Consider the following 71,914-nt stretch of genomic DNA (forward strand, 5'->3'; position numbering starts at 1 on the left):
CAGGACAGAGGGGTACAGTATGTTCTGGATGGAGGAAGACAGTGGAGGCAGGACAGAGGGGTACAGTATGTTCTAGATGGAGGAAGAGAGTGGAGGAAGAAAAGAGGGGTACAGTATGTTCTGGATGGAGGAAGACAGTGGAGGAAGGACAGAGGGGTATATTATGTTCTGGATGGAGGAAGACCGTGGAGGAAGGACAGAGGGGTACAGTATGTTCTGAATGGAGGAAGACAGTGGAGGCAGGACAGAGTGGTACAGTATGTTCTGGATGGAGGAAGGCTCTGTGGAGGCAAGACAAAGTTGTACAGTATGTTCTGGATGGAGGATGGCTCAGTGGAGGCATGACAGAGTGGTACAGTATGTTCTGGATGGAGGAATGCTCAGTGGAGGCAGGACAGAGGGATACAGTATGTTCTGGATGGAGGAAGACAGTGGAGGCATGACAGAGTGGTAGAGTATGTTCTGGATGGAGGAAGACAGTGGAGGCAGGACAGAGTTGTAGAGTATTTTCTGGATGGAGGAAGACAGTGGAGGCAGGACAGAGTGGTACAGTATGTTCTGGATGGAGGAAGACAGTGGAGGCAGGACAGAGTGGTAGAGTATGTTCTGGATGGAGGAAGGCTCAGTGGAGGCAGGACAGAGTGGTACAGTATGTTCTGGATGGAGGAAGACAGTGGAGGCAGGACAGAGGGGTACAGTAAGTTCTGGATGGAGGAAGGCTCAGTGGAGGCAGGACAGAGGGGTACAGTATGTTCTGGATGGAGGAAGACAGTGGAGGCAGGACAGAGGGGTACAGTGTGTTCTAGATGGAGGGAGACAGTGGAGGCAGGACAGAGGGGTACAGTATGTTCTAGATGGAGGAAGAGAGTGGAGGAAGAACAGAGGGGTACAGTATGTTCTGGATGGAGGAAGACAGTGGAGGAAGAACAGAGGGGTACAGTATGTTCTGAATGGAGGAAGACAGTGGAGGCAGGACAGAGTGGTACAGTATGTTCTGGATGGTGGAAGACAGTGGAGGCAGGACAGAGTGGTCAGTATGTTCTGGAGTGAGGAAGACATTGGAGGCAGGACAGAGTGGTACAGTATGTTCTGGATGGAGGATGACAGTGGAGGCAGGACAGGGTGGTCAGTATGTTCTGGAGTGAGGAAGACATTGGAGGCAGGACAGAATGGTACAGTATGTTCTGGATGGAGGAAGACAGTGGAGGCAGGACAGGGTGGTCAGTATTTTCTGGAGTGAGGAAGACATTGGAGGCAGGACAGAGTGGTCAGAATGTTCTAGATTGAGGAAGACAGTGGAGGCAGGACAGAGTGGTACAGTATGTTCTGGATGGACGACGACAGTGGAGGCAGGACAGAGTGGTACAGTATGTTCTGGATGGACGACGACAGTGAAGTCAGGACAGAGTGGTACAGTATGTTCTGGATGGAGGAAGACAGTGGAGGCAGGACAGAGTGGTACAGTATGTTTTGGATGGAGGAAGGCTCAGTGGAGGCAGGACAGATTGGTACAGTATGTTCTGGATGTAGGAAGACAGTGGAGGCAGGACAGATGGGTACAGTATGTTCTGGATGGAGGAAGGCTCAGTGGAGGCAGGACAGAGTGGTACAGTATGTTCTGGATGGAGGAAGACTCAGTGGAGGCAGGACAGAGTGGTACAGTAAGTTCTGGATAGAGGAAGACTCATTGGAGGCGGGACAGAGTGGTACAGTATGTTCTGGATAGAGGAAGACAGTGGAGGCAGGACAGAGGGGTTACAGTAAGTTCTGGATGGAGGAAGGCTCAGTGGAGGCAGGACAGAGGGGTACAGTATGTTCTGGATGGAGGAAGACAGTGGAGGCAGGACAGAGGGGTACAGTATGTTCTGGATGGAGGAAGGCTCAGTGGAGGCAGTACAGATTGGTACAGTATGTTCTGGATGTAGGAAGACAGTGGAGGCAGGACAGAGGGGTACAGTAAGTTCTGGATGGAGGAAGGCTCAGTGGAGGCAGGACAGAGGGGTACAGTATGTTCTGGATGGAGGAAGACAGTGGAGGCAGGACAGAGGGGTACAGTATGTTCTGGATGGAGGAAGACAGTGGAGGCAGGACAGAGGGGTACAGTATGTTCTAGATGGAGGAAGAGAGTGGAGGAAGAAAAGAGGGGTACAGTATGTTCTGGATGAAGGAAGACAGTGGAGGAAGGACAGAGGGGTATATTATGTTCTGGATGGAGGAAGACCGTGGAGGAAGGACAGAGGGGTACAGTATGTTCTGAATGGAGGAAGACAGTGGAGGCAGGACAGAGTGGTACAGTATGTTCTGGATGGTGGAAGACAGTGGAGGCAGGACAGAGTGGTCAGTATGTTCTGGAGTGAGAAAGACATTGGAGGCAGGACAGAGTGGTACAGTATGTTCTGGATGGACGACGACAGTGGAGGCAGGACAGAGTGGTACAGTATGTTCTGGATGGACGACGACAGTGAAGGCAGGACAGAGTGGTACAGTATGTTCTGGATGGAGGAAGACAGTGGAGGCAGGACAGAGTGGTACAGTATGTTCTGGATGGAGGAAGGCTCAGTGGTGGCAGGACAGATTGGTACAGTATGTTCTGGATGTAGGAAGACAGTGGAGGCAGGACAGAGGGGTACAGTATGTTCTGGATGGAGGAAGGCTCAGTGGAATCAGGACAGCGTGGTACAGTATGTTCTGGATGGAGGAAGACTCAGTGGAGGCAGGACAGAGTGGTACAGTAAGTTCTGGATAGAGGAAGACTCATTGGAGGCGGGACAGAGTGGTACAGTATGTTCTGGATGGACGACGACAGTGGAGGCAGGACAGAGTGATACAGTATGTTCTGGATGGAGGAAGACAGTGGAGGCAGGACAGAGTGGTACAGTATGTTCTGGATGTAGGAAGACAGTGGAGGCAGGACAGAGGGGTACAGTATTTTCTGGATGGAGGAAGGCTCAGTGGAGACAGAACAGAGTGGTTCAGTAAGTTCTGGATGGAGGAAGGCTCAGTGGAGGCAGGACAGAGTGGTACAGTATGTTCTGGATGGAGGAAGGATCAGTGGAGGCAGGACAGAGTGGTACAGTATGTTCTGGATGGAGGAAGACAGTGGAGGCAGGACAGAGTGGTACAGTAAGTTCTCGATAGAGGAAGACTCATTGGAGTCGGGACAGAGTGGTACATTATGTTCTGGATGGAGGAAGACAGTGGAGGCAGGACAGAGTGGTACAGTATGTTCTGGATGGAGGAAGACAGTGGAGGCAGGACAGAGTGGTACAGTATGTTCTGGATGGACGACGACAGTGGAGGCAGGACAGAGTGGTAGAGTATGTTCTGGATGGAGGAAGCCAGTGGAGGCAGGACAGAGTGGTACAGTATGTTCTGGATGTAGGAAGACAGTGGAGGCAGGACAGAGTGGTACAGTATGTTCTGGATGGAGGAAGGCTCAGTGGAGGCAGGACAGAGTGGTACAGTATGTTCTGGATGGAGGAAGACTCATTGGAGGCGGGACAGAGTGGTACAGTATGTTCTGGATGGACGACGACAGTGGAGGCAGGACAGAGTGATACAGTATGTTCTGGATGGAGGAAGACAGTGGAGGCAGGACAGAATGGTACAGTATGTTCTGGATGTAGGAAGACAGTGGAGGCAGGACAGAGGGGTACAGTATGTTCTGGATGGAGGAAGACTCAGTGGAGGCAGGACAGAGTGGTACAGTAAGTTCTGGATAGAGGAAGACTCATTGGAGGCGGGACAGAGTGGTACAGTATGTTATGGATGGACGACGACATTGGAGGCAGGACAGAGTGGTACAGTATGTTCTGGATGGAGGAAGACAGTGGAGGCAGGACAGAGTGGTACAGTATGTTCTGGATGTAGGAAGACAGTGGAGGCAGGACAGAGGGGTACAGTATGTTCTGGATGGAGGAAGGCTCAGTGGAGGCAGGACAAAGTTGTACAGTATGTTCTGGATGGAGGAAGGCTCAGTGGAGACGGGACAGAGTGGTACAGTATGTTCTGGATGGACGACGACATTGGAGGCAGGACAGAGTGGTACAGTATGTTCTGGATGGAGGAAGACAGTGGAGGCAGGACAGAGTGGTACAGTATGGTCTGGATGGAGGAAGACAGTGGAGGCGGCACAGAGTGGTACAGTATGTTCTGGATGGAGGAAGATAGTGGAGGATGGACAGAATGGTACAGTATGTTCTGGATGGAGGAAGACAGTGGAGGAAGGAAAGAGGGGTACAGTATGTTCTGGATGGAGGAAGACAGGGCAGGCAGGACAGAGTGGTACAGTATGTTCCGGATGGAGGACGGCTCAGTGGAGGCATGACAGAGTGGTACAGTATGTTCTGGATGGAGGAAGACAGTGGAGGAAGGACAGATGTGTACAGTATGTTCTGGATGGAGGAAGACTCAGTGGAGGCAGGACAGAGTGGTACAGCGTGTTCTGGATGGAGGAAGGCATTGGAGGAAGGAAAGTTGGGTACAGTATGTTCTGGATGGAGGAAGACTGTGGAGGCAGGACAGAGTTGTACAGTATGTTCTGGATGGAGGAAGGCTCAGTGGAGGCAGGAGAGAGTGGTACAGTATGTTCTGGATGGAGGAACTCTCAGTGGAGGCAGGACAGAGGGGTACAGTATGTTCTGGATGGAGGAAGGCTCAGTGGAGGAAGGACAGAGGGGTACAGTATGTCCTGGATGGAGGAAGGCTCAGTGGAGGCAGGACAGTGGTACAGTATGTTCTGGATAGTGCAAGACTCAGTGGAGGCAGGACAGAGTGATACAGTATGTTCTGGATGGAGGAAGACAGTGGAGGCAGGACAGAGTGGTACAGTATGTTCTGGATGTAGGAAGACAGTGGAGGTAGGACAGAGTTGTACAGTAAGTTCTCGATAGAGGAAGACTCATTGGAGTCGGGACAGAGTGGTACATTATGTTCTGGATGGAGGAAGACAGTGGAGGCAGGACAGAGTGGTACAGTATGTTCTGGATGTAGGAAGACAGTGGAGGCAGGACAGAGTGGTACAGTATGTTCTGGATGGAGGAAGGCTCAGTGGAGGCAGGACAGAGTGGTACAGTATGTTCTGGATGGAGGAAGACTCAGTGGAGGCAGGACAGAGTGGTACAGTAAGTTCTGGATAGAGGAAGACTCATTGGAGGCGGGACTGAGTGGTACAGTATGTTGTGGATGGACGACGACATTGGAGGCAGGACAGAGTGGTACAGTATGTTCTGGATGGAGGAAGACAGTGGAGGCAGGACAGAGTGGTACAGTATGTTCTGGATGTAGGAAGACAGTGGAGGCAGGACAGAGGAGTACAGTATGTTCTGGATGGAGGAAGGCTCAGTGGAGGCAGGACAAAGTTGTACAGTATGTTCTGGATGGAGGAAGCCTCAGTGGAGACGGGACAGAGTGGTACAGTATGTTTTGGATGGACGACGACATTGGAGGCAGGACAGAGTGGTACAGTATGTTCTGGATGGAGGAAGACAGTGGAGGCAGGACAGAGTGGTACAGTATGTTCTGGATGGAGGAAGATAGTGGAGGCGGCACAGAGTGGTACAGTATGTTCTGGATGGAGGAAGATAGTGGAGAATGGACAGAATGGTACAGTATGTTCTGGATGGAGGAAGACAGTGGAGGAAGGAAAGAGGGGTACAGTATGTTCTGGATGGAGGAAGACAGGGGAGGCAGGACAGAGTGGTACAGTATGTTCTGGATGGAGGACGGCTCAGTGGAGGCATGACAGAGTGGTGCAGTATGTTCTGGATGGAGGACGGCTCAGTGGAGGCAGGACAGAGGGATACAGTATGTTCTGGATGGAGGAAGACAGTGGAGGAAAGACAGAGTGGTACAGTATATTCTGGATGGAGGAAGACAGTGGAGGAAGGACAGAGGGGTACAGTATGTTCTGGATGGAGGAAGACTCAGTGGAGGCAGGACAGAGTGGTACAGTATGTTCTGGATGGAGGAAGGCAGTGGAGGAAGGACAGAGGGGTACAGTATGTTCTGGATGGAGGAAGACTGTGGAGGCAGGACAGAGTTGTACAGTATGTTCTGGATGGAGGAAGGCTCAGTGGAGGCAGGACAGAGTGGGACAGTATGTTCTGGATGGAGGAACTCTCAGTGGAGGCAGGACAGAGGGGTACAGTATGTTCTGGATGGAGGAAGGCTCAGTGGAGGAAGGACAGAGGGGTACAGTATGTTCTGGATGGAGGAAGGCTCAGTGGAGGCAGGACAGTGGTACAGTATGTTCTGGATAGGGCAAGACTTAGTGGAGGCAGGACACAGTGGTACAGTATGTTCTGGATGGAGGAAGGCTCAGTGGAGGCAGGACAGAGTGGTACAGTAAGTTCTGGATATAGGAAGACTCATTGGAGGCGGGACAGAGTGGTACAGTATGTTCTGGATGGACGACGACAGTGGAGGCAGGACAGAGTGGTACAGTATGTTCTGGATGGAGGAAGACAGTGGAGGCAGGACAGAGTGGTACAGTATGTTCTGGATGGAGGAAGACAGTGGAGGCAGGACAGAGTGGTACAGTATGTTCTGGATGTAGGAAGACAGTGGAGGCAGGACAGAGGGGTACAGTATTTTCTGGATGGATGAAGGCTCAGTGGAGACAGGACAGAGTGGTTCAGTAAGTTCTGGATGGTTGAAGGCTCAGTGGAGGCAGGACAGAGTGGTACAGTATGTTCTGGATAGGGGAAGACTCAGTGGAGGCAGGACAGAGTAGTACAGTAAGTTCTGGATGGAGGAAGGCTCAGTGGAGGCAGGACAGAGTGGTACAGTATGTTCTGGATGGAGGAAGACAGTGGAGGCAGGACTGAGTGGTATAGTATGTTCTCGATAGAGGAAGACTCATTGGAGTCGGGACAGAGTGGTACATTATGTTCTGGATGGAGGAAGACAGTGGAGGCAGGACAGAGTGGTACAGTATGTTCTGGATAGACGACTGTGGAGGAAGGACAGAGTGGTACAGTATGTTCTGGATGGAGGACGACAGTGGAGGCAGGACAGAGTGGTGCAGTATGTTCTGGATGTTGGAAGACAGTGGAGGCAGGACAGAGTGGTACAGTATATTCTGGATGGAGGAAGGCTCAGTGGAGGCAGGACAGAGTGGTACAGTATGTTCTGGATGGAGGAAGACTCAGTGGAGGCAGGACAGAGTGGTACAGTAAGTTCTGGATAGAGGAAGACTCATTGGAGGCGGGACAGAGTGGTACAGTATGTTCTGGATGGACGACGACATTGGAGGCAGGACAGAGTGGTACAGTATGTTCTGGATGGAGGAAGACAGTGGAGGCAGGACAGAGTGGTACAGTATGTTCTGGATGGAGGAAGACAGTGGAGGCAGTACAGAGTGGTACAGTATGTTCTGGATGGAGGAAGACAGTGGAGGCGGGACAGAGTGGTACAGTATGTTCTGGATGGAGGAAGGCTCAGTGGAGGCAGGACAGAGTGGTACAGTATGTTCTGGATGGAGGAACTCTCAGTGGAGGCAGGACAGAGGGGTACAGTATGTTCTTGATGGAGGAAGGCTCAGTGGAGGAAGGACAGAGGGGTACAGTATGTTCTGGATGGAGGAAGGCTCAGTGGAGGCAGGACAGTGGTACAGTATGTTCTGGATAGGGCAAGACTAAGTGGAGGCAGGACAGAGTGGTACAGTATGTTCTGGATGGAGGAAGGCTCAGTGGAGGCAGGACAGAGTGGTACAGTAAGTTCTGGATATAGGAAGACTCATTGGAGGCGGGACAGAGTGGTACAGTATGTTCTGGATGGACGACGACAGTGGAGGCAGGACAGAGTGGTACAGTATGTTCTGGATGGAGGAAGACAGTGGAGGCAGGACAGAGTGGTACAGTATGTTCTGGATGGAGGAAGACAGTGGAGGCAGGATAGAGTGGTACAGTATGTTCTGGATGTAGGAAGACAGTGGAGGCAGGACAGAGGGGTACAGTATTTTCTGGATGGATGAAGGCTCAGTAGAGACAGGACAGAGTGGTTCAGTAAGTTCTGGATGGTTGAAGGCTCAGTGGAGGCAGGACAGAGTGGTACAGTATGTTCTGGATAGGGGAAGACTCAGTGGAGGCAGGACAGAGTAGTACAGTAAGTTCTGGATGGAGGAAGGCTCAGTGGAGGCAGGACAGAGTGGTACAGTATGTTCTGGATGGAGGAAGACAGTGGAGGCAGGACTGAGTGGTATAGTAAGTTCTCGATAGAGGAAGACTCATTGGAGTCGGGACAGAGTGGTACATTATGTTCTGGATGGAGGAAGACAGTGGAGGCAGGACAGAGTGGTACAGTATGTTCTGGATAGACGACTGTGGAGGCAGGACAGAGTGGTACAGTATGTTCTGGATGGAGGACGACAGTGGAGGCAGGACAGAGTGGTGCAGTATGTTCTGGATGTAGGAAGACAGTGGAGGCAGGACAGAGTGGTACAGTATATTCTGGATGGAGGAAGGCTCAGTGGAGGCAGGACAGAGTGGTACAGTATGTTCTGGATGGAGGAAGACTCAGTGGAGGCAGGACAGAGTGGTACAGTAAGTTCTGGATAGAGGAAGACTCATTGGAGGCGGGACAGAGTGGTACAGTATGTTCTGGATGGACGACAACATTGGAGGCAGGACAGAGTGGTACAGTATGTTCTGGATGGAGGAAGACAGTGGAGGCAGGACAGAGTGGTACAGTATGTTCTGGATGGAGGAAGACAGTGGAGGCAGTACAGAGTGGTACAGTATGTTCTGGATGGAGGAAGACAGTGGAGGCGGGACAGAGTGGTACAGTATGTTCTGGATGGAGGAAGATAGTGGAGGCAGGACAGAGTGGTACAGTATGTTCTGGATGGAGGAAGACAGTGGAGGAAGGACAGAGGGGTACAGTATGTTCTGGATGGAGGAAGACAGTGGAGGCATGACAGAGTGGGACAGTATATTCTGGATGGAGGATGGTTCAGTGGAGGCATGACAGAGTGGTACTGTATGTTCTGGATGGAGGAATGCTCGGTGGAGGCAGGACAGAGGGATACAGTATGTTCTGGATGGAGGAAGACTCAGTGGAGGCAGGACAGAGTGGTACAGTAAGTTCTCGATAGAGGAAGACTCATTGGAGGCTGGACAGAGGGGTACAGTATGTTCTGGATGGAGGAAGAAAAGTGGTACAGTATGTTCTGGATAGAGGAAGACTCATTGGAGGCGGGACAGAGTGGTACAGTATGTTCTGGATGGACGACGACAGTGGAGGCAGGACAGAGTGGTACAGTATGTTCTGGATGGAGGATGACATTTGAGGCAGGACAGGGTGGTCAGTATGTTCTGCAGTGAGGAAGACATTGGAGGCAGGACAGAGTGGTACAGTATGTTCTGGATGGAGGAAGACAGTGGAGGCAGGACAGGGTGGTCAGTATTTTCTGGAGTGAGGAAGACATTGGAGGCAGGACAGAGTGGTCAGAATGTTCTAGATTGAGGAAGACATTGGAGGCAGGACAGAGTGGTACAGTATGTTCTGGATGGACGACGACAGTGGAGGCAGGACAGAGTGGTACAATATGTTCTGGATGGACGACGACAGTGGAGGCAGGACAGAGTGGTACAGTATGTTCTGGATGGAGGAAGACAGTGGAGGCAGGACAGAGTAGTACAGTAAGTTCTGGATGGAGGAAGGCTCAGTGGAGGCAGGACAGAGTGGTACAGTATGTTCTCGATAGAGGAAGACTCATTGGAGTCGGGACAGAGTGGTACATTATGTTCTGGATGGAGGAAGACAGTGGAGGCAGGACAGAGTGGTACAGTATGTTCTGGATGGAGGAAGACAGTGGAGGCAGGACAGAGTGGTACAGTATGTTCTGGATGGACGACGACAGTGGAGGCAGGACAGAGTGGTACAGTATGTTCTGGATGGAGGAAGGCTCAGTGGAGGCAGGACAGAGTGGTACAGTATGTTCTGGATGTAGGAAGACAGTGGAGGCAGGACAGAGGGGTACAGTATGTTCTGGATGGAGGAAGGCTCAGTGGAGGCAGGACAGAGTGGTACAGTATGGTCTGGATGTAGGAAGACTCATTGGAGGCGGGACAGAGTGGTACAGTATGTTCTGGATGGATGACGACAATGGAGGCAGGACAGAGTGGTACAGTATGTTCTGGATGGAGGAAGACAGTGGAGGCAGGACAGAGTGGTACAGTATGTTCTGGATGTAGGAAGACAGTGGAGGCAGGACAGAGGGGTACAGTATTTTCTGGATGGAGGAAGGCTCAGTGGAGACAGAACAGAGTGGTTCAGTAAGTTCTGGATGGAGGAAGACTCAGTGGAGGCAGGACAGAGTGGTACAGTATGTTCTGGATAGGGGAAGACTCAGTGGAGGCAGGACAGAGTAGTACAGTAAGTTCTGGATGGAGGAAGGCTCAGTGGAGGCAGGACAGAGTGGTACAGTATGTTCTCGATAGAGGAAGACTCATTGGAGTCGGGACAGAGTGGTACATTATGTTCTGGATGGAGGAAGACAATGGAGGCAGGACAGAGTGGTACAGTATGTTCTGGATGGAGGAAGACAGTGGAGGCAGGACAGAGTGGTCAGAATGTTCTAGATTGAGGAAGACAGTGGAGGCAGGACAGAGTGGTACAGTATGTTCTGGATGGAGGAAGACAGTGGAGGCAGGACAGAGTGGTACAATATGTTTTGGATGGAGGAAGGCTCAGTGGAGGCAGGACAGAGTGGTACAGTATGTTCTGGATGTAGGAAGACAGTGGAGGCAGGACAGAGGGGTACATTATGTTCTGGATGGAGGACGGCTCAGTGGAGGCATGACAGAGTGGTACAGTATGTTCTGGATGGAGGAAGGCTCAGTGGAGGCAGGACAGAGGGATACAGTATGTTCTGGATGGAGGAAGACAGTGGAGGAAGGACAGAGGGGTACAGTATGTTCTGGATGGAGGAAGACAGTGGAGGAAGGACAGAGGGGTACAGTATGTTCTGGATGGAGGAAGACTCAGTGGAGGCAGGACAGAGTGGTACAGTATGTTCTGGATGGAGGAAGGCAGTGGAGGAAGGACAGAGGGGTACAGTATGTTCTGGATGGGGGAAGACTGTGGAGGCAGGACAGAGTTGTACAGTATGTTCTGGATGGAGGAAGGCTCAGTGGAGGCAGGACAGAGTGGTACAGTATGTTCTGGATGGAGGAACTCTCAGTGGAGGCAGGACAGAGGGGTACAGTATGTTCTGGATGGAGGAAGGCTCAGTGGAGGAAGGACAGAGGGGTACAGTATGTTCTGGATGGAGGAAGGCTCAGTGGAGGCAGGACAGTGGTACAGTATGTTCTGGATAGAGGAAGACTCATTGGAGGCGGGACAGAGTGGTACAGTATGTTCTGGATGGACGACGACAGTGGAGGCAGGACAGAGTGGTACAGTATGTTCTGGATGGAGGAAGACTCAGTGGAGGCAGGACAGAGTGGTACAGTATGTTCTGGATGGAGGAAGGCAGTGGAGGAAGGACAGAGGGGTACAGTATGTTCTGGATGGGGGAAGACTGTGGAGGCAGGACAGAGTTGTACAGTATGTTCTGGATGGAGGAAGGCTCAGTGGAGGCAGGACAGAGTGGTACAGTATGTTCTGGATGGAGGAACTCTCAGTGGAGGCAGGACAGAGGGGTACAGTATGTTCTGGATGGAGGAAGGCTCAGTGGAGGAAGGACAGAGGGGTACAGTATGTTCTGGATGGAGGAAGGCTCAGTGGAGGCAGGACAGTGGTACAGTATGTTCTGGATAGAGGAAGACTCATTGGAGGCGGGACAGAGTGGTACAGTATGTTCTGGATGGACGACGACAGTGGAGGCAGGACAGAGTGGTACAGTATGTTCTGGATGGAGGATGACATTTGAGGCAGGACAGGGTGGTCAGTATGTTCTGCAGTGAGGAAGACATTGGAGGCAGGACAGAGTGGTACAGTATGTTCTGGATGGAGGAAGACAGTGGAGGCAGGACAGGGTGGTCAGTATTTTCTGGAGTGAGGAAGACATTGGAGGCAGGACAGAGTGGTCAGAATGTTCTAGATTGAGGAAGACATTGGAGGCAGGACAGAGTGGTACAGTATGTTCTGGATGGACGACGACAGTGGAGGCAGGACAGAGTGGTACAATATGTTCTGGATGGACGACGACAGTGGAGGCAGGACAGAGTGGTACAGTATGTTCTGGATGGAGGAAGACAGTGGAGGCAGGACAGAGTAGTACAGTAAGTTCTGGATGGAGGAAGGCTCAGTGGAGGCAGGACAGAGTGGTACAGTATGTTCTCGATAGAGGAAGACTCATTGGAGTCGGGACAGAGTGGTACATTATGTTCTGGATGGAGGAAGACAGTGGAGGCAGGACAGAGTGGTACAGTATGTTCTGGATGGAGGAAGACAGTGGAGGCAGGACAGAGTGGTACAGTATGTTCTGGATGGACGACAACAGTGGAGGCAGGACAGAGTGGTACAGTATGTTCTGGATGGAGGAAGGCTCAGTGGAGGCAGGACAGAGTGGTACAGTATGTTCTGGATGTAGGAAGACAGTGGAGGCAAGACAGAGGGGTACAGTATGTTCTGGATGGAGGAAGGCTCAGTGGAGGCAGGACAGAGTGGTACAGTATGGTCTGGATGTAGGAAGACTCATTGGAGGCGGGACAGAGTGGTACAGTATGTTCTGGATGGATGACGACAATGGAGGCAGGACAGAGTGGTACAGTATGTTCTGGATGGATGACGACAATGGAGGCAGGACAGAGTGGTACAGTATGTTCTGGATGGAGGAAGACAGTGGAGGCAGGACAGAGTGGTACAGTATGTTCTGGATGTAGGAAGACAGTGGAGGCAGGACAGAGGGGTACAGTATTTTCTGGATGGAGGAAGGCTCAGTGGAGACAGAACAGAGTGGTTCAGTAAGTTCTGGATGGAGGAAGACTCAGTGGAGGCAGGACAGAGTGGTACAGTATGTTCTGGATAGGGGAAGACTCAGTGGAGGCAGGACAGAGTAGTACAGTAAGTTCTGGATGGAGGAAGGCTCAGTGGAGGCAGGACAGAGTGGTACAGTATGTTCTCGATAGAGGAAGACTCATTGGAGTCGGGACAGAGTGGTACATTATGTTCTGGATGGAGGAAGACAATGGAGGCAGGACAGAGTGGTACAGTATGTTCTGGATGGAGGAAGACAGTGGAGGCAGGACAGAGTGGTCAGAATGTTCTAGATTGAGGAAGACAGTGGAGGCAGGACAGAGTGGTACAGTATGTTCTGGATGGAGGAAGACAGTGGAGGCAGGACAGAGTGGTACAATATGTTTTGGATGGAGGAAGGCTCAGTGGAGGCAGGACAGAGTGGTACAGTATGTTCTGGATGTAGGAAGACAGTGGAGGCAGGACAGAGGGGTACATTATGTTCTGGATGGAGGAAGGCTCAGTGGAGGCAGGACAGAGTGGTACAGTATGTTCTGGATGGAGGAAGACTCAGTGGAGGCAGGACAGAGTGGTACAGTAAGCTCTGGATGGAGGAAGGCTCAGTGGAGGCAGGACAGAGTGGTACAGTATGTTCTGGATGTAGGAAGACAGTGGAGGCAGGACAGAGGGGTACAGTATTTTCTGGATGGAGGAAGGCTCAGTGGAGACAGAACAGAGTGGTTCAGTAAGTTCTGGATGGAGGAAGACTCAGTGGAGGCAGGACAGAGTGGTACAGTATGTTCTGGATAGGGGAAGACTCAGTGGAGGCAGGACAGAGTAGTACAGTAAGTTCTGGATGGAGGAAGGCTCAGTGGAGGCAGGACAGAGTGGTACAGTATGTTCTCGATAGAGGAAGACTCATTGGAGTCGGGACAGAGTGGTACATTATGTTCTGGATGGAGGAAGACAATGGAGGCAGGACAGAGTGGTACAGTATGTTCTGGATGGAGGAAGACAGTGGAGGCAGGACAGAGTGGTCAGAATGTTCTAGATTGAGGAAGACAGTGGAGGCAGGACAGAGTGGTACAGTATGTTCTGGATGGAGGAAGACAGTGGAGGCAGGACAGAGTGGTACAATATGTTTTGGATGGAGGAAGGCTCAGTGGAGGCAGGACAGAGTGGTACAGTATGTTCTGGATGTAGGAAGACAGTGGAGGCAGGACAGAGGGGTACAGTATTTTCTGGATGGAGGAAGGCTCAGTGGAGACAGAACAGAGTGGTTCAGTAAGTTCTGGATGGAGGAAGACTCAGTGGAGGCAGGACAGAGTGGTACAGTATGTTCTGGATAGGGGAAGACTCAGTGGAGGCAGGACAGAGTAGTACAGTAAGTTCTGGATGGAGGAAGGCTCAGTGGAGGCAGGACAGAGTGGTACAGTATGTTCTCGATAGAGGAAGACTCATTGGAGTCGGGACAGAGTGGTACATTATGTTCTGGATGGAGGAAGACAATGGAGGCAGGACAGAGTGGTACAGTATGTTCTGGATGGAGGAAGACAGTGGAGGCAGGACAGAGTGGTCAGAATGTTCTAGATTGAGGAAGACAGTGGAGGCAGGACAGAGTGGTACAGTATGTTCTGGATGGAGGAAGACAGTGGAGGCAGGACAGAGTGGTACAATATGTTTTGGATGGAGGAAGGCTCAGTGGAGGCAGGACAGAGTGGTACAGTATGTTCTGGATGTAGGAAGACAGTGGAGGCAGGACAGAGGGGTACATTATGTTCTGGATGGAGGAAGGCTCAGTGGAGGCAGGACAGAGTGGTACAGTATGTTCTGGATGGAGGAAGACTCAGTGGAGGCAGGACAGAGTGGTACAGTATGTTCTGGATGTAGGAAGACAGTGGAGGCAGGACAGAGGGGTACAGTATGTTCTGGATGGAGGAAGACAGTGGAGGCAGGACAGAGGGTTACAGTATGTTCTAGATGGAGGAAGAGAGTGGAGTAAGAACAGAGGGGTACAGTATGTTCTGGATGGAGGAAGACAGTGGAGGAAGGACAGAGGGGTACATTATGTTCTGGATGGAGGAAGACAGTGGAGGAAGGACAGAGGGGTACAGTAAGGTTTGAATGGATGAAAACAGTGGAGGCAGGACAGAGTGGTACAGTATGTTCTGGATGGTGGAAGACAGTGGAGGCAGGACAGAGTGGTCAGTATGTTCTGGAGTGAGGAAGACAATGGATGCAGGACAGAGTGGTACAGTATGTTCTGGATGGAGGATGACATTTGAGGCAGGACAGGGTGGTCAGTATGTTCTGCAGTGAGGAAGACATTGGAGGCAGGACAGAGTGGTACAGTATGTTCTGGATGGAGGAAGACAGTGGAGGCAGGACAGGGTGGTCAGTATTTTCTGGAGTGAGGAAGACATTGGAGGCAGGACAGAGTGGTCAGAATGTTCTAGATTGAGGAAGACATTGGAGGCAGGACAGAGTGGTACAGTATGTTCTGGATGGACGACGACAGTGGAGGCAGGACAGAGTGGTACAGTATGTTCTGGATGGACGACGACAGTGGAGGCAGGACAGAGTGGTACAGTATGTTCTGGATGGAGGAAGACAGTGGAGGCAGGACAGAGTAGTACAGTAAGTTCTGGATGGAGGAAGGCTCAGTGGAGGCAGGACAGAGTGGTACAGTATGTTCTCGATAGAGGAAGACTCATTGGAGTCGGGACAGAGTGGTACATTATGTTCTGGATGGAGGAAGACAGTGGAGGCAGGACAGAGTGGTACAGTATGTTCTGGATGGAGGAAGACAGTGGAGGCAGGACAGAGTGGTACAGTATGTTCTGGATGGACGACGACAGTGGAGGCAGGACAGAGTGGTACAGTATGTTCTGGATGGAGGAAGGCTCAGTGGAGGCAGGACAGAGTGGTACAGTATGTTCTGGATGTAGGAAGACAGTGGAGGCAGGACAGAGGGGTACAGTATGTTCTGGATGGAGGAAGGCTCAGTGGAGGCAGGACAGAGTGGTACAGTATGGTCTGGATGTAGGAAGACTCATTGGAGGCGGGACAGAGTGGTACAGTATGTTCTGGATGGATGACGACAATGGAGGCAGGACAGAGTGGTACAGTATGTTCTGGATGGAGGAAGACAGTGGAGGCAGGACAGAGTGGTACAGTATGTTCTGGATGTAGGAAGACAGTGGAGGCAGGACAGAGGGGTACAGTATTTTCTGGATGGAGGAAGGCTCAGTGGAGACAGAACAGAGTGGTTCAGTAAGTTCTGGATGGAGGAAGACTCAGTGGAGGCAGGACAGAGTGGTACAGTATGTTCTGGATAGGGGAAGACTCAGTGGAGGCAGGACAGAGTAGTACAGTAAGTTCTGGATGGAGGAAGGCTCAGTGGAGGCAGGACAGAGTGGTACAGTATGTTCTCGATAGAGGAAGACTCATTGGAGTCGGGACAGAGTGGTACATTATGTTCTGGATGGAGGAAGACAATGGAGGCAGGACAGAGTGGTACAGTATGTTCTGGATGGAGGAAGACAGTGGAGGCAGGACAGAGTGGTCAGAATGTTCTAGATTGAGGAAGACAGTGGAGGCAGGACAGAGTGGTACAGTATGTTCTGGATGGAGGAAGACAGTGGAGGCAGGACAGAGTGGTACAATATGTTTTGGATGGAGGAAGGCTCAGTGGAGGCAGGACAGAGTGGTACAGTATGTTCTGGATGTAGGAAGACAGTGGAGGCAGGACAGAGGGGTACATTATGTTCTGGATGGAGGAAGGCTCAGTGGAGGCAGGACAGAGTGGTACAGTATGTTCTGGATGGAGGAAGACTCAGTGGAGGCAGGACAGAGTGGTACAGTAAGCTCTGGATGGAGGAAGGCTCAGTGGAGGCAGGACAGAGTGGTACAGTATGTTCTGGATAGGTGAAGACTCAGTGGAGGCAGGACAGAGTAGTACAGTAAGTTCTGGATGGAGGAAGGCTCAGTGGAGGCAGGACAGAGTGGTACAGTATGTTCTCGATAGAGGAAGACTCATTGGAGTCGGGACAGAGTGGTACATTATGTTCTGGATGGAGGAAGACAGTGGAGGCAGGACAGAGTGGTACAGTATGTTCTGGATGGAGGAAGACAGTGGAGGCAGGACAGAGTGGTACAGTATGTTCTGGATGGATGACGAGAGTGGAGGCAGGACAGAGTGATACAGTGTGTTCTGGATGGATGAAGACAGTGGAGGCAGGACAGAGTGGTACAGTATGTTCTGGATGTAGGAAGACAGTGGAGGCAGGACAGAGGGGTACAGTATGTTCTGGATGGAGGAAGGCTCAGTGGAGGCAGGACAGAGTGGTACAGTATGGTCTGGATGTAGGAAGACTCATTGGAGGCGGGACAGAGTGGTACAGTATGTTCTGGATGGATGACGACAATGGAGGCAGGACAGAGTGGTACAGTATGTTCTGGATGGAGGAAGACAGTGGAGGCAGGACAGAGTGGTACAGTATGTTCTGGATGTAGGAAGACAGTGGAGGCAGGACAGAGGGGTACAGTATTTTCTGGATGGAGGAAGGCTCAGTGGAGACAGAACAGAGTGGTTCAGTAAGTTCTGGATGGAGGAAGACTCGGTGGAGGCAGGACAGAGTGGTACAGTATGTTCTGGATAGGGGAAGACTCAGTGGAGGCAGGACAGAGTAGTACAGTAAGTTCTGGATGGAGGAAGGCTCAGTGGAGGCAGGACAGAGTGGTACAGTATGTTCTCGATAGAGGAAGACTCATTGGAGTCGGGACAGAGTGGTACATTATGTTCTGGATGGAGGAAGACAATGGAGGCAGGACAGAGTGGTACAGTATGTTCTGGATGGAGGAAGACAGTGGAGGCAGGACAGAGTGGTCAGAATGTTCTAGATTGAGGAAGACAGTGGAGGCAGGACAGAGTGGTACAGTATGTTCTGGATGGAGGAAGACAGTGGAGGCAGGACAGAGTGGTACAATATGTTTTGGATGGAGGAAGGCTCAGTGGAGGCAGGACAGAGTGGTACAGTATGTTCTGGATGTAGGAAGACAGTGGAGGCAGGACAGAGGGGTACATTATGTTCTGGATGGAGGAAGGCTCAGTGGAGGCAGGACAGAGTGGTACAGTATGTTCTGGATGGAGGAAGACTCAGTGGAGGCAGGACAGAGTGGTACAGTAAGCTCTGGATGGAGGAAGGCTCAGTGGAGGCAGGACAGAGTGGTACAGTATGTTCTGGATAGGTGAAGACTCAGTGGAGGCAGGACAGAGTAGTACAGTAAGTTCTGGATGGAGGAAGGCTCAGTGGAGGCAGGACAGAGTGGTACAGTATGTTCTCGATAGAGGAAGACTCATTGGAGTCGGGACAGAGTGGTACATTATGTTCTGGATGGAGGAAGACAGTGGAGGCAGGACAGAGTGGTACAGTATGTTCTGGATGGAGGAAGACAGTGGAGGCAGGACAGAGTGGTACAGTATGTTCTGGATGGATGACGAGAGTGGAGGCAGGACAGAGTGATACAGTGTGTTCTGGATGGATGAAGACAGTGGAGGCAGGACAGAGTGGTACAGTATGTTCTGGATGTAGGAAGACAGTGGAGGCAGGACAGAGGGATACAGTATTATCTGGATGGAGGAAGTCTCAGTGGAGACAGAACAGAGTGGTTCAGTAAGTTCTGGATGGAGGAAGGCTCAGTGGAGGTAGGACAGAGTTGTACAGTATGTTCTGGATAGGGGAAGACTCAGTGGAGGCAGGACAGAGTAGTACAGTAAGTTCTCGATAGAGGAAGACTCATTGGAGTCGGGACTGAGTGGTACATTTTGTTCTGGATGGAGGAAGACAGTGGAGGCAGGACAGAGTGGTACAGTATGTTCTGGATGGAGGAAGACAGTGGAGGCAGGACAGAGTGGTACACTATGTTCTGGATGGAGGAAGACAGTGGAGGCAGGACAGAGTGGTACAGTATGTTCTGGATGTAGGAAGACAGTGGAGGCAGGACAGAGTGGTACAGTATGTTCTGGATGGAGGAAGGCTCAGTGGAGACAGGACAGAGTGGTACAGTAAGTTCTGGATAGAGGAAGACTCATTGGAGGCGGGACAGAGTGGTACAGTATGTTCTGGATGGACGACGACATTGGAGGCAGGATAGAGTTGTACAGTATGTTCTAGATGTAGAAAGACAGTGGAGGCAGGACAGAGGGGTACAGTATGTTCTGGATGGAGGAAGGCTCTGTGGAGGCAAGACAAAGTTGTACAGTATGTTCTGGATGGAGGGTGGCTCAGTGGAGGCATGACAGAGTGGTACAGTATGTTCTGGATGGAGGAATGCTCAGTGGAGGCAGGACAGAGGGATACAGTATGTTCTGGATGGAGGAAGACAGTGGAGGCATGACAGAGTGGTAGAGTATGTTCTGGATGGAGGAAGACAGTGGAGGCAGGACAGAGGGGTACAGTATGTTCTGGATGGAGGAAGACAGTGGAGGAAGGACAGAGGGGTACATTATGTTCTGAATGGAGGAAGACAGTGGAGGCAGGACAGAGTGGTACAGTATGTTCTGGATGGTGGAAGACAGTGGAGGCAGGACAGACTGGTCAATATGTTCTGGAGTGAAGAAGACATTGGAGGCAGGACAGAGTGGTACAGTATGTTCTGGATGGAGGATGACAGTGGAGGCAGGACAGAGGGGTACAGTATGTTCTGGATGGAGGAAGGCTCAGTGGAGGCAGTACAGATTGGTACAGTATGTTCTGGATGTAGGAAGACAGTGGAGGCAGGACAGAGGGGTACAGTAAGTTCTGGATGGAGGAAGGCTCAGTGGAGGCAGGACAGAGGGGTACAGTATGTTCTGGATGGAGGAAGACAGTGGAGGCAGGACAGAGGGGTACAGTATGTTCTGGATGGAGGAAGACAGTGGAGGCAGGACAGAGGGGTACAGTATGTTCTAGATGGAGGAAGAGAGTGGAGGAAGAAAAGAGGGGTACAGTATGTTCTGGATGGAGGAAGACAGTGGAGGAAGGACAGAGGGGTATATTATGTTCTGGATGGAGGAAGACCGTGGAGGAAGGACAGAGGGGTACAGTATGTTCTGAATGGAGGAAGACAGTGGAGGCAGGACAGAGTGGTACAGTATGTTCTGGATGGTGGAAGACAGTGGAGGCAGGACAGAGTGGTCAGTATGTTCTGGAGTGAGAAAGACATTTGAGGCAGTACAGAGTGGTACAGTATGTTCTGGATGGAGGATGACAGTGGAGGCAGGACAGGGTGGTCAGTATGTTCTGGAGTGAGGAAGACATTGGAGGCAGGACAGAGTGGTACAGTATGTTCTGGATGGAGGAAGACATTGGAGGCAGGACCGAGTGGTCAGAATGTTCTAGATTGAGGAAGACAGTGGAGGCAGGACAGAGTGGTACAGTATGTTCTGGATGGACGACGACAGTGGAGGCAGGACAGAGTGGTACAGTATGTTCTGGATGGACGACGACAGTGGAGGCAGGACAGAGTGGTACAGTATGTTCTGGATGGAGGAAGACAGTGGAGGCAGGACAGAGTGGTACAGTATGTTCTGGATGGAGGAAGGCTCAGTGGTGGCAGGACAGATTGGTACAGTATGTTCTGGATGTAGGAAGACAGTGGAGGCAGGACAGAGGGGTACAGTATGTTCTGGATGGAGGAAGGCTCAGTGGAATCAGGACAGCGTGGTACAGTATGTTCTGGATGGAGGAAGACTCAGTGGAGGCAGGACAGAGTGGTACAGTAAGTTCTGGATAGAGGAAGACTCATTGGAGGCGGGACAGAGTGGTACAGTATGTTCTGGATGGACGACGACAGTGGAGGCAGGACAGAGTGATACAGTATGTTCTGGATGGAGGAAGACAGTGGAGGCAGGAAAGAGTGGTACAGTATGTTCTGGATGTAGGAAGACAGTGGAGGCAGGACAGAGGGGTACAGTATTTTCTGGATGGAGGAAGGCTCAGTGGAGACAGAACAGAGTGGTTCAGTAAGTTCTGGATGGAGGAAGGCTCAGTGGAGGCAGGACAGAGTGGTACAGTATGTTCTGGATGGAGGAAGGATCAGTGGAGGCAGGACAGAGTGGTACAGTATGTTCTGGATGGAGGAAGACAGTGGAGGCAGGACAGAGTGGTACAGTAAGTTCTCGATAGAGGAAGACTCATTGGAGTCGGGACAGAGTGGTACATTATGTTCTGGATGGAGGAAGACAGTGGAGGCAGGACAGAGTGGTACAGTATGTTCTGGATGGAGGAAGACAGTGGAGGCAGGACAGAGTGGTACAGTATGTTCTGGATGGACGACGACAGTGGAGGCAGGACAGAGTGGTAGAGTATGTTCTGGATGGAGGAAGCCAGTGGAGGCAGGACAGAGTGGTACAGTATGTTCTGGATGTAGGAAGACAGTGGAGGCAGGACAGAGTGGTACAGTATGTTCTCGATAGAGGAAGACTCATTGGAGTGGGGACAGAGTGGTACATTATGTTCTGGATGGAGGAAGACATTGGAGGCAGGACAGAGTGGTACAGTATGTTCTGGATGGAGGAAGACAGTGGAGGCAGGACAGAGTGGTACAGTATGTTCTGGATGGACGACGACATTGGAGGCAGGACAGAGTGGTAGAGTATGTTCTGGATGGAGGACGCCAGTGGAGGCAGGACAGAGTGGTACAGTATGTTCTGGATGTAGGAAGACAGTGGAGGCAGGACAGAGTGGTACAGTATGTTCTGGATGGAGGAAGGCTCAGTGGAGGCAGGACAGAGTGGTACAGTATGTTCTGGATGTAGGAAGACTCAGTGGAGGCAGGAAAGAGTGGTACAGTAAGTTCTGGATAGAGGAAGACTCATTGGAGGCGGGACAGAGTGGTACAGTATGTTTTGGATGGAGGAAGACAGTGGAGGCAGGACAGAGTGGTACAGTTTGTTCTGGATGTAGGAAGACAATGGAGGCAGGACAGAGGGGTACAGTATGTTCTGGATGGAGGAAGGCTCAGTGGAGGCAGGACAAAGTTGTACAGTATGTTCTGGATGGAGGAAGGCTCAGTGGAGACGGGACAGAGTGGTACAGTATGTTCTGGATGGACGACGACATTGGAGGCAGGACAGAGTGGTACAGTATGTTCTGGATGGAGGAAGACAGTGGAGGCAGGACAGAGTGGTACAGTATGTTCTGGATGGAGGAAGATAGTGGAGGCGGCACAAAGTGGTACAGCATGTTCTGGATGGAGGAAGATAGTGGAGGATGGACAGAATGGTACAGTATGTTCTGGATGGAGGAAGACAGTGGAGGAAGGAAAGAGGGGTACAGTATGTTCTGGATGGAGGAAGACAGGGGAGGCAGGACAGAGTGGTACAGTATGTTCTGGATGGAGGACGGCTCAGTGGAGGCATGACAGAGTGGTACAGTATGTTCTGGATGGAGGAAGGCTCAGTGGAGGCAGGACAGAGGGATACAGTATGTTCTGGATGGAGGAAGACAGTGGAGGAAGGACAGAGGGGTACAGTATGTTCTGGATGGAGGAAGACAGTGGAGGAAGGACAGAGGGGTACAGTATGTTCTGGATGGAGGAAGACTCAGTGGAGGCAGGACAGAGTGGTACAGTATGTTCTGGATGGAGGAAGGCAGTGGAGGAAGGACAGAGGGGTACAGTATGTTCTGGATGGGGGAAGACTGTGGAGGCAGGACAGAGTTGTACAGTATGTTCTGGATGGAGGAAGGCTCAGTGGAGGCAGGACAGAGTGGTACAGTATGTTCTGGATGGAGGAACTCTCAGTGGAGGCAGGACAGAGGGGTACAGTATGTTCTGGATGGAGGAAGGCTCAGTGGAGGAAGGACAGAGGGGTACAGTATGTTCTGGATGGAGGAAGGCTCAGTGGAGGCAGGACAGTGGTACAGTATGTTCTGGATAGAGGAAGACTCATTGGAGGCGGGACAGAGTGGTACAGTATGTTCTGGATGGACGACGACAGTGGAGGCAGGACAGAGTGGTACAGTATGTTCTGGATGGAGGAAGACAGTGGAGGCAGGACAGAGTGGTACAGTATGTTCTGGATGTAGGAAGACAGTGGAGGCAGGACAGAGGGGTACAGTATTTTCTGGATGGAGGAAGGCTCAGTGGAGACAGGACAGAGTGGTTCAGTAAGTTCTGGATGGAGGAAGGCTCAGTGGAGGCAGGTTAGAGTGGTACAGTATGTTCTGGATAGGGGAAGACTCAGTGGAGGCAGGACAGAGTAGTACTTTAAGTTCTGGATGGAGGAAGGCTCAGTGGAGGCAGGACAGAGTGGTACAGTATGTTCTGGATGGAGGAAGACAGTGGAGGCAGGACTGAGTGGTATAGTAAGTTCTCGATAGAGGAAGACTCATTGGAGTCGGGACAGAGTGGTACATTATGTTCTGGATGGAGGAAGACAGTGGAGGCAGGACAGAGTGGTACAGTATGTTCTGGATGGACGACGACTGTGGAGGCAGGACAGAGTGGTACAGTATGTTCTGGATGGAGGACGACAGTGGAGGCAGGACAGAGTGGTGCAGTATGTTCTGGATGTAGGAAGACAGTGGAGGCAGGACAGAGTGGTACAGTAAGTTCTCGATAGAGGAAGACTCATTGGAGGCTGGACAGAGGGGTACAGTATGTTCTGGATGGAGGAAGACAGTGGAGGAAGGACAGAGGGGTACAGTATGTTCTGGATGGAGGAAGGCTCAGTGGAGGCATGATAGAGTGGTACAGTATGTTCTGGATGGAGGAAGGCTCAGTGGAGGCAGGACAGAGTGGTACAGTATGTTCTGGATGGAGGAAGACTCAGTGGAGGCAGGACAGAGGGGTACAGTATGTTCTGGATGGAGGAAGACTCAGTGGAGGCAGGACAGAGGGGTACAGTATGTTCTGGATGGAGGAAGACATTGGAGGCAGGACAGGGAGGCAGGACAGAGTGGTACAGTATGTTCTGGATGGAGGAAGACAGTGGAGGCAGGACAGAGGGGTACAGTATGTTCTGGATGGAGGAAGGACAGTGGAGGCAGGACAGAGTGGTACAGTATGTTCTGGATGGAGGAAGACAGTGGAGGCAGGACAGAGAGGTACAGTATGTTCTGGATGGAGGAAGACAGTGGAGGAAGGACAGACGGGTACAGTATGTTCTGGATGGAGGAAGACAGTGGAGGCAGGACAGAGGGGTACAGTATGTTCTGGATGGAGGAAGACAGTGGAGGCAGGACAGAGTGGTACAGTATGTTCTGGATGGAGGAAGACAGTGGTGGCAGGACAGAGGGGTACAGTATGTTCTGGATGGAGGAAGACAGTGGAGGCAGGACAGAGGGGTACAGTATGTTCTGGATGGAGGAAGGCTCAGTGGAGGCAGGACAGAGGGACACAGTATGTTCTGGATGGAGGAAGACAGTGGAGGCAGGACAGAGTGGTACAGTATGTTCTGGATGGAGGAAGACAGTGGAGGCAGGACAGAGTGGTACAGTATGTTCTGGATGGAGGAAGACAGTGGAGGCAGGACAGAGGGGTACAGTATGTTCTGGATGGAGGAAGGCTCAGTGGAGGCAGGACAGAGTGGTACAGTATGTTCTGGATGGAGGAAGACAGTGGAGGCAGGACAGAGGGGTACAGTATGTTCTGGATGGAGGAAGGCTCAGTGGAGGCAGGACAGAGGGGTACAGTATGTTCTGGATGGAGGAAGACAGTGGAGGCAGGACGAGGGGTACAGTATGTTCTGGATGGAGGAAGACAGTGGTGGCTTTACAGAGGGGTACAGTATGTTCTAGATGGAGGAAGAGAGTGGAGGAAGAACAGAGGGGTACAGTATGTTCTGGATGGAGGAAGACAGTGGAGGAAGGACAGAGGGGTACATTATGTTCTGGATGGAGGAAGACAGTGGAGGCAGGACAGAGTGGTACAGTATGTTCTGGATGGACGACGACAGTGGAGGCAGGACAGAGTGGTACAGTATGTTCTGGATGGACGACGACAGTGGAGGCAGGACAGAGTGGTACAGTATGTTCTGGATGGAGGAAGACAGTGGAGGCAGGACAGAGTGGTACAGTATGTTCTGGATGGAGGAAGGCTCAGTGGAGGCAGGACAGAGTGGTACAGTATGTTCTGGATGGAGGAAGACAGTGGAGGCAGGACAGAGTGGTACAGTATGTTCTGGATGGAGGAAGGCTCAGTGGAGGCAGGACAGAGTGGTACAGTATGTTCTGGATGGAGGAAGACTCAGTGGAGGCAGGACAGAGTGGTACAGTAAGTTCTGGATAGAGGAAGACTCATTGGAGGCGGGACAGAGTGGTACAGTATGTTCTGGATGGAGGAAGACAGTGGAGGCAGGACAGAGTGGTACAGTATGTTCTGGATGTAGGAAGACAGTGGAGGCAGGACAGAGGGGTACAGTATTTTCTGGATGGAGGAAGGCTCAGTGGAGACAGAACAGAGTGGTTCAGTAAGTTCTGGATGGAGGAAGGCTCAGTGGAGGCAGGACAGAGTGGTACAGTATGTTCTGGATAGGGGAAGACTGTGGAGGCAGGACAGAGTGGTACAGTATGTTCTGGATGGAGGAAGGCTCAGTGGAGGCAGGACAGAGTTGTACAGTATGTTCTGGATGGATGAAGGCTCAGTGGAGGCAGGACAGCGTGGTACAGTATGTTCTGGATGGAGGAAGGCTCAGTGGAGGCAGGACAGAGGGTACAGTATGTTCTGGATGGAGGAAGACTCAGTGGAGGCAGGACAGAGGGGTACAGTATGTTCTGGATGGAGGAAGACATTGGAGGCAGGACAGAGTGGTACAGTATGTTCTGGATGGAGGAAGACAGTGGAGGCAGGACAGAGGGGTACAGTATGTTCTGGATGGAGGAAGACATTGGAGGCAGGACAGAGTGGTACAGTATGTTCTGGATGGAGGAAGACAGTGGAGGCAGGACAGAGAGGTACAGTATGTTCTGGATTGAGGAAGACAGTGGAGGAAGGACAGACGGGTACAGTATGTTCTGGATGGAGGAAGACAGTGGAGGCAGGACAGTGGGGTACAGTATGTTCTGGATGGAGGAAGACAGTGGAGGCAGGACAGAGTGGTACAGTATGTTCTGGATGGAGGAAGACAGTGGTAGCAGGACAGAGGGGTACAGTATGTTCTGGATGGAGGAAGACAGTGGAGGCAGGACAGAGGGGTACAGTATGTTCTGGATGGAGGAAGGCTCAGTGGAGGCAGGACAGAGGGACACAGTATGTTCTGGATGGAGGAAGACAGTGGAGGCAGGACAGAGTGGTACAGTATGTTCTGGATGGAGGAAGACTCAGTGGAGGCAGGACAGAGGGGTACAGTATGTTCTGGATGGAGGAAGACAGTGGAGGCAGGACAGAGAGGTACAGTATGTTCTGGATGGAGGAAGACAGTGGAGGCAGGACAGAGAGGTACAGTATGTTCTGGATTGAGGAAGACAGTGGAGGAAGGACAGACGGGTACAGTATGTTCTGGATGGAGGAAGACAGTGGAGGCAGGACAGTGGGGTACAGTATGTTCTGGATGGAGGAAGACAGTGGAGGCAGGACAGAGTGGTACAGTATGTTCTGGATGGAGGAAGACAGTGGAGGCAGGACAGAGGGGTACAGTATGTTCTGGATGGAGGAAGACAGTGGAGGCAGGACAGAGGGGTACAGTATGTTCTGGATGGAGGAAGGCTCAGTGGAGGCAGGACAGAGGGAACAGTATGTTCTGGATGGAGGAAGACAGTGGAGGCAGGACAGAGTGGTACAGTATGTTCTGGATGGAGGAAGACAGTGGAGGCAGGACAGGGTGGTCAGTATTTTCTGGAGTGAGGAAGACATTGGAGGCAGGACAGAGTGGTCAGAATGTTCTAGATTGTGGAAGACAGTGGAGGCAGGACTTAGTGGTACAGTATGTTCTGGATGGACGACGACAGTGGAGGCAGGACAGAGTGGTACAGTATGTTCTGGATGGAGGAAGACAGTGGAGGCAGGACAGAGTGGTACAGTATGTTCTGGATGGAGGAAGGCTCAGTGGAGGCAGGACAGAGTGGTACAGTATGTTCTGGATGGAGGAAGACAGTGGAGGCAGGACAGAGTGGTACAGTAAGTTCTGGATGGAGGAAGACTCATTGGAGGCGGGACAGAGTGGTACAGTATGTTCTGGATGGAGGAAGACAGTGGAGGCAGGACAGAGTGGTAAGGTATGTTCTGGATATAGGAAGACAGTGGAGGCAGGACAGAGTGGTACAGTATGTTCTGGATGTAGGAAGACAGTGGAGGCAGGACAGAGGGGTACAGTATGTTCTGGATGGAGGAAGGCTCAGTGGAGGCAGGACAGAGTGGTACAGTATGTTCTGGATGGAGGAAGACAGTGGAGGCAGGACAGAGTGGTACAGTATGTTCTGGATGGAGGAAGACTCAGTGGAGGCAGGACAGAGTGGTACAGTATGTTCTGGATGGAGGAAGCTCAGTGGAGGCAGGACAGAGTGGTACAGTATGTTCTGGATGGAGGAAGACTCAGTGGAGGCAGGACAGAGTGGTACAGTAAGTTCTGGATAGAGGAAGACTCATTGGAGGCGGGACAGAGTGGTACAGTATGTTCTGGATGGAGGAAGACAGTGGAGGCAGGACAGAGTGGTACAGTATGTTCTGGATGGAGGAAGTCAGTGGAGGCAGGACAGAGTGGTACAGTATGTTCTGGATGGACGACGACATTGGAGGCAGGACAGAGTGGTACAGTATGTTCTGGATGGAGGAAGACAGTGGAGGCAGGACAGAGTGGTACAGTATGTTCGGTACAGTATGTTCTGGATGGAGGAAGTCAGTGGAGGCAGGACAGAGTGGTACAGTATGTTCTGGATGGACGACGACAGTGGAGGCAGGACAGAGTGGTAGAGTATGTTCTGGATGGAGGACGCCAGTGGAGGCAGGACAGAGTGGTACAGTATGTTCTGGATGTAGGAAGACAGTGGAGGCAGGACAGAGTGGTACAGTATGTTCTGGATGGAGGAAGGCTCAGTGGAGGCAGGACAGAGTGGTACAGTATGTTCTGGATGTAGGAAGACTCAGTGGAGGCAGGAAAGAGTGGTACAGTAAGTTCTGGATAGAGGAAGACTCATTGGAGGCGGGACAGAGTGGTACAGTATGTTCTGGATGGAGGAAGACAGTGGAGGCAGGACAGAGTGGTACAGTTTGTTCTGGATGTAGGAAGACAGTGGAGGCAGGACAGAGGGGTACAGTATGTTCTGGATGGAGGAAGGCTCAGTGGAGGCAGGACAAAGTTGTACAGTATGTTCTGGATGGAGGAAGGCTCAGTGGAGACGGGACAGAGTGGTACAGTATGTTCTGGATGGACGACGACATTGGAGGCAGGACAGAGTGGTACAGTATGTTCTGGATGGAGGAAGACAGTGGAGGCAGGACAGAGTGGTACAGTATGTTCTGGATGGAGGAAGATAGTGGAGGCGGCACAAAGTGGTACAGCATGTTCTGGATGGAGGAAGATAGTGGAGGATGGACAGAATGGTACAGTATGTTCTGGATGGAGGAAGACAGTGGAGGAAGGAAAGAGGGGTACAGTATGTTCTGGATGGAGGAAGACAGGGGAGGCAGGACAGAGTGGTACAGTATGTTCTGGATGGAGGACGGCTCAGTGGAGGCATGACAGAGTGGTACAGTATGTTCTGGATGGAGGAAGGCTCAGTGGAGGCAGGACAGAGGGATACAGTATGTTCTGGATGGAGGAAGACAGTGGAGGAAGGACAGAGTGGTACAGTATGTTCTGGATGGAGGAAGACAGTGGAGGAAGGACAGAGGGGTACAGTATGTTCTGGATGGAGGAAGACTCAGTGGAGGCAGGACAGAGTGGTACAGTATGTTCTGGATGGAGGAAGGCAGTGGAGGAAGGACAGAGGGGTACAGTATGTTCTGGATGGGGGAAGACTGTGGAGGCAGGACAGAGTTGTACAGTATGTTCTGGATGGAGGAAGGCTCAGTGGAGGCAGGACAGAGTGGTACAGTATGTTCTGGATGGAGGAACTCTCAGTGGAGGCAGGACAGAGGGGTACAGTATGTTCTGGATGGAGGAAGGCTCAGTGGAGGAAGGACAGAGGGGTACAGTATGTTCTGGATGGAGGAAGGCTCAGTGGAGGCAGGACAGTGGTACAGTATGTTCTGGATAGAGGAAGACTCATTGGAGGCGGGACAGAGTGGTACAGTATGTTCTGGATGGACGACGACAGTGGAGGCAGGACAGAGTGGTACAGTATGTTCTGGATGGAGGAAGACAGTGGAGGCAGGACAGAGTGGTACAGTATGTTCTGGATGTAGGAAGACAGTGGAGGCAGGACAGAGGGGTACAGTATTTTCTGGATGGATGAAGGCTCAGTGGAGACAGGACAGAGTGGTTCAGTAAGTTCTGGATGGAGGAAGGCTCAGTGGAGGCAGGTTAGAGTGGTACAGTATGTTCTGGATAGGGGAAGACTCAGTGGAGGCAGGACAGAGTAGTACTTTAAGTTCTGGATGGAGGAAGGCTCAGTGGAGGCAGGACAGAGTGGTACAGTATGTTCTGGATGGAGGAAGACAGTGGAGGCAGGACTGAGTGGTATAGTAAGTTCTCGATAGAGGAAGACTCATTGGAGTCGGGACAGAGTGGTACATTATGTTCTGGATGGAGGAAGACAGTGGAGGCAGGACAGAGTGGTACAGTATGTTCTGGATGGACGACGACTGTGGAGGCAGGACAGAGTGGTACAGTATGTTCTGGATGGAGGACGACAGTGGAGGCAGGACAGAGTGGTGCAGTATGTTCTGGATGTAGGAAGACAGTGGAGGCAGGACAGAGTGGTACAGTAAGTTCTCGATAGAGGAAGACTCATGTGGAGGCTGGACAGAGGTGGTACAGTATGTTCTGGATGGAGGAAGACAGTGGAGGAAGGACAGAGGGGTACAGTATGTTCTGGATGGAGGAAGGCTCAGTGGAGGCATGATAGAGTGGTACAGTATGTTCTGGATGGAGGAAGGCTCAGTGGAGGCAGGACAGAGGGTACAGTATGTTTTGGATGGAGGAAGACTCAGTGGAGGCAGGACAGAGGGGTACAGTATGTTCTGGATGGAGGAAGACATTGGAGGCAGGACAGAGTGGTACAGTATGTTCTGGATGGAGGAAGACAGTGGAGGCAGGACAGAGGGGTACAGTATGTTCTGGATGGAGGAAGACATTGGAGGCAGGACAGAGTGGTACAGTATGTTCTGGATGGAGGAAGACAGTGGAGGCAGGACAGAGAGGTACAGTATGTTCTGGATTGAGGAAGACAGTGGAGGAAGGACAGACGGGTACAGTATGTTCTGGATGGAGGAAGACAGTGGAGGCAGGACAGTGGGGTACAGTTTGTTCTGGATGGAGGAAGACAGTGGAGGCAGGACAGAGTGGTACAGTATGTTCTGGATGGAGGAAGACAGTGGTGGCAGGACAGAGGGGTACAGTATGTTCTGGATGGAGGAAGACAGTGGAGGCAGGACAGAGGGGTACAGTATGTTCTGGATGGAGGAAGGCTCAGTGGAGGCAGGACAGAGGGACACAGTATGTTCTGGATGGAGGAAGACAGTGGAGGCAGGACAGAGTGGTACAGTATGTTCTGGATGGAGGAAGGCTCAGTGGAGGCAGTACAGAGTGGTACAGTATGTTCTGGATGGAGGAAGACAGTGGAGGCAGGACAGAGGGGTACAGTAAGTTCTGGATGGAGGAAGGCTCAGTGGAGGCAGGACAGAGGGGTACAGTATGTTCTGGATGGAGGAAGACAGTGGAGGCAGGACGAGGGGTACAGTATGTTCTGGATGGAGGAAGACAGTGGAGGCTTTACAGAGGGGTACAGTATGTTCTAGATGGAGGAAGAGAGTGGAGGAAGAACAGAGGGGTACAGTATGTTCTGGATGGAGGAAGACAGTGGAGGAAGGACAGAGGGGTACAGTAAGGTTTGAATGGAGGAAAACAGTGGAGGCAGGACAGTGTGGTACAGTATGTTCTGGATGGTGGAAGACAGTGGAGGCAGGACAGAGTGGTCAGTATGTTCTGGAGTGAGGAAGACAATGGAGGCAGGACAGAGTGGTACAGTATGTTCTGGATGGAGGATGACAGTGGAGGCAGGACAGGGTGGTCAGTATGTTCTGCAGTGAGGAAGACATTGGAGGCAGGACAGAGTGGTACAGTAAGTTCTGGATGGAGGAAGACAGTGGAGGCAGGACAGGGTGGTCAGTATTTTCTGGAGTGAGGAAGACATTGGAGGCAGGACAGAGTGGTCAGAATGTTCTAGATTGAGGAAGACATTGGAGGCAGGACAGAGTGGTACAGTATGTTCTGGATGGACGACGACAGTGGAGGCAGGACAGAGTGGTACAGTATGTTCTGGATGGACGACGACAGTGGAGGCAGGACAGAGTGGTACAGTATGTTCTGGATGGAGGAAGACAGTGGAGGCAGGACAGAGTGGTACAATATGTTCTGGATGGAGGAAGGCTCAGTGGAGGCAGGACAGAGTGGTACAGTATGTTCTGGATGTAGGAAGACAGTGGAGGCAGGACAGAAGGGTACAGTATGTTCTGGATGGAGGAAGGCTCAGTGGAGGCAGGACAGAGTGGTACAGTATGTTCTGGATGGAGGAAGACTCAGTGGAGGCAGGACAGAGTGGTACAGTAAGTTCTGGATAGAGGAAGACTCATTGGAGGCGGGACAGAGTGGTACAGTATGTTCTGGATGGAGGAAGACAGTGGAGGCAGGACAGAGTGGTACAGTATGTTCTGGATGTAGGAAGACAGTGGAGGCAAGACAGAGGGGTACAGTATTTTCTGGATGGAGGAAGGCTCAGTGGAGACAGAACAGAGTGGTTCAGTAAGTTTTGGATGGAGGAAGGCTCAGTGGAGGCAGGACAGAGTGGTACAGTATGTTCTGGATAGGGGAAGACTCAGTGGAGGCAGGACAGAGTGGTAGAGTGTGTCCTTGAGTGAGGAAGACAATGGAGACAGGACAGAGTGGTAGAGTGTGTCCTGGAGTGAGGAAGACAGTGGAGGCAGGACAGAGTGGTACAGTATGTTCTGGATGGAGGAAGGCTCAGTGGAGGCAGGACAGAGTTGTACAGTATGTTCTGGATGGATGAAGGCTCAGTGGAGGCAGGACAGCGTGGTACAGTATGTTCTGGATGGAGGAAGGCTCAGTGGAGGCAGGACAGAGGGTACAGTATGTTCTGGATGGAGGAAGACTCAGTGGAGGCAGGACAGAGGGGTACAGTATGTTCTGGATGGAGGAAGACATTGGAGGCAGGACAGAGTGGTACAGTATGTTCTGGATGGAGGAAGACAGTGGAGGCAGGACAGAGGGGTACAGTATGTTCTGGATGGAGGAAGACATTGGAGGCAGGACAGAGTGGTACAGTATGTTCTGGATGGAGGAAGACAGTGGAGGCAGGACAGAGAGGTACAGTATGTTCTGGATTGAGGAAGACAGTGGAGGAAGGACAGACGGGTACAGTATGTTCTGGATGGAGGAAGACAGTGGAGGCAGGACAGTGGGGTACAGTATGTTCTGGATGGAGGAAGACAGTGGAGGCAGGACAGAGTGGTACAGTATGTTCTGGATGGAGGAAGACAGTGGTAGCAGGACAGAGGGGTACAGTATGTTCTGGATGGAGGAAGACAGTGGAGGCAGGACAGAGGGGTACAGTATGTTCTGGATGGAGGAAGGCTCAGTGGAGGCAGGACAGAGGGACACAGTATGTTCTGGATGGAGGAAGACAGTGGAGGCAGGACAGAGTGGTACAGTATGTTCTGGATGGAGGAAGACTCAGTGGAGGCAGGACAGAGGGGTACAGTATGTTCTGGATGGAGGAAGACAGTGGAGGCAGGACAGAGAGGTACAGTATGTTCTGGATGGAGGAAGACAGTTGAGGCAGGACAGAGAGGTACAGTATGTTCTGGATTGAGGAAGACAGTGGAGGAAGGACAGACGGGTACAGTATGTTCTGGATGGAGGAAGACAGTGGAGGCAGGACAGTGGGGTACAGTATGTTCTGGATGGAGGAAGACAGTGGAGGCAGGACAGAGTGGTACAGTATGTTCTGGATGGAGGAAGACAGTGGTGGCAGGACAGAGGGGTACAGTATGTTCTGGATGGAGGAAGACAGTGGAGGCAGGACAGAGGGGTACAGTATGTTCTGGATGGAGGAAGGCTCAGTGGAGGCAGGACAGAGGGACACAGTATGTTCTGGATGGAGGAAGACAGTGGAGGCAGGACAGAGTGGTACAGTATGTTCTGGATGGAGGAAGACAGTGGAGGCAGGACAGAGGGGTACAGTATGTTCTGGATGGAGGAAGGCTCAGTGGAGGCAGGACAGAGGGACACAGTATGTTCTGGATGGAGGATGACAGTGGAGGAAGGACATAGGGGTACAGTATGTTCTGGATGGAGGAAGACAGTGGAGGCATGACAGAGTGGTAGAGTATGTTCTGGATGGAGGAAGACAGTGGAGGCAGGACAGAGTTGTAGAGTATTTTCTGGATGGAGGAAGACAGTGGAGGCAGGACAGAGTGGTACAGTATGTTCTGGATGGAGGAAGACAGTGGAGGCAGGACAGAGTGGTACAGTATGTTCTGGATGGAGGAAGGCTCAGTGGAGGCAGGACAGAGTGGTACAGTATGTTCTGGATGGAGGAAGACAGTGGAGGCAGGACAGAGGGGTACAGTAAGTTCTGGATGGAGGAAGGCTCAGTGGAGGCAGGACAGAGGGGTACAGTATGTTCTGGATGGAGGAAGACAGTGGAGGCAGGACAGAGGGGTACAGTATGTTCTGGATGGAGGAAGACAGTGGAGGCAGGACAGAGGGGTACAATATGTTCTAGATGGAGGAAGAGAGTGGAGTAAGAACAGAGGGGTACAGTATGTTCTGGATGGAGGAAGACAGTGGAGGAAGGACAGAGGGGTACATTATGTTCTGGATGGAGGAAGACAGTGGAGGAAGGACAGAGGGGTACAGTAAGGTTTGAATGGAGGAAAACAGTGGAGGCAGGACAGAGGGGTACAGTATGTTCTGGATGGAGGAAGACAGTGGAGGCAGGACAGAGTGGTACAGTATGTTCTGGATGGAGGAAGACAGAGGTAGCAGGACAGAGGGGTACAGTATGTTCTGGATGGAGGAAGACAGTGGAGGCAGGACAGAGGGGTACAGTATGTTCTGGATGGAGGAAGGCTCAGTGGAGGCAGGACAGAGGGACACAGTATGTTCTGGATGGAGGAAGACAGTGGAGGCAGGACAGAGTGTTACAGTATGTTCTGGATGGAGGAAGACTCAGTGGAGGCAGGACAGAGGGGTACAGTATGTTCTGGATGGAGGAAGACAGTGGAGGCAGGACAGAGTGGTACAGTATGTTCTGGATGGAGGAAGACAGTGGAGGCAGGACAGAGAGGTACAGTATGTTCTGGATTGAGGAAGACAGTGGAGGAAGGACAGACGGGTACAGTATGTTCTGGATGGAGGAAGACAGTGGAGGCAGGACAGTGGGGTACAGTATGTTCTGGATGGAGGAAGACAGTGGAGGCAGGACAGAGTGGTACAGTATGTTCAGGATGGAGGAAGACAGTGGTGGCAGGACAGAGGGGTACAGTATGTTCTGGATGGAGGAAGACAGTGGAGGCAGGACAGAGGGGTACAGTATGTTCTGGATGGAGGAAGGCTCAGTGGAGGCAGGACAGAGGGACACAGTATGTTCTGGATGGAGGATGACAGTGGAGGAAGGACATAGGGGTACAGTATGTTCTGGATGGAGGAAGACAGTGGAGGCATGACAGAGTGGTAGAGTATGTTCTGGATAGAGGAAGACAGTGGAGGCAGGACAGAGTGGTACAGTATGTTCTGGATGGAGGAAGGCTCAGTGGAGGCAGGACAGAGTGGTACAGTATGTTCTGGATGGAGGAAGACAGTGGAGGCAGGACAGAGGGGTACAGTAAGTTCTGGATGGAGGAAGGCTCAGTGGAGGCAGGACAGAGGGGTACAGTATGTTCTGGATGGAGGAAGACAGTAGAGGCAGGACAGAGGGGTACAGTATGTTCTGGATGGAGGAAGACAGTGGAGGCAGGACAGAGGGGTACAGTATGTTCTAGATGGAGGAAGAGAGTGGAGGAAGAACAGAGGGGTACAGTATGTTCTGGATGGAGGAAGACAGTGGAGGAAGGACAGAGGGGTACATTATGTTCTGGATGGAGGAAGACAGTGGAGGAAGGACAGAGGGGTACAGTAAGGTTTGAATGGAGGAAAACAGTGGAGGCAGGACAGAGTGGTACAGTATGTTCTGGATGGTGGAAGACAGTGGAGGCAGGACAGAGTGGTCAGTATGTTCTGGAGTGAGGAAGACAATGGATGCAGGACAGAGTGGTACAGTATGTTCTGGATGGAGGATGACATTTGAGGCAGGACAGGGTGGTCAGTATGTTCTGCAGTGAGGAAGACATTGGAGGCAGGACAGAGTGGTACAGTATGTTCTGGATGGAGGAAGACAGTGGAGGCAGGACAGAGTAGTACAGTAAGTTCTGGATGGAGGAAGGCTCAGTGGAGGCAGGACAGAGTGGTACAGTATGTTCTCGATAGAGGAAGACTCATTGGAGTCGGGACAGAGTGGTACATTATGTTCTGGATGGAGGAAGACAGTGGAGGCAGGACAGAGTGGTACAGTATGTTCTGGATGGAGGAAGACAGTGGAGGCAGGACAGAGTGGTACAGTATGTTCTGGATGGACGACGACAGTGGAGGCAGGACAGAGTGGTACAGTATGTTCTGGATGGAGGAAGGCTCAGTGGAGGCAGGACAGAGTGGTACAGTATGTTCTGGATGTAGGAAGACAGTGGAGGCAGGACAGAGGGGTACAGTATGTTCTGGATGGAGGAAGGCTCAGTGGAGGCAGGACAGAGTGGTACAGTATGTTCTGGATGGAGGAAGACTCAGTGGAGGCAGGACAGAGTGGTACAGTATGTTCTGGATGGAGGAAGGCAGTGGAGGAAGGACAGAGGGGTACAGTATGTTCTGGATGGGGGAAGACTGTGGAGGCAGGACAGAGTTGTACAGTATGTTCTGGATGGAGGAAGGCTCAGTGGAGGCAGGACAGAGTGGTACAGTATGTTCTGGATGGAGGAACTCTCAGTGGAGGCAGGACAGAGGGGTACAGTATGTTCTGGATGGAGGAAGGCTCAGTGGAGGAAGGACAGAGGGGTACAGTATGTTCTGGATGGAGGAAGGCTCAGTGGAGGCAGGACAGTGGTACAGTATGTTCTGGATAGAGGAAGACTCATTGGAGGCGGGACAGAGTGGTACAGTATGTTCTGGATGGACGACGACAGTGGAGGCAGGACAGAGTGGTACAGTATGTTCTGGATGGAGGAAGACAGTGGAGGCAGGACAGAGTGGTACAGTATGTTCTGGATGTAGGAAGACAGTGGAGGCAGGACAGAGGGGTACAGTATTTTCTGGATGGAGGAAGGCTCAGTGGAGACAGGACAGAGTGGTTCAGTAAGTTCTGGATGGAGGAAGGCTCAGTGGAGGCAGGTTAGAGTGGTACAGTATGTTCTGGATAGGGGAAGACTCAGTGGAGGCAGGACAGAGTAGTACTTTAAGTTCTGGATGGAGGAAGGCTCAGTGGAGGCAGGACAGAGTGGTACAGTATGTTCTGGATGGAGGAAGACAGTGGAGGCAGGACTGAGTGGTATAGTAAGTTCTCGATAGAGGAAGACTCATTGGAGTCGGGACAGAGTGGTACATTATGTTCTGGATGGAGGAAGACAGTGGAGGCAGGACAGAGTGGTACAGTATGTTCTGGATGGACGACGACTGTGGAGGCAGGACAGAGTGGTACAGTATGTTCTGGATGGAGGACGACAGTGGAGGCAGGACAGAGTGGTGCAGTATGTTCTGGATGTAGGAAGACAGTGGAGGCAGGACAGAGTGGTACAGTAAGTTCTCGATAGAGGAAGACTCATTGGAGGCTGGACAGAGGGGTACAGTATGTTCTGGATGGAGGAAGACAGTGGAGGAAGGACAGAGGGGTACAGTATGTTCTGGATGGAGGAAGGCTCAGTGGAGGCATGATAGAGTGGTACAGTATGTTCTGGATGGAGGAAGGCTCAGTGGAGGCAGGACAGAGGGTACAGTATGTTTTGGATGGAGGAAGACTCAGTGGAGGCAGGACAGAGGGGTACAGTATGTTCTGGATGGAGGAAGACATTGGAGGCAGGACAGAGTGGTACAGTATGTTCTGGATGGAGGAAGACAGTGGAGGCAGGACAGAGGGGTACAGTATGTTCTGGATGGAGGAAGACATTGGAGGCAGGACAGAGTGGTACAGTATGTTCTGGATGGAGGAAGACAGTGGAGGCAGGACAGAGAGGTACAGTATGTTCTGGATTGAGGAAGACAGTGGAGGAAGGACAGACGGGTACAGTATGTTCTGGATGGAGGAAGACAGTGGAGGCAGGACAGTGGGGTACAGTTTGTTCTGGATGGAGGAAGACAGTGGAGGCAGGACAGAGTGGTACAGTATGTTCTGGATGGAGGAAGACAGTGGTGGCAGGACAGAGGGGTACAGTATGTTCTGGATGGAGGAAGACAGTGGAGGCAGGACAGAGGGGTACAGTATGTTCTGGATGGAGGAAGGCTCAGTGGAGGCAGGACAGAGGGACACAGTATGTTCTGGATGGAGGAAGACAGTGGAGGCAGGACAGAGTGGTACAGTATGTTCTGGATGGAGGAAGGCTCAGTGGAGGCAGTACAGAGTGGTACAGTATGTTCTGGATGGAGGAAGACAGTGGAGGCAGGACAGAGGGGTACAGTAAGTTCTGGATGGAGGAAGGCTCAGTGGAGGCAGGACAGAGGGGTACAGTATGTTCTGGATGGAGGAAGACAGTGGAGGCAGGACGAGGGGTACAGTATGTTCTGGATGGAGGAAGACAGTGGAGGCTTTACAGAGGGGTACAGTATGTTCTAGATGGAGGAAGAGAGTGGAGGAAGAACAGAGGGGTACAGTATGTTCTGGATGGAGGAAGACAGTGGAGGAAGGACAGAGGGGTACATTATGTTCTGGATGGAGGAAGACAGTGGAGGAAGGACAGAGGGGTACAGTAAGGTTTGAATGGAGGAAAACAGTGGAGGCAGGACAGTGTGGTACAGTATGTTCTGGATGGTGGAAGACAGTGGAGGCAGGACAGAGTGGTCAGTATGTTCTGGAGTGAGGAAGACAATGGAGGCAGGACAGAGTGGTACAGTATGTTCTGGATGGAGGATGACAGTGGAGGCAGGACAGGGTGGTCAGTATGTTCTGCAGTGAGGAAGACATTGGAGGCAGGACAGAGTGGTACAGTAAGTTCTGGATGGAGGAAGACAGTGGAGGCAGGACAGGGTGGTCAGTATTTTCTGGAGTGAGGAAGACATTGGAGGCAGGACAGAGTGGTCAGAATGTTCTAGATTGAGGAAGACATTGGAGGCAGGACAGAGTGGTACAGTATGTTCTGGATGGACGACGACAGTGGAGGCAGGACAGAGTGGTACAGTATGTTCTGGATGGACGACGACAGTGGAGGCAGGACAGAGTGGTACAGTATGTTCTGGATGGAGGAAGACAGTGGAGGCAGGACAGAGTGGTACAATATGTTCTGGATGGAGGAAGGCTCAGTGGAGGCAGGACAGAGTGGTACAGTATGTTCTGGATGTAGGAAGACAGTGGAGGCAGGACAGAAGGGTACAGTATGTTCTGGATGGAGGAAGGCTCAGTGGAGGCAGGACAGAGTGGTACAGTATGTTCTGGATGGAGGAAGACTCAGTGGAGGCAGGACAGAGTGGTACAGTAAGTTCTGGATAGAGGAAGACTCATTGGAGGCGGGACAGAGTGGTACAGTATGTTCTGGATGGAGGAAGACAGTGGAGGCAGGACAGAGTGGTACAGTATGTTCTGGATGTAGGAAGACAGTGGAGGCAAGACAGAGGGGTACAGTATTTTCTGGATGGAGGAAGGCTCAGTGGAGACAGAACAGAGTGGTTCAGTAAGTTTTGGATGGAGGAAGGCTCAGTGGAGGCAGGACAGAGTGGTACAGTATGTTCTGGATAGGGGAAGACTCAGTGGAGGCAGGACAGAGTGGTAGAGTGTGTCCTTGAGTGAGGAAGACAATGGAGACAGGACAGAGTGGTAGAGTGTGTCCTGGAGTGAGGAAGACAGTGGAGGCAGGACAGAGTGGTACAGTATGTTCTGGATGGAGGAAGGCTCAGTGGAGGCAGGACAGAGTTGTACAGTATGTTCTGGATGGATGAAGGCTCAGTGGAGGCAGGACAGCGTGGTACAGTATGTTCTGGATGGAGGAAGGCTCAGTGGAGGCAGGACAGAGGGTACAGTATGTTCTGGATGGAGGAAGACTCAGTGGAGGCAGGACAGAGGGGTACAGTATGTTCTGGATGGAGGAAGACATTGGAGGCAGGACAGAGTGGTACAGTATGTTCTGGATGGAGGAAGACAGTGGAGGCAGGACAGAGGGGTACAGTATGTTCTGGATGGAGGAAGACATTGGAGGCAGGACAGAGTGGTACAGTATGTTCTGGATGGAGGAAGACAGTGGAGGCAGGACAGAGAGGTACAGTATGTTCTGGATTGAGGAAGACAGTGGAGGAAGGACAGACGGGTACAGTATGTTCTGGATGGAGGAAGACAGTGGAGGCAGGACAGTGGGGTACAGTATGTTCTGGATGGAGGAAGACAGTGGAGGCAGGACAGAGTGGTACAGTATGTTCTGGATGGAGGAAGACAGTGGTAGCAGGACAGAGGGGTACAGTATGTTCTGGATGGAGGAAGACAGTGGAGGCAGGACAGAGGGGTACAGTATGTTCTGGATGGAGGAAGGCTCAGTGGAGGCAGGACAGAGGGACACAGTATGTTCTGGATGGAGGAAGACAGTGGAGGCAGGACAGAGTGGTACAGTATGTTCTGGATGGAGGAAGACTCAGTGGAGGCAGGACAGAGGGGTACAGTATGTTCTGGATGGAGGAAGACAGTGGAGGCAGGACAGAGAGGTACAGTATGTTCTGGATGGAGGAAGACAGTGGAGGCAGGACAGAGAGGTACAGTATGTTCTGGATTGAGGAAGACAGTGGAGGAAGGACAGACGGGTACAGTATGTTCTGGATGGAGGAAGACAGTGGAGGCAGGACAGTGGGGTACAGTATGTTCTGGATGGAGGAAGACAGTGGAGGCAGGACAGAGTGGTACAGTATGTTCTGGATGGAGGAAGACAGTGGTGGCAGGACAGAGGGGTACAGTATGTTCTGGATGGAGGAAGACAGTGGAGGCAGGACAGAGGGGTACAGTATGTTCTGGATGGAGGAAGGCTCAGTGGAGGCAGGACAGAGGGACACAGTATGTTCTGGATGGAGGAAGACAGTGGAGGCAGGACAGAGTGGTACAGTATGTTCTGGATGGAGGAAGACAGTGGAGGCAGGACAGAGGGGTACAGTATGTTCTGGATGGAGGAAGGCTCAGTGGAGGCAGGACAGAGGGACACAGTATGTTCTGGATGGAGGATGACAGTGGAGGAAGGACATAGGGGTACAGTATGTTCTGGATGGAGGAAGACAGTGGAGGCATGACAGAGTGGTAGAGTATGTTCTGGATGGAGGAAGACAGTGGAGGCAGGACAGAGTTGTAGAGTATTTTCTGGATGGAGGAAGACAGTGGAGGCAGGACAGAGTGGTACAGTATGTTCTGGATGGAGGAAGACAGTGGAGGCAGGACAGAGTGGTACAGTATGTTCTGGATGGAGGAAGGCTCAGTGGAGGCAGGACAGAGTGGTACAGTATGTTCTGGATGGAGGAAGACAGTGGAGGCAGGACAGAGGGGTACAGTAAGTTCTGGATGGAGGAAGGCTCAGTGGAGGCAGGACAGAGGGGTACAGTATGTTCTGGATGGAGGAAGACAGTGGAGGCAGGACAGAGGGGTACAGTATGTTCTGGATGGAGGAAGACAGTGGAGGCAGGACAGAGGGGTACAATATGTTCTAGATGGAGGAAGAGAGTGGAGTAAGAACAGAGGGGTACAGTATGTTCTGGATGGAGGAAGACAGTGGAGGAAGGACAGAGGGGTACATTATGTTCTGGATGGAGGAAGACAGTGGAGGAAGGACAGAGGGGTACAGTAAGGTTTGAATGGAGGAAAACAGTGGAGGCAGGACAGAGGGGTACAGTATGTTCTGGATGGAGGAAGACAGTGGAGGCAGGACAGAGTGGTACAGTATGTTCTGGATGGAGGAAGACAGTGGTAGCAGGACAGAGGGGTACAGTATGTTCTGGATGGAGGAAGACAGTGGAGGCAGGACAGAGGGGTACAGTATGTTCTGGATGGAGGAAGGCTCAGTGGAGGCAGGACAGAGGGACACAGTATGTTCTGGATGGAGGAAGACAGTGGAGGCAGGACAGAGTGTTACAGTATGTTCTGGATGGAGGAAGACTCAGTGGAGGCAGGACAGAGGGGTACAGTATGTTCTGGATGGAGGAAGACAGTGGAGGCAGGACAGAGTGGTACAGTATGTTCTGGATGGAGGAAGACAGTGGAGGCAGGACAGAGAGGTACAGTATGTTCTGGATTGAGGAAGACAGTGGAGGAAGGACAGACGGGTACAGTATGTTCTGGATGGAGGAAGACAGTGGAGGCAGGACAGTGGGGTACAGTATGTTCTGGATGGAGGAAGACAGTGGAGGCAGGACAGAGTGGTACAGTATGTTCAGGATGGAGGAAGACAGTGGTGGCAGGACAGAGGGGTACAGTATGTTCTGGATGGAGGAAGACAGTGGAGGCAGGACAGAGGGGTACAGTATGTTCTGGATGGAGGAAGGCTCAGTGGAGGCAGGACAGAGGGACACAGTATGTTCTGGATGGAGGATGACAGTGGAGGAAGGACATAGGGGTACAGTATGTTCTGGATGGAGGAAGACAGTGGAGGCATGACAGAGTGGTAGAGTATGTTCTGGATAGAGGAAGACAGTGGAGGCAGGACAGAGTGGTACAGTATGTTCTGGATGGAGGAAGGCTCAGTGGAGGCAGGACAGAGTGGTACAGTATGTTCTGGATGGAGGAAGACAGTGGAGGCAGGACAGAGGGGTACAGTAAGTTCTGGATGGAGGAAGGCTCAGTGGAGGCAGGACAGAGGGGTACAGTATGTTCTGGATGGAGGAAGACAGTAGAGGCAGGACAGAGGGGTACAGTATGTTCTGGATGGAGGAAGACAGTGGAGGCAGGACAGAGGGGTACAGTATGTTCTAGATGGAGGAAGAGAGTGGAGGAAGAACAGAGGGGTACAGTATGTTCTGGATGGAGGAAGACAGTGGAGGAAGGACAGAGGGGTACATTATGTTCTGGATGGAGGAAGACAGTGGAGGAAGGACAGAGGGGTACAGTAAGGTTTGAATGGAGGAAAACAGTGGAGGCAGGACAGAGTGGTACAGTATGTTCTGGATGGTGGAAGACAGTGGAGGCAGGACAGAGTGGTCAGTATGTTCTGGAGTGAGGAAGACAATGGATGCAGGACAGAGTGGTACAGTATGTTCTGGATGGAGGATGACATTTGAGGCAGGACAGGGTGGTCAGTATGTTCTGCAGTGAGGAAGACATTGGAGGCAGGACAGAGTGGTACAGTATGTTCTGGATGGAGGAAGACAGTGGAGGCAGGACAGAGTAGTACAGTAAGTTCTGGATGGAGGAAGGCTCAGTGGAGGCAGGACAGAGTGGTACAGTATGTTCTCGATAGAGGAAGACTCATTGGAGTCGGGACAGAGTGGTACATTATGTTCTGGATGGAGGAAGACAGTGGAGGCAGGACAGAGTGGTACAGTATGTTCTGGATGGAGGAAGACAGTGGAGGCAGGACAGAGTGGTACAGTATGTTCTGGATGGACGACGACAGTGGAGGCAGGACAGAGTGGTACAGTATGTTCTGGATGGAGGAAGGCTCAGTGGAGGCAGGACAGAGTGGTACAGTATGTTCTGGATGTAGGAAGACAGTGGAGGCAGGACAGAGGGGTACAGTATGTTCTGGATGGAGGAAGGCTCAGTGGAGGCAGGACAGAGTGGTACAGTATGTTCTGGATGTAGGAAGACTCATTGGAGGCGGGACAGAGTGGTACAGTATGTTCTGGATGGATGACGACAATGGAGGCAGGACAGAGTGGTACAGTATGTTCTGGATGGAGGAAGACAGTGGAGGCAGGACAGAGTGGTACAGTATGTTCTGGATGTAGGAAGACAGTGGAGGCAGGACAGAGGGGTACAGTATTTTCTGGATGGAGGAAGGCTCAGTGGAGACAGAACAGAGTGGTTCAGTAAGTTCTGGATGGAGGAAGACTCAGTGGAGGCAGGACAGAGTGGTACAGTATGTTCTGGATAGGGGAAGACTCAGTGGAGGCAGGACAGAGTAGTACAGTAAGTTCTGGATGGAGGAAGGCTCAGTGGAGGCAGGACAGAGTGGTACAGTATGTTCTCGATAGAGGAAGACTCATTGGAGTCGGGACAGAGTGGTACATTATGTTCTGGATGGAGGAAGACAATGGAGGCAGGACAGAGTGGTACAGTATGTTCTGGATGGAGGAAGACAGTGGAGGCAGGACAGAGTGGTCAGAATGTTCTAGATTGAGGAAGACAGTGGAGGCAGGACAGACGGGTACAGTATGTTCTGGATGGAGGAAGACAGTGGAGGCAGGACAGTGGGGTACAGTTTGTTCTGGATGGAGGAAGACAGTGGAGGCAGGACAGAGTGGTACAGTATGTTCTGGATGGAGGAAGACAGTGGTGGCAGGACAGAGGGGTACAGTATGTTCTGGATGGAGGAAGACAGTGGAGGCAGGACAGAGGGGTACAGTATGTTCTGGATGGAGGAAGGCTCAGTGGAGGCAGGACAGAGGGACACAGTATGTTCTGGATGGAGGAAGACAGTGGAGGCAGGACAGAGTGGTACAGTATGTTCTGGATGGAGGAAGGCTCAGTGGAGGCAGGACAGAGTGGTACAGTATGTTCTGGATGGAGGAAGACAGTGGAGGCAGGACAGAGGGGTACAGTAAGTTCTGGATGGAGGAAGGCTCAGTGGAGGCAGGACAGAGGGGTACAGTATGTTCTGGATGGAGGAAGACAGTGGAGGCAGGACGAGGGGTACAGTATGTTCTGGATGGAGGAAGACAGTGGAGGCTTTACAGAGGGGTACAGTATGTTCTAGATGGAGGAAGAGAGTGGAGGAAGAACAGAGGGGTACAGTATGTTCTGGATGGAGGAAGACAGTGGAGGAAGGACAGAGGGGTACATTATGTTCTGGATGGAGGAAGACAGTGGAGGAAGGACAGAGGGGTACAGTAAGGTTTGAATGGAGGAAAACAGTGGAGGCAGGACAGTGTGGTACAGTATGTTCTGGATGGTGGAAGACAGTGGAGGCAGGACAGAGTGGTCAGTATGTTCTGGAGTGAGGAAGACAATGGAGGCAGGACAGAGTGGTACAGTATGTTCTGGATGGAGGATGACAGTGGAGGCAGGACAGGGTGGTCAGTATGTTCTGCAGTGAGGAAGACATTGGAGGCAGGACAGAGTGGTACAGTAAGTTCTGGATGGAGGAAGACAGTGGAGGCAGGACAGGGTGGTCAGTATTTTCTGGAGTGAGGAAGACATTGGAGGCAGGACAGAGTGGTCAGAATGTTCTAGATTGAGGAAGACATTGGAGGCAGGACAGAGTGGTACAGTATGTTCTGGATGGACGACGACAGTGGAGGCAGGACAGAGTGGTACAGTATGTTCTGGATGGACGACGACAGTGGAGGCAGGACAGAGTGGTACAGTATGTTCTGGATGGAGGAAGACAGTGGAGGCAGGACAGAGTGGTACAATATGTTCTGGATGGAGGAAGGCTCAGTGGAGGCAGGACAGAGTGGTACAGTATGTTCTGGATGTAGGAAGACAGTGGAGGCAGGACAGAAGGGTACAGTATGTTCTGGATGGAGGAAGGCTCAGTGGAGGCAGGACAGAGTGGTACAGTATGTTCTGGATGGAGGAAGACTCAATGGAGGCAGGACAGAGTGGTACAGTAAGTTCTGGATAGAGGAAGACTCATTGGAGGCGGGACAGAGTGGTACAGTATGTTCTGGATGGAGGAAGACAGTGGAGGCAGGACAGAGTGGTACAGTATGTTCTGGATGTAGGAAGACAGTGGAGGCAAGACAGAGGGGTACAGTATTTTCTGGATGGAGGAAGGCTCAGTGGAGACAGAACAGAGTGGTTCAGTAAGTTTTGGATGGAGGAAGGCTCAGTGGAGGCAGGACAGAGTGGTACAGTATGTTCTGGATAGGGGAAGACTCAGTGGAGGCAGGACAGAGTGGTAGAGTGTGTCCTTGAGTGAGGAAGACAATGGAGACAGGACAGAGTGGTAGAGTGTGTCCTGGAGTGAGGAAGACAGTGGAGGCAGGACAGAGTGGTACAGTATGTTCTGGATGGAGGAAGGCTCAGTGGAGGCAGGACAGAGTTGTACAGTATGTTCTGGATGGATGAAGGCTCAGTGGAGGCAGGACAGCGTGGTACAGTATGTTCTGGATGGAGGAAGGCTCAGTGGAGGCAGGACAGAGGGTACAGTATGTTCTGGATGGAGGAAGACTCAGTGGAGGCAGGACAGAGTGGTACAGTATGTTCTGGATGGATGACGACAATGGAGGCAGGACAGAGTGGTACAGTATGTTCTGGATGGAGGAAGACAGTGGAGGCAGGACAGAGTGGTACAGTATGTTCTGGATGTAGGAAGACAGTGGAGGCAGGACAGAGGGGTACAGTATTTTCTGGATGGAGGAAGGCTCAGTGGAGACAGAACAGAGTGGTTCAGTAAGTTCTGGATGGAGGAAGACTCAGTGGAGGCAGGACAGAGTGGTACAGTATGTTCTGGATAGGGGAAGACTCAGTGGAGGCAGGACAGAGTAGTACAGTAAGTTCTGGATGGAGGAAGGCTCAGTGGAGGCAGGACAGAGTGGTACAGTATGTTCTCGATAGAGGAAGACTCATTGGAGTCGGGACAGAGTGGTACATTATGTTCTGGATGGAGGAAGACAATGGAGGCAGGACAGAGTGGTACAGTATGTTCTGGATGGAGGAAGACAGTGGAGGCAGGACAGAGTGGTCAGAATGTTCTAGATTGAGGAAGACAGTGGAGGCAGGACAGACGGGTACAGTATGTTCTGGATGGAGGAAGACAGTGGAGGCAGGACAGTGGGGTACAGTTTGTTCTGGATGGAGGAAGACAGTGGAGGCAGGACAGAGTGGTACAGTATGTTCTGGATGGAGGAAGACAGTGGTGGCAGGACAGAGGGGTACAGTATGTTCTGGATGGAGGAAGACAGTGGAGGCAGGACAGAGGGGTACAGTATGTTCTGGATGGAGGAAGGCTCAGTGGAGGCAGGACAGAGGGACACAGTATGTTCTGGATGGAGGAAGACAGTGGAGGCAGGACAGAGTGGTACAGTATGTTCTGGATGGAGGAAGGCTCAGTGGAGGCAGGACAGAGTGGTACAGTATGTTCTGGATGGAGGAAGACAGTGGAGGCAGGACAGAGGGGTACAGTAAGTTCTGGATGGAGGAAGGCTCAGTGGAGGCAGGACAGAGGGGTACAGTATGTTCTGGATGGAGGAAGACAGTGGAGGCAGGACGAGGGGTACAGTATGTTCTGGATGGAGGAAGACAGTGGAGGCTTTACAGAGGGGTACAGTATGTTCTAGATGGAGGAAGAGAGTGGAGGAAGAACAGAGGGGTACAGTATGTTCTGGATGGAGGAAGACAGTGGAGGAAGGACAGAGGGGTACATTATGTTCTGGATGGAGGAAGACAGTGGAGGAAGGACAGAGGGGTACAGTAAGGTTTGAATGGAGGAAAACAGTGGAGGCAGGACAGTGTGGTACAGTATGTTCTGGATGGTGGAAGACAGTGGAGGCAGGACAGAGTGGTCAGTATGTTCTGGAGTGAGGAAGACAATGGAGGCAGGACAGAGTGGTACAGTATGTTCTGGATGGAGGATGACAGTGGAGGCAGGACAGGGTGGTCAGTATGTTCTGCAGTGAGGAAGACATTGGAGGCAGGACAGAGTGGTACAGTAAGTTCTGGATGGAGGAAGACAGTGGAGGCAGGACAGGGTGGTCAGTATTTTCTGGAGTGAGGAAGACATTGGAGGCAGGACAGAGTGGTCAGAATGTTCTAGATTGAGGAAGACATTGGAGGCAGGACAGAGTGGTACAGTATGTTCTGGATGGACGACGACAGTGGAGGCAGGACAGAGTGGTACAGTATGTTCTGGATGGACGACGACAGTGGAGGCAGGACAGAGTGGTACAGTATGTTCTGGATGGAGGAAGACAGTGGAGGCAGGACAGAGTGGTACAATATGTTCTGGATGGAGGAAGGCTCAGTGGAGGCAGGACAGAGTGGTACAGTATGTTCTGGATGTAGGAAGACAGTGGAGGCAGGACAGAAGGGTACAGTATGTTCTGGATGGAGGAAGGCTCAGTGGAGGCAGGACAGAGTGGTACAGTATGTTCTGGATGGAGGAAGACTCAATGGAGGCAGGACAGAGTGGTACAGTAAGTTCTGGATAGAGGAAGACTCATTGGAGGCGGGACAGAGTGGTACAGTATGTTCTGGATGGAGGAAGACAGTGGAGGCAGGACAGAGTGGTACAGTATGTTCTGGATGTAGGAAGACAGTGGAGGCAAGACAGAGGGGTACAGTATTTTCTGGATGGAGGAAGGCTCAGTGGAGACAGAACAGAGTGGTTCAGTAAGTTTTGGATGGAGGAAGGCTCAGTGGAGGCAGGACAGAGTGGTACAGTATGTTCTGGATAGGGGAAGACTCAGTGGAGGCAGGACAGAGTGGTAGAGTGTGTCCTTGAGTGAGGAAGACAATGGAGACAGGACAGAGTGGTAGAGTGTGTCCTGGAGTGAGGAAGACAGTGGAGGCAGGACAGAGTGGTACAGTATGTTCTGGATGGAGGAAGGCTCAGTGGAGGCAGGACAGAGTTGTACAGTATGTTCTGGATGGATGAAGGCTCAGTGGAGGCAGGACAGCGTGGTACAGTATGTTCTGGATGGAGGAAGGCTCAGTGGAGGCAGGACAGAGGGTACAGTATGTTCTGGATGGAGGAAGACTCAGTGGAGGCAGGACAGAGGGGTACAGTATGTTCTGGATGGAGGAAGACATTGGAGGCAGGACAGAGTGGTACAGTATGTTCTGGATGGAGGAAGACAGTGGAGGCAGGACAGAGGGGTACAGTATGTTCTGGATGGAGGAAGACATTGGAGGCAGGACAGAGTGGTACAGTATGTTCTGGATGGAGGAAGACAGTGGAGGCAGGACAGAGAGGTACAGTATGTTCTGGATTGAGGAAGACAGTGGAGGAAGGACAGACGGGTACAGTATGTTCTGGATGGAGGAAGACAGTGGAGGCAGGACAGTGGGGTACAGTATGTTCTGGATGGAGGAAGACAGTGGAGGCAGGACAGAGTGGTACAGTATGTTCTGGATGGAGGAAGACAGTGGTAGCAGGACAGAGGGGTACAGTATGTTCTGGATGGAGGAAGACAGTGGAGGCAGGACAGAGGGGTACAGTATGTTCTGGATGGAGGAAGGCTCAGTGGAGGCAGGACAGAGGGACACAGTATGTTCTGGATGGAGGAAGACAGTGGAGGCAGGACAGAGTGGTACAGTATGTTCTGGATGGAGGAAGACTCAGTGGAGGCAGGACAGAGGGGTACAGTATGTTCTGGATGGAGGAAGACAGTGGAGGCAGGACAGAGAGGTACAGTATGTTCTGGATGGAGGAAGACAGTGGAGGCAGGACAGAGAGGTACAGTATGTTCTGGATTGAGGAAGACAGTGGAGGAAGGACAGACGGGTACAGTATGTTCTGGATGGAGGAAGACAGTGTAGGCAGGACAGTGGGGTACAGTATGTTCTGGATGGAGGAAGACAGTGGAGGCAGGACAGAGTGGTACAGTATGTTCTGGATGGAGGAAGACAGTGGTGGCAGGACAGAGGGGTACAGTATGTTCTGGATGGAGGAAGACAGTGGAGGCAGGACAGAGGGGTACAGTATGTTCTGGATGGAGGAAGGCTCAGTGGAGGCAGGACAGAGGGACACAGTATGTTCTGGATGGAGGAAGACAGTGGAGGCAGGACAGAGTGGTACAGTATGTTCTGGATGGAGGAAGACAGTGGAGGCAGGACAGAGGGGTACAGTATGTTCTGGATGGAGGAAGGCTCAGTGGAGGCAGGACAGAGGGACACAGTATGTTCTGGATGGAGGATGACAGTGGAGGAAGGACATAGGGGTACAGTATGTTCTGGATGGAGGAAGACAGTGGAGGCATGACAGAGTGGTAGAGTATGTTCTGGATGGAGGAAGACAGTGGAGGCAGGACAGAGTTGTAGAGTATTTTCTGGATGGAGGAAGACAGTGGAGGCAGGACAGAGTGGTACAGTATGTTCTGGATGGAGGAAGACAGTGGAGGCAGGACAGAGTGGTACAGTATGTTCTGGATGGAGGAAGGCTCAGTGGAGGCAGGACAGAGTGGTACAGTATGTTCTGGATGGAGGAAGACAGTGGAGGCAGGACAGAGGGGTACAGTAAGTTCTGGATGGAGGAAGGCTCAGTGGAGGCAGGACAGAGGGGTACAGTATGTTCTGGATGGAGGAAGACAGTGGAGGCAGGACAGAGGGGTACAGTATGTTCTGGATGGAGGAAGACAGTGGAGGCAGGACAGAGGGGTACAATATGTTCTAGATGGAGGAAGAGAGTGGAGTAAGAACAGAGGGGTACAGTATGTTCTGGATGGAGGAAGACAGTGGAGGAAGGACAGAGGGGTACATTATGTTCTGGATGGAGGAAGACAGTGGAGGAAGGACAGAGGGGTACAGTAAGGTTTGAATGGAGGAAAACAGTGGAGGCAGGACAGAGGGGTACAGTATGTTCTGGATGGAGGAAGACAGTGGAGGCAGGACAGAGTGGTACAGTATGTTCTGGATGGAGGAAGACAGTGGTAGCAGGACAGAGGGGTACAGTATGTTCTGGATGGAGGAAGACAGTGGAGGCAGGACAGAGGGGTACAGTATGTTCTGGATGGAGGAAGGCTCAGTGGAGGCAGGACAGAGGGACACAGTATGTTCTGGATGGAGGAAGACAGTGGAGGCAGGACAGAGTGTTACAGTATGTTCTGGATGGAGGAAGACTCAGTGGAGGCAGGACAGAGGGGTACAGTATGTTCTGGATGGAGGAAGACAGTGGAGGCAGGACAGAGTGGTACAGTATGTTCTGGATGGAGGAAGACTCAGTGGAGGCAGGAAAGAGTGGTACAGTAAGTTCTGGATAGAGGAAGACTCATTGGAGGCGGGACAGAGTGGTACAGTATGTTTTGGATGGAGGAAGACAGTGGAGGCAGGACAGAGTGGTACAGTTTGTTCTGGATGTAGGAAGACAATGGAGGCAGGACAGAGGGGTACAGTATGTTCTGGATGGAGGAAGGCTCAGTGGAGGCAGGACAAAGTTGTACAGTATGTTCTGGATGGAGGAAGGCTCAGTGGAGACGGGACAGAGTGGTACAGTATGTTCTGGATGGACGACGACATTGGAGGCAGGACAGAGTGGTACAGTATGTTCTGGATGGAGGAAGACAGTGGAGGCAGGACAGAGTGGTACAGTATGTTCTGGATGGAGGAAGATAGTGGAGGCGGCACAAAGTGGTACAGCATGTTCTGGATGGAGGAAGATAGTGGAGGATGGACAGAATGGTACAGTATGTTCTGGATGGAGGAAGACAGTGGAGGAAGGAAAGAGGGGTACAGTATGTTCTGGATGGAGGAAGACAGGGGAGGCAGGACAGAGTGGTACAGTATGTTCTGGATGGAGGACGGCTCAGTGGAGGCATGACAGAGTGGTACAGTATGTTCTGGATGGAGGAAGGCTCAGTGGAGGCAGGACAGAGGGATACAGTATGTTCTGGATGGAGGAAGACAGTGGAGGAAGGACAGAGGGGTACAGTATGTTCTGGATGGAGGAAGACAGTGGAGGAAGGACAGAGGGGTACAGTATGTTCTGGATGGAGGAAGACTCAGTGGAGGCAGGACAGAGTGGTACAGTATGTTCTGGATGGAGGAAGGCAGTGGAGGAAGGACAGAGGGGTACAGTATGTTCTGGATGGGGGAAGACTGTGGAGGCAGGACAGAGTTGTACAGTATGTTCTGGATGGAGGAAGGCTCAGTGGAGGCAGGACAGAGTGGTACAGTATGTTCTGGATGTAGGAAGACTCAGTGGAGGCAGGAAAGAGTGGTACAGTAAGTTCTGGATAGAGGAAGACTCATTGGAGGCGGGACAGAGTGGTACAGTATGTTTTGGATGGAGGAAGACAGTGGAGGCAGGACAGAGTGGTACAGTTTGTTCTGGATGTAGGAAGACAATGGAGGCAGGACAGAGGGGTACAGTATGTTCTGGATGGAGGAAGGCTCAGTGGAGGCAGGACAAAGTTGTACAGTATGTTCTGGATGGAGGAAGGCTCAGTGGAGACGGGACAGAGTGGTACAGTATGTTCTGGATGGACGACGACATTGGAGGCAGGACAGAGTGGTACAGTATGTTCTGGATGGAGGAAGACAGTGGAGGCAGGACAGAGTGGTACAGTATGTTCTGGATGGAGGAAGATAGTGGAGGCGGCACAAAGTGGTACAGCATGTTCTGGATGGAGGAAGATAGTGGAGGATGGACAGAATGGTACAGTATGTTCTGGATGGAGGAAGACAGTGGAGGAAGGAAAGAGGGGTACAGTATGTTCTGGATGGAGGAAGACAGGGGAGGCAGGACAGAGTGGTACAGTATGTTCTGGATGGAGGACGGCTCAGTGGAGGCATGACAGAGTGGTACAGTATGTTCTGGATGGAGGAAGGCTCAGTGGAGGCAGGACAGAGGGATACAGTATGTTCTGGATGGAGGAAGACAGTGGAGGAAGGACAGAGGGGTACAGTATGTTCTGGATGGAGGAAGACAGTGGAGGAAGGACAGAGGGGTACAGTATGTTCTGGATGGAGGAAGACTCAGTGGAGGCAGGACAGAGTGGTACAGTATGTTCTGGATGGAGGAAGGCAGTGGAGGAAGGACAGAGGGGTACAGTATGTTCTGGATGGGGGAAGACTGTGGAGGCAGGACAGAGTTGTACAGTATGTTCTGGATGGAGGAAGGCTCAGTGGAGGCAGGACAGAGTGGTACAGTATGTTCTGGATGGAGGAACTCTCAGTGGAGGCAGGACAGAGGGGTACAGTATGTTCTGGATGGAGGAAGGCTCAGTGGAGGAAGGACAGAGGGGTACAGTATGTTCTGGATGGAGGAAGGCTCAGTGGAGGCAGGACAGTGGTACAGTATGTTCTGGATAGAGGAAGACTCATTGGAGGCGGGACAGAGTGGTACAGTATGTTCTGGATGGACGACGACAGTGGAGGCAGGACAGAGTGGTACAGTATGTTCTGGATGGAGGAAGACAGTGGAGGCAGGACAGAGTGGTACAGTATGTTCTGGATGTAGGAAGACAGTGGAGGCAGGACAGAGGGGTACAGTATTTTCTGGATGGAGGAAGGCTCAGTGGAGACAGGACAGAGTGGTTCAGTAAGTTCTGGATGGAGGAAGGCTCAGTGGAGGCAGGTTAGAGTGGTACAGTATGTTCTGGATAGGGGAAGACTCAGTGGAGGCAGGACAGAGTAGTACTTTAAGTTCTGGATGGAGGAAGGCTCAGTGGAGGCAGGACAGAGTGGTACAGTATGTTCTGGATGGAGGAAGACAGTGGAGGCAGGACTGAGTGGTATAGTAAGTTCTCGATAGAGGAAGACTCATTGGAGTCGGGACAGAGTGGTACATTATGTTCTGGATGGAGGAAGACAGTGGAGGCAGGACAGAGTGGTACAGTATGTTCTGGATGGACGACGACTGTGGAGGCAGGACAGAGTGGTACAGTATGTTCTGGATGGAGGACGACAGTGGAGGCAGGACAGAGTGGTGCAGTATGTTCTGGATGTAGGAAGACAGTGGAGGCAGGACAGAGTGGTACAGTAAGTTCTCGATAGAGGAAGACTCATTGGAGGCTGGACAGAGGGGTACAGTATGTTCTGGATGGAGGAAGACAGTGGAGGAAGGACAGAGGGGTACAGTATGTTCTGGATGGAGGAAGGCTCAGTGGAGGCATGATAGAGTGGTACAGTATGTTCTGGATGGAGGAAGGCTCAGTGGAGGCAGGACAGAGGGTACAGTATGTTTTGGATGGAGGAAGACTCAGTGGAGGCAGGACAGAGGGGTACAGTATGTTCTGGATGGAGGAAGACATTGGAGGCAGGACAGAGTGGTACAGTATGTTCTGGATGGAGGAAGACAGTGGAGGCAGGACAGAGGGGTACAGTATGTTCTGGATGGAGGAAGACATTGGAGGCAGGACAGAGTGGTACAGTATGTTCTGGATGGAGGAAGACAGTGGAGGCAGGACAGAGAGGTACAGTATGTTCTGGATTGAGGAAGACAGTGGAGGAAGGACAGACGGGTACAGTATGTTCTGGATGGAGGAAGACAGTGGAGGCAGGACAGTGGGGTACAGTTTGTTCTGGATGGAGGAAGACAGTGGAGGCAGGACAGAGTGGTACAGTATGTTCTGGATGGAGGAAGACAGTGGTGGCAGGACAGAGGGGTACAGTATGTTCTGGATGGAGGAAGACAGTGGAGGCAGGACAGAGGGGTACAGTATGTTCTGGATGGAGGAAGGCTCAGTGGAGGCAGGACAGAGGGACACAGTATGTTCTGGATGGAGGAAGACAGTGGAGGCAGGACAGAGTGGTACAGTATGTTCTGGATGGAGGAAGGCTCAGTGGAGGCAGTACAGAGTGGTACAGTATGTTCTGGATGGAGGAAGACAGTGGAGGCAGGACAGAGGGGTACAGTAAGTTCTGGATGGAGGAAGGCTCAGTGGAGGCAGGACAGAGGGGTACAGTATGTTCTGGATGGAGGAAGACAGTGGAGGCAGGACGAGGGGTACAGTATGTTCTGGATGGAGGAAGACAGTGGAGGCTTTACAGAGGGGTACAGTATGTTCTAGATGGAGGAAGAGAGTGGAGGAAGAACAGAGGGGTACAGTATGTTCTGGATGGAGGAAGACAGTGGAGGAAGGACAGAGGGGTACATTATGTTCTGGATGGAGGAAGACAGTGGAGGAAGGACAGAGGGGTACAGTAAGGTTTGAATGGAGGAAAACAGTGGAGGCAGGACAGTGTGGTACAGTATGTTCTGGATGGTGGAAGACAGTGGAGGCAGGACAGAGTGGTCAGTATGTTCTGGAGTGAGGAAGACAATGGAGGCAGGACAGAGTGGTACAGTATGTTCTGGATGGAGGATGACAGTGGAGGCAGGACAGGGTGGTCAGTATGTTCTGCAGTGAGGAAGACATTGGAGGCAGGACAGAGTGGTACAGTAAGTTCTGGATGGAGGAAGACAGTGGAGGCAGGACAGGGTGGTCAGTATTTTCTGGAGTGAGGAAGACATTGGAGGCAGGACAGAGTGGTCAGAATGTTCTAGATTGAGGAAGACATTGGAGGCAGGACAGAGTGGTACAGTATGTTCTGGATGGACGACGACAGTGGAGGCAGGACAGAGTGGTACAGTATGTTCTGGATGGACGACGACAGTGGAGGCAGGACAGAGTGGTACAGTATGTTCTGGATGGAGGAAGACAGTGGAGGCAGGACAGAGTGGTACAGTATGTTCTGGATGGTAGGAAGACAGTGGAGGCAGGACAGAAGGGTACAGTATGTTCTGGATGGAGGAAGGCTCAGTGGAGGCAGGACAGAGTGGTACAGTATGTTCTGGATGGAGGAAGACTCAGTGGAGGCAGGACAGAGTGGTACAGTAAGTTCTGGATAGAGGAAGACTCATTGGAGGCGGGACAGAGTGGTACAGTATGTTCTGGATGGAGGAAGACAGTGGAGGCAGGACAGAGTGGTACAGTATGTTCTGGATGTAGGAAGACAGTGGAGGCAAGACAGAGGGGTACAGTATTTTCTGGATGGAGGAAGGCTCAGTGGAGACAGAACAGAGTGGTTCAGTAAGTTTTGGATGGAGGAAGGCTCAGTGGAGGCAGGACAGAGTGGTACAGTATGTTCTGGATAGGGGAAGACTCAGTGGAGGCAGGACAGAGTGGTAGAGTGTGTCCTTGAGTGAGGAAGACAATGGAGACAGGACAGAGTGGTAGAGTGTGTCCTGGAGTGAGGAAGACAGTGGAGGCAGGACAGAGTGGTACAGTATGTTCTGGATGGAGGAAGGCTCAGTGGAGGCAGGACAGAGTTGTACAGTATGTTCTGGATGGATGAAGGCTCAGTGGAGGCAGGACAGCGTGGTACAGTATGTTCTGGATGGAGGAAGGCTCAGTGGAGGCAGGACAGAGGGTACAGTATGTTCTGGATGGAGGAAGACTCAGTGGAGGCAGGACAGAGGGGTACAGTATGTTCTGGATGGAGGAAGACATTGGAGGCAGGACAGAGTGGTACAGTATGTTCTGGATGGAGGAAGACAGTGGAGGCAGGACAGAGGGGTACAGTATGTTCTGGATGGAGGAAGACATTGGAGGCAGGACAGAGTGGTACAGTATGTTCTGGATGGAGGAAGACAGAGGAGGCAGGACAGAGAGGTACAGTATGTTCTGGATTGAGGAAAACAGTGGAGGAAGGACAGACGGGTACAGTATGTTCTGGATGGAGGAAGACAGTGGAGGCAGGACAGTGGGGTACAGTATGTTCTGGATGGAGGAAGACAGTGGAGGCAGGACAGAGTGGTACAGTATGTTCTGGATGGAGGAAGACAGTGGTAGCAGGACAGAGGGGTACAGTATGTTCTGGATGGAGGAAGACAGTGGAGGCAGGACAGAGGGGTACAGTATGTTCTGGATGGAGGAAGGCTCAGTGGAGGCAGGACAGAGGGACACAGTATGTTCTGGATGGAGGAAGACAGTGGAGGCAGGACAGAGTGGTACAGTATGTTCTGGATGGAGGAAGACTCAGTGGAGGCAGGACAGAGGGGTACAGTATGTTCTGGATGGAGGAAGACAGTGGAGGCAGGACAGAGAGGTACAGTATGTTCTGGATGGAGGAAGACAGTGGAGGCAGGACAGAGAGGTACAGTATGTTCTGGATTGAGGAAGACAGTGGAGGAAGGACAGACGGGTACAGTATGTTCTGGATGGAGGAAGACAGTGGAGGCAGGACAGTGGGGTACAGTATGTTCTGGATGGAGGAAGACAGTGGAGGCAGGACAGAGTGGTACAGTATGTTCTGGATGGAGGAAGACAGTGGTGGCAGGACAGAGGGGTACAGTATGTTCTGGATGGAGGAAGACAGTGGAGGCAGGACAGAGGGGTACAGTATGTTCTGGATGGAGGAAGGCTCAGTGGAGGCAGGACAGAGGGACACAGTATGTTCTGGATGGAGGAAGACAGTGGAGGCAGGACAGAGTGGTACAGTATGTTCTGGATGGAGGAAGACAGTGGAGGCAGGACAGAGGGGTACAGTATGTTCTGGATGGAGGAAGGCTCAGTGGAGGCAGGACAGAGGGACACAGTATGTTCTGGATGGAGGATGACAGTGGAGGAAGGACATAGGGGTACAGTATGTTCTGGATGGAGGAAGACAGTGGAGGCATGACAGAGTGGTAGAGTATGTTCTGGATGGAGGAAGACAGTGGAGGCAGGACAGAGTTGTAGAGTATTTTCTGGATGGAGGAAGACAGTGGAGGCAGGACAGAGTGGTACAGTATGTTCTGGATGGAGGAAGACAGTGGAGGCAGGACAGAGTGGTACAGTATGTTCTGGATGGAGGAAGGCTCAGTGGAGGCAGGACAGAGTGGTACAGTATGTTCTGGATGGAGGAAGACAGTGGAGGCAGGACAGAGGGGTACAGTAAGTTCTGGATGGAGGAAGGCTCAGTGGAGGCAGGACAGAGGGGTACAGTATGTTCTGGATGGAGGAAGACAGTGGAGGCAGGACAGAGGGGTACAGTATGTTCTGGATGGAGGAAGACAGTGGAGGCAGGACAGAGGGGTACAATATGTTCTAGATGGAGGAAGAGAGTGGAGTAAGAACAGAGGGGTACAGTATGTTCTGGATGGAGGAAGACAGTGGAGGAAGGACAGAGGGGTACATTATGTTCTGGATGGAGGAAGACAGTGGAGGAAGGACAGAGGGGTACAGTAAGGTTTGAATGGAGGAAAACAGTGGAGGCAGGACAGAGGGGTACAGTATGTTCTGGATGGAGGAAGACAGTGGAGTCAGGACAGAGTGGTACAGTATGTTCTGGATGGAGGAAGACAGTGGTAGCAGGACAGAGGGGTACAGTATGTTCTGGATGGAGGAAGACAGTGGAGGCAGGACAGAGGGGTACAGTATGTTCTGGATGGAGGAAGGCTCAGTGGAGGCAGGACAGAGGGACACAGTATGTTCTGGATGGAGGAAGACAGTGGAGGCAGGACAGAGTGTTACAGTATGTTCTGGATGGAGGAAGACTCAGTGGAGGCAGGACAGAGGGGTACAGTATGTTCTGGATGGAGGAAGACAGTGGAGGCAGGACAGAGTGGTACAGTATGTTCTGGATGGAGGAAGACAGTGGAGGCAGGACAGAGAGGTACAGTATGTTCTGGATTGAGGAAGACAGTGGAGGAAGGACAGACGGGTACAGTATGTTCTGGATGGAGGAAGACAGTGGAGGCAGGACAGTGGGGTACAGTATGTTCTGGATGGAGGAAGACAGTGGAGGCAGGACAGAGTGGTACAGTATGTTCAGGATGGAGGAAGACAGTGGTGGCAGGACAGAGGGGTACAGTATGTTCTGGATGGAGGAAGACAGTGGAGGCAGGACAGAGGGGTACAGTATGTTCTGGATGGAGGAAGGCTCAGTGGAGGCAGGACAGAGGGACACAGTATGTTCTGGATGGAGGATGACAGTGGAGGAAGGACATAGGGGTACAGTATGTTCTGGATGGAGGAAGACAGTGGAGGCATGACAGAGTGGTAGAGTATGTTCTGGATAGAGGAAGACAGTGGAGGCAGGACAGAGTGGTACAGTATGTTCTGGATGGAGGAAGGCTCAGTGGAGGCAGGACAGAGTGGTACAGTATGTTCTGGATGGAGGAAGACAGTGGAGGCAGGACAAAGGGGTACAGTAAGTTCTGGATGGAGGAAGGCTCAGTGGAGGCAGGACAGAGGGGTACAGTATGTTCTGGATGGAGGAAGACAGTAGAGGCAGGACAGAGGGGTACAGTATGTTCTGGATGGAGGAAGACAGTGGAGGCAGGACAGAGGGGTACAGTATGTTCTAGATGGAGGAAGAGAGTGGAGGAAGAACAGAGGGGTACAGTATGTTCTGGATGGAGGAAGACAGTGGAGGAAGGACAGAGGGGTACATTATGTTCTGGATGGAGGAAGACAGTGGAGGAAGGACAGAGGGGTACAGTAAGGTTTGAATGGAGGAAAACAGTGGAGGCAGGACAGAGTGGTACAGTATGTTCTGGATGGTGGAAGACAGTGGAGGCAGGACAGAGTGGTCAGTATGTTCTGGAGTGAGGAAGACAATGGATGCAGGACAGAGTGGTACAGTATGTTCTGGATGGAGGATGACATTTGAGGCAGGACAGGGTGGTCAGTATTTTCTGGAGTGAGGAAGACATTGGAGGCAGGACAGAGTGGTCAGAATGTTCTAGATTGAGGAAGACATTGGAGGCAGGACAGAGTGGTACAGTATGTTCTGGATGGACGACGACAGTGGAGGCAGGACAGAGTGGTACAGTATGTTCTGGATGGACGACGACAGTGGAGGCAGGACAGAGTGGTACAGTATGTTCTGGATGGAGGAAGACAGTGGAGGCAGGACAGAGTAGTACAGTAAGTTCTGGATGGAGGAAGGCTCAGTGGAGGCAGGACAGAGTGGTACAGTATGTTCTCGATAGAGGAAGACTCATTGGAGTCGGGACAGAGTGGTACATTATGTTCTGGATGGAGGAAGACAGTGGAGGCAGGACAGAGTGGTACAGTATGTTCTGGATGGAGGAAGACAGTGGAGGCAGGACAGAGTGGTACAGTATGTTCTGGATGGACGACGACAGTGGAGGCAGGACAGAGTGGTACAGTATGTTCTGGATGGAGGAAGGCTCAGTGGAGGCAGGACAGAGTGGTACAGTATGTTCTGGATGTAGGAAGACAGTGGAGGCAGGACAGAGGGGTACAGTATGTTCTGGATGGAGGAAGGCTCAGTGGAGGCAGGACAGAGTGGTACAGTATGTTCTGGATGTAGGAAGACTCATTGGAGGCGGGACAGAGTGGTACAGTATGTTCTGGATGGATGACGACAATGGAGGCAGGACAGAGTGGTACAGTATGTTCTGGATGGAGGAAGACAGTGGAGGCAGGACAGAGTGGTACAGTATGTTCTGGATGTAGGAAGACAGTGGAGGCAGGACAGAGGGGTACAGTATTTTCTGGATGGAGGAAGGCTCAGTGGAGACAGAACAGAGTGGTTCAGTAAGTTCTGGATGGAGGAAGACTCAGTGGAGGCAGGACAGAGTGGTACAGTATGTTCTGGATAGGGGAAGACTCAGTGGAGGCAGGACAGAGTAGTACAGTAAGTTCTGGATGGAGGAAGGCTCAGTGGAGGCAGGACAGAGTGGTACAGTATGTTCTCGATAGAGGAAGACTCATTGGAGTCGGGACAGAGTGGTACATTATGTTCTGGATGGAGGAAGACAATGGAGGCAGGACAGAGTGGTACAGTATGTTCTGGATGGAGGAAGACAGTGGAGGCAGGACAGAGTGGTCAGAATGTTCTAGATTGAGGAAGACAGTGGAGGCAGGACAGAGTGGTACAGTATGTTCTGGATGGAGGAAGACAGTGGAGGCAGGACAGAGTGGTACAATATGTTTTGGATGGAGGAAGGCTCAGTGGAGGCAGGACAGAGTGGTACAGTATGTTCTGGATGTAGGAAGACAGTGGAGGCAGGACAGAGGGGTACATTATGTTCTGGATGGAGGAAGGCTCAGTGGAGGCAGGACAGAGTGGTACAGTATGTTCTGGATGGAGGAAGACTCAGTGGAGGCAGGACAGAGTGGTACAGTATGTTCTCGATAGAGGAAGACTCATTGGAGTCGGGACAGAGTGGTACATTATGTTCTGGATGGAGGAAGACAGTGGAGGCAGGACAGAGTGGTACAGTATGTTCTGGATGGAGGAAGACAGTGGAGGCAGGACAGAGTGGTACAGTATGTTCTGGATGGATGACGAGAGTGGAGGCAGGACAGAGTGATACAGTGTGTTCTGGATGGATGAAGACAATGGAGGCAGGACAGAGTGGTACAGTATGTTCTGGATGTAGGAAGACAGTGGAGGCAGGACAGAGGGATACAGTATTATCTGGATGGAGGAAGTCTCAGTGGAGACAGAACAGAGTGGTTCAGTAAGTTCTGGATGGAGGAAGGCTCAGTGGAGGTAGGACAGAGTTGTACAGTATGTTCTGGATAGGGGAAGACTCAGTGGAGGCAGGACAGAGTAGTACAGTAAGTTCTGGATGGAGGAAGGCTCAGTGGAGGCAGGACAGAGTGATACAGTATGTTCTGGATGGAGGAAGACAGTGGAGGCAGGAAAGAGTGGTACAGTAAGTTCTCGATAGAGGAAGACTCATTGGAGTCGGGACTGAGTGGTACATTATGTTCTGGATGGAGGAAGACAGTGGAGGCAGGACAGAGTGGTACAGTATGTTCTGGATGGAGGAAGACAGTGGAGGCAGGACAGAGTGGTACACTATGTTCTGGATGGAGGAAGACAGTGGAGGCAGGACAGAGTGGTACAGTATGTTCTGGATGTAGGAAGACAGTGGAGGCAGGACAGAGTGGTACAGTATGTTCTGGATGGAGGAAGGCTCAGTGGAGACAGGACAGAGTGGTACAGTAAGTTCTGGATAGAGGAAGACTCATTGGAGGCGGGACAGAGTGGTACAGTATGTTCTGGATAGACGACGACATTGGAGGCAGGATAGAGTTGTACAGTATGTTCTAGATGTAGAAAGACAGTGGAGGCAGGACAGAGGGGTACAGTATGTTCTGGATGGAGGAAGGCTCTGTTGAGGCAAGACAAAGTTGTACAGTATGTTCTGGATGGAGGGTGGCTCAGTGGAGGCATGACAGAGTGGTACAGTATGTTCTGGATGGAGGAATGCTCAGTGGAGGCAGGACAGAGGGATACAGTATGTTCTGGATGGAGGAAGACAGTGGAGGCATGACAGAGTGGTAGAGTATGTTCTGGATGGAGGAAGACAGTGGAGGCAGGACAGAGGGGTACAGTATGTTCTGGATGGAGGAAGACAGTGGAGGAAGGACAGAGGGGTACATTATGTTCTGAATGGAGGAAGACAGTGGAGGCAGGACAGAGTGGTACAGTATGTTCTGGATGGTGGAAGACAGTGGAGGCAGGACAGACTGGTCAATATGTTCTGGAGTGAAGAAGACATTGGAGGCAGGACAGAGTGGTACAGTATGTTCTGGATGGAGGATGACAGTGGAGGCAGGACAGAGGGGTACAGTATGTTCTGGATGGAGGAAGGCTCAGTGGAGGCAGTACAGATTGGTACAGTATGTTCTGGATGTAGGAAGACAGTGGAGGCAGGACAGAGGGGTACAGTAAGTTCTGGATGGAGGAAGGCTCAGTGGAGGCAGGACAGAGGGGTACAGTATGTTCTGGATGGAGGAAGACAGTGGAGGCAGGACAGAGGGGTACAGTATGTTCTGGATGGAGGAAGACAGTGGAGGCAGGACAGAGGGGTACAGTATGTTCTAGATGGAGGAAGAGAGTGGAGGAAGAAAAGAGGGGTACAGTATGTTCTGGATGGAGGAAGACAGTGGAGGAAGGACAGAGGGGTATATTATGTTCTGGATGGAGGAAGACCGTGGAGGAAGGACAGAGGGGTACAGTATGTTCTGAATGGAGGAAGACAGTGGAGGCAGGACAGAGTGGTACAGTATGTTCTGGAGGGTGGAAGACAGTGGAGGCAGGACAGAGTGGTCAGTATGTTCTGGAGTGAGAAAGACATTTGAGGCAGTACAGAGTGGTACAGTATGTTCTGGATGGAGGATGACAGTGGAGGCAGGACAGGGTGGTCAGTATGTTCTGGAGTGAGGAAGACATTGGAGGCAGGACAGAGTGGTACAGTATGTTCTGGATGGAGGAAGACATTGGAGGCAGGACCGAGTGGTCAGAATGTTCTAGATTGAGGAAGACAGTGGAGGCAGGACAGAGTGGTACAGTATGTTCTGGATGGACGACGACAGTGGAGGCAGGACAGAGTGGTACAGTATGTTCTGGATGGACGATGACAGTGGAGGCAGGACAGAGTGGTACAGTATGTTCTGGATGGAGGAAGACAGTGGAGGCAGGACAGAGTGGTACAGTATGTTCTGGATGGAGGAAGGCTCAGTGGTGGCAGGACAGATTGGTACAGTATGTTCTGGATGTAGGAAGACAGTGGAGGCAGGACAGAGGGGTACAGTATGTTCTGGATGGAGGAAGGCTCAGTGGAATCAGGACAGCGTGGTACAGTATGTTCTGGATGGAGGAAGACTCAGTGGAGGCAGGACAGAGTGGTACAGTAAGTTCTGGATAGAGGAAGACTCATTGGAGGCGGGACAGAGTGGTACAGTATGTTCTGGATGGACGACGACAGTGGAGGCAGGACAGAGTGATACAGTATGTTCTGGATGGAGGAAGACAGTGGAGGCAGGAAAGAGTGGTACAGTATGTTCTGGATGTAGGAAGACAGTGGAGGCAGGACAGAGGGGTACAGTATTTTCTGGATGGAGGAAGGCTCAGTGGAGACAGAACAGAGTGGTTCAGTAAGTTCTGGATGGAGGAAGGCTCAGTGGAGGCAGGACAGAGTGGTACAGTATGTTCTGGATGGAGGAAGGATCAGTGGAGGCAGGACAGAGTGGTACAGTATGTTCTGGATGGAGGAAGACAGTGGAGGCAGGACAGAGTGGTACAGTAAGTTCTCGATAGAGGAAGACTCATTGGAGTCGGGACAGAGTGGTACATTATGTTCTGGATGGAGGAAGACAGTGGAGGCAGGACAGAGTGGTACAGTATGTTCTGGATGGAGGAAGACAGTGGAGGCAGGACAGAGTGGTACAGTATGTTCTGGATGGACGACGACAGTGGAGGCAGGACAGAGTGGTAGAGTATGTTCTGGATGGAGGAAGCCAGTGGAGGCAGGACAGAGTGGTACAGTATGTTCTGGATGTAGGAAGACAGTGGAGGCAGGACAGAGTGGTACAGTATGTTCTGGATGGAGGAAGGCTCAGTGGAGGCAGGACAGAGTGGTACAGTATGTTCTGGATGGAGGAAGACTCATTGGAGGCGGGACAGAGTGGTACAGTATGTTCTGGATGGACGACGACAGTGGAGGCAGGACAGAGTGATACAGTATGTTCTGGATGGAGGAAGACAGTGGAGGCAGGACAGAGTGGTACAGTATGTTCTGGATGTAGGAAGACAGTGGAGGCAGGACAGAGGGGTACAGTATTTTCTGGAGGGAGGAAGGCTCAGTGGAGACAGAACAGAGTGGTTCAGTAAGTTCTGGATGGAGGAAGGCTCAGTGGAGGCAGGACAGAGTGGTACAGTAGGTTCTGGATGGAGGAAGGATCAGTGGAGGCAGGATAGAGTGGTACAGTATGTTCTGGATGGAGGAAGACAGTGGAGGCAGGACAGAGTGGTACAGTAAGTTCTCGATAGAGGAAGACTCATTGGAGTCAGGACAGAGTGGTACATTATGTTCTGGATGGAGGAAGACAGTGGAGGCAGGACAGAGTGGTACAGTATGTTCTGGATGGAGGAAGACAGTGGAGGCAGGACAGAGTGGTACAGTATGTTCTGGATGGACGACGACAGTGGAGGCAGGACAGAGTGGTAGAGTATGTTCTGGATGGCGGAAGCCAGTGGAGGCAGGACAGAGTGGTACAGTATGTTCTGGATGTAGGAAGACAGTGGAGGCAGGACAGAGTGGTACAGTATGTTCTGGATGGAGGAAGGCTCAGTGGAGGCAGGACAGAGTGGTAGGGTATGTTCTGGATGGAGGAAGACTCATTGGAGGCCCGACAGAGTGGTACAGTAAGTTCTGGATAGAGGAAGACTCATTGGAGGCGGGACAGAGTGGTACAGTATGTTATGGATGGACGACGACATTGGAGGCAGGACAGAGCGGTACAGTATGTTCTGGATGGAGGAAGACAGTGGAGGCAGGACAGAGGGGTACAGTATTTTCTGGAGGGAGGAAGGCTCAGTGGAGACAGAACAGAGTGGTTCAGTAAGTTCTGGATGGAGGAAGGCTCAGTGGAGGCAGGACAGAGTGGTACAGTATGTTCTGGATGGAGGAAGGCTCAGTGGAGACGGGACAGAGTGGTACAGTATGTTCTGGATGGACGACGACATTGGAGGCAGGACAGAGTGGTACAGTATGTTCTGGATGGAGGAAGACAGTGGAGGCAGGACAGAGAGGTACAGTATGGTCTGGATGGAGGAAGACAGTGGAGGCGGCACAGAGTGGTACAGTATGTTCTGGATGGAGGAAGATAGTGGAGGATGGACAGAATGGTACAGTATGTTCTGGATGGAGGAAGACAGTGGAGGAAGGAAAGAGGGGTACAGTATGTTCTGGATGGAGGAAGACAGGGGAGGCAGGACAGAATGGTACAGTATGTTCTGGATGGAGGACGGCTCAGTGGAGGCATGACAGAGTGGTACAGTATGTTCTGGATGGAGGAAGACAGTGGAGGAAGGACAGACGGGTACAGTATGTTCTGGATGGAGGAAGACTCAGTGGAGGCAGGACAGAGTGGTACAGTGTGTTCTGGATGGAGGAAGGCATTGGAGGAAGGACAGTTGGGTACAGTATGTTCTGGATGGAGGAAGACTGTGGAGGCAGGACAGAGTTGTACAGTATGTTCTGGATGGAGGAAGGCTCAGTGGAGGCAGGACAGAGTGGTACAGTATGTTCTGGATGGAGGAACTCTCAGTGGAGGCAGGACAGAGGGGTACAGTATGTTCTGGATGGAGGAAGGCTCAGTGGAGGAAGGACAGAGGGGTACAGTATGTCCTGGATGGAGGAAGGCTCAGTGGAGGCAGGACAGTGGTACAGTATGTTCTGGATAGTGCAAGACTCAGTGGAGGCAGGACAGAGTGATACAGTATGTTCTGGATGGAGGAAGGCTCAGTGGAGGCAGGACAGAGTGGTACAGTATGTTCTGGATGGAGGAAGACAGTGGAGGTAGGACAGAGTGGTACAGTAAGTTCTCGATAGAGGAAGACTCATTGGAGTCGGGACAGAGTGGTACATTATGTTCTGGATGGAGGAAGACAGTGGAGGCAGGACAGAGTGGTACAGTATGTTCTGGATGTAGGAAGACAGTGGAGGCAGGACAGAGTGGTACAGTATGTTCTGGATGGAGGAAGGCTCAGTGGAGGCAGGACGGAGTGGTACAGTATGTTCTGGATGGAGGAAGACTCAGTGGAGGCAGGACAGAGTGGTACAGTAAGTTCTGGATAGAGGAAGACTCATTGGAGGCGGGACAGAGTGGTACAGTATGTTGTGGATGGACGACGACATTGGAGGCAGGACAGAGTGGTACAGTATGTTCTGGATGGAGGAAGACAGTGGAGGCAGGACAGAGTTGTACAGTATGTTCTGGATGTAGGAAGACAGTGGAGGCAGGACAGAGGGGTACAGTATGTTCTGGATGGAGGAAGGCTCAGTGGAGGCAGGACAAAGTTGTACAGTATGTTCTGGATGGAGGAAGCCTCAGTGGAGACGGGACAGAGTGGTACAGTATGTTTTGGATGGACGACGACATTGGAGGCAGGACAGAGTGGTACAGTATGTTCTGGATGGAGGAAGACAGTGGAGGCAGGACAGAGTGGTACAGTATGTTCTGGATGGAGGAAGATAGTGGAGGCGGCACAGAGTGGTAGAGTATGTTCTGGATGGAGGAAGATAGTGGAGAATGGACAGAATGGTACAGTATGTTCTGGATGGAGGAAGACAGTGGAGGAAGGAAAGAGGGGTACAGTATGTTCTGGATGGAGGAAGACAGGGGAGGCAGGACAGAGTGGTACAGTATGTTCTGGATGGAGGACGGCTCAGTGGAGGCATGACAGAGTGGTACAGTATGTTCTGGATGGAGGAAGGCTCAGTGGAGGCAGGACAGAGGGATACAGTCTGTTCTGGATGGAGGAAGACAGTGGAGGAAGGACAGAGTGGTACAGTATGTTCTGGATGGAGGAAGACAGTGGAGGAAGGACAGAGGGGTACAGTATGTTCTGGATGGAGGAAGACTCAGTGGAGGCAGGACAGAGTGGTACAGTATGTTCTGGATGGAGGAAGGCAGTGGAGGAAGGACAGAGGGGTACAGTATGTTCTGGATGGAGGAAGACAGTGGAGGAAGGACAGAGTGGTACAGTATGTTCTGGATGGAGGAAGACAGTGGAGGAAGGACAGAGGGGTACAGTATGTTCTGGATGGAGGAAGACTCAGTGGAGGCAGGACAGAGTGGTACAGTATGTTCTGGATGGAGGAAGGCAGTGGAGGAAGGACAGAGGGGTACAGTATGTTCTGGATGGAGGAAGACTGTGGAGGCAGGACAGAGTTGTACAGTATGTTCTGGATGGAGGAAGGCTCAGTGGAGGCAGGACAGAGTGGTACAGTATGTTCTGGATGGAGGAACTCTCAGTGGAGGCAGGACAGAGGGGTACAGTATGTTCTGGATGGCGGAAGGCTCAGTGGAGGCAGGACAGTGGTACAGTATGTTCTGGATAGGGCAAGACTTAGTGGAGGCAGGACAGAGTGGTACAGTATGTTCTGGATGGAGGAAGGCTCAGTGGAGGCAGGACAGAGTGGTACAGTAAGTTCTGGATATAGGAAGACTCATTGGAGGCGGGACAGAGTGGTACAGTATGTTCTGGATGGACGACGACAGTGGAGGCAGGACAGAGTGGTACAGTATGTTCTGGATGGAGGAAGACAGTGGAGGCAGGACAGAGTGGTACAGTATGTTCTGGATGGAGGAAGACAGTGGAGGCAGGACAGAGTGGTACAGTATGTTCTGGATGTAGGAAGACAGTGGAGGCAGGACAGAGGGGTACAGTATTTTCTGGATGGATGAAGGCTCAGTGGAGACAGGACAGAGTGGTTCAGTAAGTTCTGGATGGTTGAAGGCTCAGTGGAGGCAGGACAGAGTGGTACAGTATGTTCTGGATAGGGGAAGACTCAGTGGAGGCAGGACAGAGTAGTACAGTAAGTTCTGGATGGAGGAAGGCTCAGTGGAGGCAGGACAGAGTGGTACAGTATGTTCTGGATGGAGGAAGACAGTGGAGGCAGGACTGAGTGGTATAGTAAGTTCTCGATAGAGGAAGACTCATTGGAGTCGGGACAGAGTGGTACATTATGTTCTGGATGGAGGAAGACAGTGGAGGCAGGACAGAGTGGTACAGTATGTTCTGGATAGACGACTGTGGAGGCAGGACAGAGTGGTACAGTATGTTCTGGATGGAGGACGACAGTGGAGGCAGGACAGAGTGGTGCAGTATGTTCTGGATGTTGGAAGACAGTGGAGGCAGGACAGAGTGGTACAGTATATTCTGGATGGAGGAAGGCTCAGTGGAGGCAGGACAGAGTGGTACAGTATGTTCTGGATGGAGGAAGACTCAGTGGAGGCAGGACAGAGTGGTACAGTAAGTTCTGGATAGAGGAAGACTCATTGGAGGCGGGACAGAGTGGTACAGTATGTTCTGGATGGACGACGACATTGGAGGCAGTACAGAGTGGTACAGTATGTTCTGGATGGAGGAAGACAGTGGAGGCGGGACAGAGTGGTACAGTATGTTCTGGATGGAGGAAGATAGTGGAGGCAGGACAGAGTGGTACAGTATGTTCTGGATGGAGGAAGACAGTGGAGGAAGGACAGAGGGGTACAGTATGTTCTGGATGGAGGAAGACAGTGGAGGCATGACAGAGTGGGACAGTATATTCTGGATGGAGGATGGTTCAGTGGAGGCATGACAGAGTGGTACTGTATGTTCTGGATGGAGGAATGCTCAGTGGAGGCAGGACAGAGGGATACAGTATGTTCTGGATGGAGGAAGACTCAGTGGAGGCAGGACAGAGTGGTACAGTAAGTTCTCGATAGAGGAAGACTCATTGGAGGCTGGACAGAGGGGTACAGTATGTTCTGGATGGAGGAAGACAGTGGAGGAAGGACAGAGTGGTACAGTATGTTCTAGATGGAGGAAGACAGTGGAATAAGGACAGAGGGGTACAGTATGTTCTGGATGGAGGAAGGCTCAGTGGATGCATGATAGAGTGGTACAGTATGTTCTAGATGGAGGAAGACAGTGGAATAAGGACAGAGTGGTACAGTATGTTCTGGATGGAGGAAGACAGTGGAGGAAGGACAGAGGGGCACAGTATGTTCTGGATGGAGGAAGACTCAGTTGAGGCAGGACAGAGTGGTACAGTATGTTCTGGATGGAGGAAGGCAGTGGAGGAAGGACAGAGGGGTACAGTATGTTCTGGATGGAGGAAGACTATGGAGGCAGGACAGAGTGGTACAGTATGTTTGGATGGAGGAAGGCTCAGTGGAGGCAGGACAGAGTGGTACAGTATGTTCTGGATGGAGGAAGGCTCAGTGGAGGCAGGACAGAGGGGTACAGTACGTTCTGGATAGAGGAAGACACATTGGAGGCGGGACAGAGTGGTGCAGTATGTTCTGGATGGAGGAAGACAGTGGAGGCAGGACAGAATGGTACAGTATGTTCTGGATGTAGGAAGACAGTGGAGGCAGGACAGAGTTGTACAGTATGTTCTGGATGGAGGAAGGCTCAGTGGAGGCAGGACAGACTGGTACAGTATGTTCTGGATGGAGGAAGACTCAGTGGAGGCAGGACAGAGTGGTACAGTAAGTTCTGGATAGAGGAAGACTCATTGGAGGCGGGACAGACTGGTACAGTATGTTCTGGATGGACGTCGACATTGGAGGCAGGAGAGAGTGGTACAGTATGTTCTGGATGGAGGAAGACAGTGGAGGCAGGACAGAGTGGTACAGTATGTTCTGGATGGAGGAAGACAGTGGAGGCAGGACAGAGGGGTACAGTATGTTCTGAATGGAGGAAGGCTCAGTAGAGGCAGGACAAAGTTGTACAGTATGTTCTGGATGGAAGATGGCTCAGTGGAGGCATGACAGAGTGGTACAGTATGTTCTGGATGGAGGAATGCTCAGTGGAGGCAGGACAGAGGGATACAGTATGTTCTGGATGGAGGAAGACAGTGGAGGCATGACAGAGTGGTAGAGTATGTTCTGGATGGAGGAAGACAGTGGAGGCAGGACAGAGTTGTAGAGTATGTTCTGGATGGAGGAAGACAGTGGAGGCAGGACAGAGTGGTACAGTATGTTCTGGATGGAGGAAGACAGTGGAGGCAGGACAGAGTGGTACAGTATGTTCTGGATGGAGGAAGGCTCAGTGGAGGAAGGACAGTGGGGTACATTATTTTCTGGATGGAGGAAGACAGTGGAGGAAGGACAGAGGGGTACAGTATGTTCTGGATGGAGGAAGGCTCAGTGGAGGCATGATAGAGTGGTACAGTATGTTGTGGATGGAGGAAGGCTCAGTGGAGGCAGGACAGAGGGATACAGTATGTTCTGGATGGAGGATAACATTGGAGGAAGGACAGAGTGGTACAGTATGTTCTGGATGGAGGAAGACAGTGGAGGAAGGACAGAGGGCTACAGTATGTTCTGGATGGAGGAAGACTCAGTTGAGGCAGGACAGAGTGGTACAGTATGTTCTGGATGGAGGAAGGCAGTGGAGGAAGGACAGAGGGGTACAGTATGTTCTGGATGGAGGAAGACTATGGAGGCAGGACAGAGTGGTACAGTATGTTTGGATGGAGGAAGGCTCAGTGGAGGCAGGACAGAGTGGTACAGTAAGTTCTGGATAGAGGAAGACTCATTGGAGGCGGGACAGTGTGGTACAGTATGTTCTGGATGGACGTCGACATTGGAGGCAGGAGAGAGTGGTACAGTATGTTCTGGATGGAGGAAGACAGTGGAGGCAGGACAGAGTGGTACAGTATGTTCTGGATGGAGGAAGACAGTGGAGGCAGGACAGAGGGGTACAGTATGTTCTGAATGGAGGAAGGCTCAGTAGAGGCAGGAGAAAGTTGTACAGTATGTTCTGGATGGAAGATGGCTCAGTGGAGGCATGACAGAGTGGTACAGTATGTTCTGGATGGAGGAATGCTCAGTGGAGGCAGGACAGAGGGATACAGTATGTTCTGGATGGAGGAAGACAGTGGAGGCATGACAGAGTGGTAGAGTATGTTCTGGATGGAGGAAGACAGTGGAGGCAGGACAGAGTTGTAGAGTATGTTCTGGATGGAGGAAGACAGTGGAGGCAGGACAGAGTGGTACAGTATGTTCTGGATGGAGGAAGACAGTGGAGGCAGGACAGAGTGGTACAGTATGTTCTGGATAGAGGAAGACTCATTGGAGGCGGGACAGTGTGGTACAGTATGTTCTGGATGGACGTCGACATTGGAGGCAGGAGAGAGTGGTACAGTATGTTCTGGATGGAGGAAGACAGTGGAGGCAGGACAGAGTGGTACAGTATGTTCTGGATGGAGGAAGACAGTGGAGGCAGGACAGAGGGGTACAGTATGTTCTGAATGGAGGAAGGCTCAGTAGAGGCAGGACAAAGTTGTACAGTATGTTCTGGATGGAAGATGGCTCAGTGGAGGCATGACAGAGTGGTACAGTATGTTCTGGATGGAGGAATGCTCAGTGGAGGCAGGACAGAGGGATACAGTATGTTCTGGATGGAGGAAGACAATGGAGGCATGACAGAGTGGTAGAGTATGTTCTGGATGGAGGAAGACAGTGGAGGCAGGACAGAGTTGTAGAGTATGTTCTGGATGGAGGAAGACAGTGGAGGCAGGACAGAGTGGTACAGTATGTTCTGGATGGAGGAAGACAGTGGAGGCAGGACAGAGTGGTACAGTATGTTCTGGATGGAGGAAGGCTCAGTGGAGGAAGGACAGTGGGGTACATTATGTTCTGGATGGAGGAAGACAGTGGAGGAAGGACAGAGGGGTACAGTATGTTCTGGATGGAGGAAGGCTCAGTGGAGGCATGATAGAGTGGTACAGTATGTTCTGGATGGAGGAAGGCTCAGTGGAGGCAGGACAGAGGGATACAGTATGTTCTGGATGGAGGAAGACAGTGGAGGAAGGACAGAGTGGTACAGTATGTTCTGGATGGAGGAAGACAGTGGAGGAAGGACAGAGGGGTACAGTATTTTCTGGATGGAGGAAGGCAGTGGAGGAAGGACAGAGGGGTACAGTATGTTCTGGATGGAGGAAGACTATGGAGGCAGGACAGAGTGGTACAGTATGTTTGGATGGAGGAAGGCTCAGTGGAGGCAGGACAGAGTGGTACAGTATGTTCTGGATGGAGGAAGGCTCAGTGGAGGCAGGACAGAGGGGTACAGTACGTTCTGGATAGAGGAAGACTCATTGGAGGCGGGACAGAGTGGTGCAGTATGTTCTGGATGGAGGAAGACAGTGGAGGCAGGACAGAGTGGTACAGTATGTTCTGGATGTAGGAAGACAGTGGAGGCAGGACAGAGTTGTACAGTATATTCTGGATGGAGGAAGGCTCAGTGGAGGCAGGACAGAGTGGTACAGTATGTTCTGGATGGAGGAAGGCAGTGGAGGAAGGACAGAGGGGTACAGTATGTTCTGGATGGAGGAAGACTATGGAGGCAGGACAGAGTGGTACAGTATGTTCTGGATGGAGGAAGACTCA

Source organism: Salmo salar, chromosome 05, assembly GCF_965601325.2.
Source record: "Salmo salar chromosome 05, fSalSal1, whole genome shotgun sequence".
Lineage (NCBI taxonomy): Eukaryota > Metazoa > Chordata > Actinopteri > Salmoniformes > Salmonidae > Salmo > Salmo salar.